This window comes from Rhineura floridana, chromosome 7, assembly GCF_030035675.1.
Source record: "Rhineura floridana isolate rRhiFlo1 chromosome 7, rRhiFlo1.hap2, whole genome shotgun sequence".
NCBI classification, from domain to species: Eukaryota; Metazoa; Chordata; class Lepidosauria; order Squamata; family Rhineuridae; genus Rhineura; species Rhineura floridana.
Window position 1 is genome coordinate 125251138 of NC_084486.1, and position 72089 is coordinate 125323226.

The window sequence follows — 72089 nt, forward strand, 5'->3', positions numbered from 1 at the left end:
TCTTTCCCCTTCACTTGTCTCAAATGTACGTTCTTGGGTTTTGAGGCAAGGAAAGGGCGAGGTGGTTTGCAAGATCAAGGCAAGCACAACTTTGCTGGGCCAGCTTGAGCACCCTGATCATGTGCTCTTGACAGCCCCCTGGCAAGACCTCTGGGTGCACACTGGCATGGACTTTTGCTATCTGCCGTTCATTAATTTTCTTACATTGATATCCCACCTTTCTTCCAAGGTGGTGTACATATGGTTCCCAGGTGGTCGTCCATCCAAGCACAGACCAGATCTGCATCTGTTTAGCTTCAGCAAGGTGGTGGCTTCAGAGTCCACAGCATGGGGTTCTTCCATAATAAAACAGTAATACCATGCTGATCCCTGAAAGAGTTTGCAAAGCTGGCTCCCTCTCCTAACTTCCCATATGGTGGTCGATTTTGTCGAGTGAGTGTGCAAACAGGCAGGAGATGGCAGATTGCCACCACTCACCATATGCTCAGAGGCACATGCTACCAAATTCCTTCAAGCTACATAGGAAGTGGATTGGACTGTGAAAGATCAACTCAAATTGTGTTTGCATTTTTACAAAATTGTAGGGCAGTACAATATCTCAGAGAGGAGGTCACGCCTCCTGCTTCCCTGGTGCATTCACTACAGCTGCCCAATTTACCTGCTTTTTAAAGTCTGATAGAAATATCTGTTGGCTATAGATATGTTCTTAAACCACAAGGGCTTTTTTTGCCTGTTAGTAAATATAAGATAGTAAGACCAGTGTTTAGGTTAGAGAATAACTATTCTAACTCCCTTACCCGTGTATTAGGAGAAAAGGCTGTAACTCAATGTCAGAGCATCTGCCTTACATGCAGAAGATCCCAGGTTGAATCCCTGGCATCTCCAGGTGAGGCTGGGAGATATTTCTTGCCTGAAACTCTGGAGAGCCACTGCCACTCAGTGTAGACTGTACTGAGGTAGATGGACCAAGGGGTCTGGCTTCCTATGTTCCTATGTCTGATTTTGAACTGGCCCTTAGATTTTTCTGTTTTCTTCATTGTTTGAAATTCATGTTATTTTAATCTAAATCATAATAATAATAATTTGCTATACAGCCAAAGAGTGCTAAGGGTTGAGAAGGAACAGAAATTAAGATAGATGACAAGAAATGCTAGTGTAGTCAAAGAATAATTCTACATTCACACCTTCACCAACATTGTGAAAAGGATCTTTTGTCTACAAATACCACCTGCAGTCTGATTTTCCATGCTTAGCCACAAGACTTTTCATTAGTTTGCTGCCTGTGGTTCTTCCCTCCCCTATCAATTCCTTAAGACAGACTTGCTCTTTAAAGAAAAACATGGTTGAACCCACCTTCCATTGTTTTACAAGACTCCGATATTTCCCTGGAGTTTTTATTTCAGGGGTTTGAAGCTTCCTCTAAAAAGAACTCATGTTTACAGAACTTGAAAGCAGAACAGGAAAGAAAGGGAGATGTATAAGCAAGTTCATTCAACCATTGTGTGTCAGTTTGTTTGTTTGTACACAAGAAGCAACACGTCTCTCAACCTTCTCAGGCAATGTCAGCATGATAGCATCTGCCAATTAATTTTTAGTCAGGAATATTTTGGATCAATAACAGTTCTTTTTTCCAAACAAGCAAAAAAAAAAAGTCCTTGATCATTGAGATCCATTCTCTTAGAAGTAACAGAAGATACAGATTCAAAAGTGCTGCTTATGTTGCAGGAATATCAAATTTTTCCCAGCACTTTCCTAAAAACATGAATTTCTGCAAATATGCAGTCAGCATATATTCAACACCCATAGGGCTACTGCCTATTTAGTGACAGTAAAATGTTGTGGTTGTGCAAGTCTAATCACCTATTGAATACTTCCTGCAATGTTATTCATCATGCTTTAATTTTTTTAAATTAACTTATTTGGAGCCTAGCCTTTTCCCCACTGTAATATTCAAGCACCAAAGTATGATGCATTACATAGCCCCTTTAAGTTGGAAAAACTAGCGAACATCAGTAATGTTCTCCTTGCAGAATATAAAGAAAGGGGGTAGAATAGTAGGCAGAGGAACAGAAAAGGCGGAAGGTAAGAACCAAAGTGTACAGCAGCACTAAGTTCTCCAAAAAAAACTACAATTCAGGGTCTTTGGCCAATACAACTTTTTTCTTAGCAAAGCCCACAACATAAGGACTACCCACTCACTTCTTGAAAGCAAGCAAGCTGTGATTCTGAGGCTGCCAAGATTCTGTGTGGGGTATCAAATTCTATACCTGCTTAGTGTGATGGACAAGAGTTCATGTAGTCCTTGCAATAATGGAGCTTATGTGCTGCTTGCACTTTTGGAAGAGATACAATCAATGTTTCCTAAACAGAGAGCTTCCTTAAATGATGGTTTAATTGCAGTCTCTAAAAGGAAGCATTTATGAGCTTGCAAATGTTAACTTTTAAAAGAAACCTGATATAATTTTCTCTTTGGGAGCTGTAAGGCTTACCAACTGAAGAAAACAGAGTAGCAAATATGAAGCAGGCGTGCACTTTGCTGCTTTTAAGGTACTTAATTTGAATTCTTGGAGATACTCTGGATGGGGGAGAAAATAATTTTCTATAATCTGACTCCATTTTCATAAGAGCTCAGTTTACTGAAGCATATTATTCTGTAAGGATATGCACAACAAGCTGAGTTAAGCAGGGGTAAGGCAGATTAGCCGTTGTTTGCCTGATAAGGGCCACCTACGTGGGTTCTTTTTAAGTGATATGATTTGACAGCTAAGGTGGAAATTTTCAACTGAGAAATAATGTGAGGGAGCTCGAAACTGTTCAAAATGTGTGTTTAGTGTCAGCTCACCACTGTATGCTTGAAAAGGGGGAATTATCAAAGGCAGCTTTGCCAACCTGGTGCTCTCCAGGTGTTTTAGACTAGACCTCTCATTCCAAAGCATCTGGAGGGCACCAAGCTGGCAAAGGCTGATTGAAGGCCTGGCCTTCATGTGGAAGAGAGCTACATGGTGAAGCTTTTCCTGGACAATACCACTTCCAGCTTCAGATGACAAGATTCATGTTTGAGTACTCACCAACAGGGGGATGTTTTTCTTATAGAAAACTGGCATGCTAGACAAGAAGAATTCTTTGCCCAAACATGGGCAGGAAGTAGACTGTGGACCACTGAGCATTTTCTGGTGGACCACTGTGGGTTTTGTTTTTTTTAGAATCTTGCAGGACTGGTGGACCTTGATGTGATCCAGATAGGAACTTCTCAAGTTCTTAAGCCAGAGTGCATGTTCAAGATCATTTAACACTGACTAGTGATAGCTGAATGATTAAGAGATCCCAAGTATGCACTTTTGTACATGAAAAACACATTAATAGATCATGGGAATTCTGGGCTGGCTTTTAAAAAAATGATTGATTACAGAAGAGTGAAGAGCGTTTTGCATGCAAAGCAGGTGTCCTACCACTAAGCTGTGGCCCATTTCAAGGGGCTCCCCGATCTAGGCTATTTGGGAGGAGGAGCTGGAACATGGATTCAGCCACCTTACCCAAACAGCTGATGGATGTAATTCCAATTTTCTTTAGGTATGCACACTCAGAACCTACCAGCTGCCATGTCTGCATTCTGTTAATCTGAAGCCACAGTATCCATAGGAAGCTGCTTTGTACAAGGTCAGACTATTTGTCCATCTGCTCAAGATATGGTTCATATGCCCTTGACGTGCCAATCACAGCATGAGAAAAGATTTTGTTGAAAGTTGTGTAAAATGTTCCATACCTCATTCTTTCGTATGGCAGAAGACCTGACATAAACATTCACTTGACTGCTCTCTGTTAGGTATTAACAGACCATAGTTCGGCAAACTAGACACAGAAAAGCACAGCTGCAGCGTATCAGTGCTGTGGGTGATGTGGGACTGAGAAACATTCTTATGGCAATGATAAGGGACTTACATCTCTGGCAACAGTTGTGATTCCTGGGTGTGCTTATTATACACATATTTCTTATGTGAATTTCTTAAAGAACAAATATGAATGGGCTCAGCATGTTGCAGAGCTGTGCTCAGTCTCTCAGACAAAACATGCCAATGCAGAACTTAAATAAATTATGTTGTGTCTCTTTGCAAAGGGTAGAAACAGACATAACCAGGTGGTTGAGGAAAAGTCACAATTGCTAAAGTACATCTGTACTAAATCCTTCACTTCTAGAAAGATTAGAAAATATCTGCATGGCTGCAATAAAGCTACTGCAAAACAGGGGACCTGTTGTATCAACATCCAGTCTGGCCATTCTTCTTTATTTTATTTTTGCATTTATTTCCCACCTTTCCTCCAACGAGCTCAGAGTTGGACAAATATGGTTCTCCCCCTCCCGATTCTATAATCACAGCAACCCTGTGAGGTAGGTTTGACTGAGAGATTATGACTGGCCCAAGGTCACCTAGTGATTACACACAAACTTTGAGTAGTCAGGACCTTTCAGGTTTGAAGGGGCCCTGGGCAAAGCACCCACTGCCTTGCCCTCTCTCCCCCTCTTGGTAACCAGCGGTGGTGCATAGTGTTGAGAAGCCCCATGCATACAGCCCCATGCATACAGCCCCATGCATACAGCACTGCTGACCCCTTCTGCAAAGCACCCTTTGGTGGCCCCCAATGCTGTCAGTGGGTCCTAGTGGATTTAACTCCTGGGTAGTAGTCAGCAGCAGCACTGGATGACTAGATCTACCTGCTGTTTAGAGTTCCCACAATATCCCTAACTTAGTGTCTCTCTGGAATATTGTGGGAAATTAAAATGGCAGCTGTTTGGCACTATTTAGAGAATGGGCAAGATTTTTTTTAAGAGGGAGCCCAGTGAAAATGGGCTGGGGGCCAAAGATTCTGCCCATGTATGTCAGGTGTTTGGTTGTAGTTCAAATGTACCCAGTAGGATAAAAGAGATCAGTGCAAGACCTTGGATACTGATGTGATATTTACTCAGTAAGCTGTCCTTGGGTGCAGGAGAATGTGTCCTGTCCCAACTGCAGCCCCTTAGCTTGACAGAACTGTACATTGCACTCAACGTGGGGCTGCCACTGAAAATGTCACCCTTGCATTGGGTTCTCTTCCCCTCTCTGGAACAGAATCATTTACCTTATTTCTCAGACCTTGTCAGAAACAGCCCAAAAAATGCACAATATGATGATGTCTAGGAATGGGGTTAAAAAAATCATATTACAAGAGAAAAGGGTAAATTTCAATGCAGGGATAGAATTTTATGCAGCAGCCACACACTGAGTGCAGTACATTGATGAGACTGTATTTATTTTTAAATTTATATCCTGCCCTTCCTCCCAGAAGGAGCCCAGGGTGGCAAGGCTGATGCAGAGGGCATTAAAATAGTCAAGCATACCAACACATGGATCTCGAACACAAGCCAGATCAATATGTAAAGGAGATGGTCCCAAATTTTCAGTTAACTGTACCTTCATCTGTCCAACTAGGAGATCCTATGTGGGCAAAAACATGGGTTGCAACTCATAGGATTATTACCAGGCATAAGAATTGAATGCCACACTAGCAGCATTAATGGAAATCAACACGCATTTGAAAACAATGTTGATTGAATCAATGCTTAGGAAACTGGAGTCAGGGTTTCTCTTCCACAAAGAACATAAGAAGAGTCTGAAAGCCTGTTCAGTCTGGTGTGGTAGATTATATCCATTTGGAGCCTCAGAAAGAGACTCTCAGCAGACCTCTGCTGGAGACAGTTGGCTCCAATGAATACTTTTGATGCTCCATTCAGTGAGCTCTTCATGACATCAGTCTGACTAACAGTAAGCTTACTTGCAGCTTATCCCTCATTATCTCCTGCTGGTCAATGCCTGAATGGACAAATATCCAGTTTATATGCACAACTCTTGATTTGTTGCATTGATCCCCAATAGGATGTTTTATAGGCTGCATCACTTCTCAATTGGTGGGCTAGAAATCTCTGGGAGCTTTTGGCTTTTAGGCAATCCACAAAGAATAGCAATTGCTTTACAAAAGCAGTGTGGGGGTTATATTTAGCCTCTGTTCCCATGTAACCACTGCAGACAAATTTTAAGTGACCCAAGGACTTTTACTGCAACAAAAAACCTCAGTATATATTTGAAAATAAGTTTCTAGCCCTCAGGATTGCAAGAGAAATGTGAATATTGTGTCTTTAATCTTCTGGGTTTGTGGGCTGATTCATGTGTGCACCAGGCAGTCTTTGAACAGAGTAGTGTACACAAGGGATCCAACAGTGCCTGTAGAGTAGGCGAAAGCATCTTACATTCATGGAAAGGCTGCTTCTGGCCTAGCAGAAAAATACTGCGTGAGTGAATTGTACCCAATTCCAGATAAGTTGTTCTGACTGTATAACTCGTCTGTAGGAGAAGGGCTGTAGCTCAGTGGTAGAGCTAACACTTTGCATGCAGAAGGTCCCAAGTTCAATCCTTGTCTTCTCCAGGTAGGGCTGGAGAAGACTCTTCTCTGAAACTTGGAGTGCCACTGCTGTCAGGACTCAGAGGTCAGACTCCCCTTCTTCAGGAGATAAGGCCAGGGATTCAGAGAGGCCAGCCCCAGATGCACATACTAAATTAGAAGCACTTGCGCAAGAGGAGTCTGTTGAGTCAGTATCTCTGCAGCTTGAGGAGATTGCATTGCCTCCTCTGACTCCAAGGAGTCCAGTTCAGATGCCGTAGTGGAACCACAGTCTCCCCCACTCGACCAAAATCAATGATTGGTAAAGCAGGTTGGGCTACTTTAAATGAAGAGGGAATACAGAGCTCTCCAGGTGCCACTGCAGCTTTGCCTCACCGCTGCTAAAGCCATCACTTGAAACAGAACAACTGTCAGTCAGGAAAAGCAATAATGAGCTAGGAGGACGAATGAAATAAGGCAGCTTGTAAAAGCACTAGAGTCTGTGTACTATTGCCTGTGTCTTCCTGAATCCCATGTTTCTTATACTGTAATGCAAACTGATATATTGTGATGCTGCATTGGAAGAAGTCTTCTGCTAATGCTTGTGCAAGAGTTCACAGCATAGCACTAGTATTTTCTCCTTAAGCTCACAGTTATTTTGAATCAAGCTAGATTAATACTTGGTTACTACTACTACTACTACTACTACTACTAATAATAATAATAATAATAATAATAATAATAATAATAAAGTTTATTTATAATGTCCCTTCCACCAAAAGTTGGCACACCAAACATACAATTAAAATAACAATACATAAAATAACATAACTCCTAATATCAACCATCGTCATAAAAGGCACTTAACGCCATCACCAAAACCAAAGCATATATTCTCCTACAAACAAAGTCCCCACCCCAAGCTGAGAATTAAAACCCAGAACTTTGTGTATCTGAGGGCTGGTGTATGTGTAGTTTGTGTGTAGTGTGTGTCTTTTTTCCTATCCAGATAGACTTTCTACACCATGGCTAGAAAACTGGAATGTCAAAAGTTGTTGAGTTAGTGATCCTCTATGGACCCAGCTCCTAAGTGAGCATACCAGGGCACACATTTAGAAGCACTGTGCCTCTGACTACCAGCTGTTGAGGGAAGCACCAAAGGAATAAGCTACTGCCTTCATGTCCAGCTTGTGGACTTTCTAGAAGCACCTAGTCATCCATTGTGAGAAAAGGATGCTGGACTAGGTAGACCTTTGGTATGATCTGACCTAGGGAGGTGGTAAGCTCTCCAACACTGGAGGCATTCAAGAGGCAGCTGGACAGCCCCTGTTGGGTGTGCTTTAATTTGGATTCCTGCATTGAGCAGTGGATTAGACTCGATAGCCTTATAGGCCCCTTCTAACTCTTCTATTATTCTGTGATCAGCCAAGCTCTTCAAAGACAACTGTGTGATACCTAAGGGCTGGCTCTGTGATGGTGGAGTATGCAGATGGTTATTATACCACCTAAGACTGTAAGAAGATCCCTGTTGGATCAGACCAAAGGCCTATCAAGCCAGCACCCTGTTTCCCACAGAAGCCAATCAGATGTCTATGGGAAGCCCACAAGCAAGACATGGGAGCAACAGCACCCCCAGTGTTGTTCTTCAGCAACTGATGTTTAGAGGGATGCCATCTCTGACCCTAGATGCAGCATATTGCTTGATGACTATAAAATAAATAAAAAATAAAATTTTATTTATGAGTCGCCTATCTGGCCGAATGAACGGCCACTCTAGGCGACGTACATAACACAGTAAAATACAATATAAAAACAATGAGAACCACAATCAATAATTAATCTAACACCACCCTTCCAGTTAATAACAGCATTAAAAGCTAATCTACCCCGGAGATCCCGTAGGCCAGCCTGAACAGCCAGGTCTTCAAGGCCCAGCGGAAACCTATCAGGGAGGGGGCATGGCGAAGATCGAAAGGAAGGGAATTCCAGAGGGTGGGGGCCACAATCGAAAATGCCCTCTCTCTGGTCCGCACCAGCCTAGCTATTTTAACTGGTGGGACCGAGAGGAGGTCTTGTATGGCTGATCTTGTCAGGCGGCATAATTGGTGACGCTAGAGGCGCTCCTTCAGATAAACTGGGCCGAAACCGTATAGGGCTTTAAAGGCCAACACCTTGAATTGGGCCCGGTAAACAACTGGCAGCCAGTGTAGATCTACCAACACCGGAGTAATATGATCACGGTGACGGCTGTTCTTAATCAAACGTGCCGCCGCATTCTGTATCAGCTGTAATTTCCGGACCGTTTTCAAGGGTAACCCCACATACAGCTCATTACAGTAGTCTAAGCGGGAGGAGACCAGGGCATGTATCACCCGTGGGATCAGATGGATAGGAAGGTAGGGTTGCAGCCTCCGTATTAGATGTAATTGATACCAAGCTGCCCGGCTCACTGCCGAAATCTGAGCCTCCATGGACAGCTGGGAGTCAGGAATGACCCCAAGGCTGCGGACCTGGTCTTTCAGGGGTAATCTTACCCCATTGAACACCAGGTCTATATCTCCTAACCTTCTTTTGTCTCCCACGAGTAACACCTTGGTCTTATCGGGGTTTAGTTTCAGCCTATTCCCTCCCATCCATCCACTTACGGATTTCAGGCACTTGGACACGGTGTTCACAGCCAACTCTGGTGAGGATTTAAACGAGAGATAGAGCTGGGTGTCATCCGCATATTGATGAAACTGCAGCCCAGATCTCCTGATGATGGCCCCCAGCGGCTTTACATAGATGTTGAATAGCATGGGGGAGAGGATAGAACCCTGTGGGACTCCACAATTAAGGGGCCAAGGGTCTGAAACCTCATCCCCCAATGCCACCCGTTGATGCCTGTCTGAGAGATAGGAACGGAGCCACCGTAAAACAGTGCCCCCTATTCCTAATCCTTCCAGGCGATCTAAAAGGATATCGTGGTCAACGCCCTCCTCATATCATCCACCAGAGCGACCAAGGCTGTTTCAGTTCCATGTCCAGTCCTGAAGCCCGATTGGAATGGATTGAGATAATCTGCTTCATCCAAGTGTGTCTGTAACTGTTTGGCCACCACTCGCCCAATCACCTTGCCCAAGAATGGTAAGTTAGAAACTGGGAGGAAGTTATTCAACTCTTGGGGATCCAAGGAGGACTTTTTCAAGATAGGCTTTATTACTGCCACCTTGAGGGCTGCTGGCATTGCACCCTCTTCCAAGGATAGTAGCCTTTGATGGCCTTATCCCCCATGAGTTTGTTGAATCCCCCTGTATACTTGTTTTCCATATGTCGACACAAAAGTATGTTCCTGCAAATGAAAAAAAATGTGAATGGGATTATATGATTGTGTCTAAAGAGGGACTTTATTTTTGTATACTGACTTTGAACATCCATTTTATTCAGGATCCAAAGGCTACCTTGTTCTTATTTTAATGCATTTTTAAAACATGTGCCCCACTTCCCCCCCCTTTTTATGGATAATTCACAGTGACTTTTTTTACAAGTAGTAAACATCAAATGACTACAGTAAAATCAAGATAGTATGCTGTAATAGAACAGATGGTTGTGACCTTTTGAGCCCAAACTCACAAGCCAATAACAATCAACAACACAGAAAGAGTAACCCGTGCAGAAACAACAGCAGAATCACCCGACCCTCAAGAACCTTCTTTAAAGGCCAGGATTTTGCCTTGTAGCTGAAAGTTTTCCATTGGGTACCAGCTACAGTAAATGTCCTTATGGAGGACACTTTACTGAGTTGATGCCATTACTGAAGTGGCTGCATCAGACACTGCTCCTGAAGTTCCTTGAGTATTGGGAATAATCAGGTGCTGCAGGGACTTGTTATCAGAAAGGAATTGCTTTCAGCCCTTTGGGTCCTGGCCTTGAAGCTATGTGAACATAATTTTCCATTAGTTCATTCATTTGTTAGTATATTTCGATCAATACATTATTTCAAGGCAGCTAACACAATTTTAACAATAGGAAACTATATCAAGTATTAAAAGCAATTAGTAACAATAGTAGAAACCATGAAAAGAAAAGAAGGATGAAAACTACATTAACATAACAATCTCACTCATGTTTATTTAGAAGTGGGGCCCACTGAGTTCAGTGGGGCTTACTCCAGTGTAAATGGATAGAGGATTGAAGCCTAAGAATGTAGTCGGAAAAGCAGAATTTGCACAAGCAAACTCAAGACCTAGACAAAGACATTAGGATGTCTGTAGCCCCTTTGCATACACTTGTACACTCATAAGGACCTTGTCTTTACAACAGTCCTGATCATGTGGAGAGTGCTCTCTGTGCAAACAGCTGTAGAGCAGGTGTGGAGCCAGACATTGCCATGCTGCTCCCTATTCTCATGCATTTTAACTTAACTCCTTTTAGAAATCTGTAAAAGGATAGATTCTAATAGAATCTGGAATTGACTAGCTTTTCAGACCCCAAAACTGGCTGGACCAGTCAAATACAAAGTTGTTTGGCAATCCTACTTTAACCCGGCCTATCTCCTAAAGCTTGGAAAATCTAATTAATTTTTTCTGGGACATCTTTTTATATCCTGTGGTAATAGTAATTATACAATTTAGCCTAATAGCATTGTCTATTGCTGAAAGTCCTTTTTAAATAAGTTGGAAGGGTTTTTTAAATGTCGCTTTGCAGAAAACTTCATTGCATCGCACATTAAATTGCCATGGCCTATGACCATGTTTTCAATCAACTCGTGTAATGGTTTAGTATTAAAATTGCAATAAAGTTTTGGGTTTTTTTTACTGTGAATTCCTAATTAAGTCAATACACGATACCGTGAGAACAACAAATGCTGTACAGAGTACATCAATACCTTGCTAATTGATTTAGGATAGGCTCCTAGATAGAAACAATACCTGAAACTACTTTCGGTAGATCATATTCAACTGGCCTTAAGGAATTAAGCTGGAAATTTGACAATATTTTCTAGGTGCCCAAGTCAAATTTGAAATGGCCATGTAGCCCATCTAGACTATGAATGTATGCTGATTAAAAGACAACAAAGAATTATTTACATGTTACATTCAGAAATGAACCAGAAAAATCACCCTTGGTAGTTTTTGCTTGCTCTGATAGATGCTGGAATAAACCTTTGTCTTTTGTCTTCCTGGCAAAGTCACTGGTGGAAGCATCAATCACCAAGGTCCACACTAGCAGAGAATTCTACTTTTACCCCTAAAGCTTGAAACAGCCATCCATATTGTTAGGGAATGCACCTCATACATTGCACTTCCATCAGGAGTTAGAAATCTCTAATGCTCTCTCAGTGATGTGAATTGCCAATTGGAAATGTGATAAAGTGTCACAAACAGCTATGAAGATTTGAACAGCATTCATAATAGCACGATCTGTTTTAGAGCAGCAAGGCTAACATTTTCCAGTAGGCTGTGTGTAGAGCAGAGGTTTTCAAATCTGTTTAGCTACTCCAAATCAAGAAAATAACTGGTTGATCCTGCTTTTATCTATAACAAAAGATAGAAGTACTAGGCTGGAAGTACTTTATATAATACAGTATATATATATTATATAATTCCTTCTCAGTGGCAGTTCCCACTAGAGATGGATACAACGGTCCAATTCCAGTCCATGTCAAGTTTTGCATTTGGGCGCATCTGGCTTGTAGTGAACGTAAATTCATGGCTTGTTTCCCATAAACAAATTACAGTCACTAAATCAAGAACAAATCTTGGCTTCCATGTGTGATTTGGAGAAAAACAATACCATGAGTCCAGGTTTGCATATAATGACAAGCCAGGCTTTGGTTTGTTTTCTCCCCAATGTGGGAGGAGTGAACCACCCACAGTTTCAGCAGCATGCACCAGCACACTGCTCGTTCACATTAAACCATAGTTTATTTTATCTATAGTTTAATGTGACATGTGGACCAGGCCGATGTCTGCATAGTTTTCTCAAGCTGAAGCTAGATGCCATCGCATAGATACATGGCTGCCACTGAAAACAGCAGTCCTGCATCTTCTCCTCCCCCTGTACATCTAGTGATCCAAAATGTGTAATGTGACATCATAATGCTCCTCTTCATTGGTTGCTGCTTGCAAGGACAATGAAACTTATTGCCTGGTGATATCACATCACTGGGGAGAGTGGGACAATTAGATATTGCAGTAGCCCCACATCTCTCATGATGTAAGATGTTGATAAGAAAGCTTTGTGAGCAGCTGGTATTAGCCCTCTCTGCAATTCTGAACTTAGAAAATGCGAGTGTATCATCCTTATGCTTTGGCACTGGAAATTAATGGAATTCTTGCATGCTGGTTAAGACCATTACCCCCACAATGTACGTAAACATCATGAGAGGTACAATGTGCTAAGCAGAAAAAGAAATGTCACATATTTCTGCCTTGCAGTTACCATTCAAGGTAGAGATCTTGGAGTAATGCTTTGAAAGGAAACAAGGTGATAAGGCCAGGCAAACCAATCTCATGTAAATTATTCATTTGCATATATACATACATATATCTGTGCAATTGCTGTTTACAAGTGTTGTGCTCCCATGAACCATTTGTCAATATTTAATTTGTTGGTGAAGGTTAACGTATGTAGACAGAACAATTAGAAAATGTAACACTGCATGTTAATTGAACATTGGCTTATTCTGTTCTGATTATAACAACCTGGAGAAGATTAAATCAATACCAGTTTCTCCTTGGATCATTTGCGCATCAACTTTTGCTGCTCTTTAAACATAATGCAATGATACTGAGGGCATGAACAGATTTTTTGCAATGAATTGAGATGGGCTTTCCTCTGAGCACTACAGCAGCACCAGCCCTGAACAGTAGAGTGATAACTGCACCAATGTAATGGAAGGGAGAATGACTGTGCATGTGATAACCTTGCAGGGGATGAACGGCCCATCTCCTTTAATACTGGAAATCCACACTGGAGTACTGGAAAGAGGGGGAACTGCCGAAAGGGAACAGTATTTGAAATGGGAGGAATTGGTTTAGGGCAGCCTTTCCCAACTAGTGGGCCACCAGATGTTGTTGGACCACAACTCCCATCAGCCTCAGCCAGCATTGCCAATGGTCAGGAAAGATGGGAATTGTGGTCCAACAACATTTGGTGGCCCACTAGTTGGGAAAGGCTGGTTTAGGGAAAGGAGGGGCTTTGCTATTTTTTTTCTTCAAAGCTACAGAAGCCCTGTGTAGACATGGGGGAGAAATTTGGGTTTGTTTGCATTTTAATGGGAAACTAAACAATTTACACTTCGCAAGCCAATATTTGAAGTGAAACAGTTATTCTTCTAAATTTGCTTTTCTCCAAATGTTGCGATGGAGTTCTCCAACCAACCAGTGTGTATAAAAACATCGTATTATTTAAATGTATATCCCGCCCTTCTTCCCAAAATAGCACAGAGCAGCAAACACACAAGCAATAAATCAATTAAAATATCTAAACACAATTATGGGGAAGTGTGCAAGAAAGTACATATAGTTATGAAAATAATGTACCAATATTCATTATATTGGGAAGATTGCTTGCAAAAATGTGTGTATTAGTCCAAACGGCATATTTAAATCTGTTTATTAGAAGACATGCACATTAAAATCATGATGAATGTTCATGTGGACTTTTTTCATTTAAAAAAACAGCAAATTGCTGTAGAAACATGGAGAACTAAATTTAATATTAGAAAAATGAGAAACTGAGAGAAACCAAAATTGACTGCTTCATCCATCCCTACTCATGTGGTAAAGTGGTTAAGCAAACACTCTTAGGGCTCATCTACACGGGGGGTTGCTGTGTATCTGGTGCTACTTGCATTCCCTTTTAATTTGCATAGTTCACATGATGTTACTGGCAAGCAGAAGCTATCATGGAGTTTCCCCCCTGTAAATCTTTACTAACCTAATCCTCTGATAATGCGAAAAGGGAAGGAAAAAAGTCTCCACTCCGTATTTCTAGTGATTGCAGATGTAGTGCTCCAATGCTTTTACGTGGGTGTGTCAATCATTCCCCTCTCCATGCCCACTCCCTCCACTTCCTCCCTTTTTTCATTTCCTGAGGGCTGAAGAATAACTTCTGGCTGCTCTCTCCCATTCTGCTGGTATTTTTTAAGTTGCTGCAAACTGTGCCTTTATTTTCTTCCCCCCCCAACTGGTGTGCAAAAGCATAACACGGCTCAAACAAAGATTTGTATTTCAGCTGTACCAGTGAAAATATAAACAATTGCACTTCCGGGTTTGCTGTTTTTTAAAATGAAACTAACTGGTAGAACAAACTGAGTGTGCCTGGTTGCTAGGTGACCAGAGGGAGTTGAAATGTTAAATTAGAGGGCGTGGTCATTCAGAAACTGCGTGATTGATCCTTTCCTTCCAGTGTGAATAGAAAACACCGTGTTTGCAGCTGAGCCCATACTGTGGACGGCGCAGATAGAAAACTGAGGTAAAAACAGCGTATTTAGTATGAAATTTTGCTCCCATGTGGATAAGCCCTTAGTCAAACTGTTGGTTGTATTCAACGTAGCGCTAAGATGAACATTCTGTCAGCACAAGGATTTCTTCTTGTGCATTGGAATGTTCTCCCCTTCCCCTCCCCTCCCCCCCAAATCTGTTTTGTAGGTTCCCCCCAACCCTCCATAGCATATTTGGGGATGCTGCAGGGCATGCACGGGTGGAAGAGAGGGGGGGAATCCTGTTGCACTAGCACTATTATTGTATTTCATTGAATACCTCTCTGTCTCCTTATGTATACCCAAGCATATAGAGGAGAGTGCTAAAAGCTTGGTTCTTATTATCCATGCTGCTACATAAATCCTTCCTTAAAATACGCTGTTAAGAGCACATAAATAAGAGATCAACACTAATTCTTACAAGAAGATAAGAAGAGCCCTGCTGGTTCAGGCAAGTTACCCATCTAGTCCTGCATCTGTTTCCACTGTGACAAACCCGATGCCTATGGGAAGCTTGCAAGCAGGCCCAGAGTGCAATTGTGCTCTCCCCAAAGAGAGATTAAGCCCAATCCAGCAGAGGTGAGTTATTACTTTGTGCCATTAAAATAAATGGGTAACAAAAAAAGACAAAGTCACAGGAACTCAAGTGACAATAAAATGATGGTGATCATTAGAACATGACACTATTACAGTTTGGAAAACTAGCTTTAAAATCCAATATTTTTATTCTGCCAAGCCTTTGGGGAAATTTGAGAACGCTGCTGTTATTAGTTTTTATTACATTTTAATTATTTTTACAGTCATTTTAATTTGCCTGTTGCTTTGATTGCATTTTGCCAGAGAGATCACTTGCTGCTTTAGGCCTCCTCCCAAAATGTTTTTTAAAGCACACAGTTGTACTATATGGGTCTGATCCTTCTCTTTTTCCTTGTTCATCCAGGGACTGCTATAATAACCATAAAATTTTTGAAAAAGATTAGAAAACTCATTTGATCCCTTTCCCACTGTCTGCCTGGTGGGTCTTCCTCCTCCCTTTTCTTTCTTTTATTATTTTTTTCAGAGCTAGTGCACTGCTGCAATTTCAACACATCTAGCTCAGTACTGTCTACACTGACTGGCAGTGGCAGTGGCTCTCCAAGGTTTCAGAGAGGGTACATTCCCAGCCATAACTGGAGATGCCAGGAACGGACCCTGGGAACTTCTGCGTTCAAAGCAGATGTTCTAGCACTGAGCTACGGCCCTTCCTTAAGAAAAGGGAAAGTACCTGGCAGTCACACTCATCATGTTCATTTCCCAGAATGCCTTTGAGCTCACATGACGCCCAGAGGCACTCTGGGTAATTAAAGTTGGCATGTGTGACACTCTGCATCATTGTACCTGATCTGTAAAAATTTGTTGTTTTAAGAAAAGAAGTTGTAGGGATTGCTGTTCTGATGCAACTGTCAGAGGGGGCTGGAAGGCAGGGGTTGTGGGCCTGGGAGCTACACCTCATAGTGCCACCATGGCAACTACCTCAGGCAGTAGATGGTGATGGGGCAGGTAGCAGTAGGGAAATGCTGGAGGATGGATTTACATGTGCTGCACAGACTGCCTTGAACACTCCAAGCTTGTCTGTTTCCTTCAGATGTGGTGGGGATGATGTCGAAGGCAGTGTTGAAATGAGTGCCAGCCTGGTCAGTTTTTTTACACTGAATGGGGTTATGGAGGGCAGCATCTCGTCTTTGGCCTCAGGAAGCAAAATGTCTTGAGCTGGCCCTCAGGACCAATATATTTTGCTGCCTGAGGCCGAGGACAAAATGGCACCCATGCCATTCTATGTACAAAAGCTGAGTGGAGTGGCAGCTGCATCTTGGTCCATCTCAGTTGCATTCTCCACCACAATTGAGGGCAGCAAGCTACATTAGGGGACCCAGGCCAGGCTATGTGGCATACATAAATCCATCTTCTTAACACCTTAGCACTGTTTCCATCCCTGCAGCTGCCTCACTGTGTCTTTGCTCTGGCTGCGTGTGGTGACTCAGTGTGATGAGGGCAGCAAATTGTCAACTGTTTTATGCTTGTACCACTTTGGGAAAAAGCACTTGGATTTTCTGCCTCAAGGACAAAAATGTCCCAGGCCACTTCTGTGTCACCCTGTCTGGGAGCTAGCTGTTGAGAATTAACACATCCCCTTTTAAGAGCCATTTTTTGTAAAGCTGAACTAAAAGTTCTCACTTGATTTGTGAGTCTTGGCTGGGAAACAGGGAAACGGGGTAGTGGTGGACAAATTCTTTCAAAGGTTCAGAGAGAGTTTAATGGCTAGCGGCAGCAATGGCAGTAGTTTCTTTTCCTCCTTTCTGGCCGCTGTGGCAAATAGCAGCAGAAATCTTCTTGTGGCTATCTTCTTGTGGCCACCATTACCCCCCTCACACGCAACACCCCTCTTAGATTGATGCTATGTCATGAGGTAGGTAGCATTGCTCCAGGAACATTGTGGGTGAAATGTCTCCTTCTTGTGCCTGGATGGTGCCAATTTGACTAAAGAAGTAACTGCACTCGCCTCAGAACATTGGAATGATGAAAGGGAATATTTTCTGTTTTGAAGCAAAACTTTGCCTACTTTAAGCCCCACAGGAATGCAAACGAATTATAAATCCATAATTTAAATAAATAAGATTATTGAAAATAAAGCTGCTGATTTTAGACAGGGGGCTTCTGCATATTTTAACTGAAACAACTGTCCATCCCCAAATGCCTGGAACCCTTTGAGCAGATGGGGAAGTACTATCAAATTATCACAGTTGGGTACTATATTGATTTTACTGTTAATTTTCATATTCATTTCTAATTTCCACTTTTAAATTAAATAAAACAGCTGCAAGAATGCCCTTGCACAGATGTTGGAGGATTCTGAAATCATGGCTAAACTATTTTTCTTTCTTTTCCATTTTATACCTAAGAAGTTAGTTTATATTCTACTATAAGCTCTTACTAAATGGTAAGGGAAAGATATTGAAAAATTACCACAATCTAAAGATAAAGAGTTAGATCCAAAGGAGAAGGCTTAATTCAAAGGCACCCTTGCACTCACAGAACGGCAAATTTAGATTCAACAGGGCTGTCATCAGCACATAGCATGGCCAAGGAAGTATCACAGCCCTGAAGTCCTGGTAGGGCCCATCACTGCTGATACCTAGCTCGTCTGTGCCAGGTGGACCTGTTTATATATTTTAAAAATATTTTTCTATATATGTTTATAACGATAGAAGCACTAGATTGCAATGAGCTGCCACCTGAATCCCCACACAAAACCTCATCCCCACCCCAGTGTAGTATCTCTTCTGAGCTATGCTATATCAAAGCCAAAAGTGGGGGGATTCAAATGGCTGCTTCCTGCTCTTCTCCATATCTCTAGGATCTGCTGCATGTCCAGGGGTGTAGTCGTCCAGGGTCTCAGGGGGTCTTAGACCCCTTCCTTTTTTGGGAGCAGAGTCCCAGCAGGGTCCCTATGTCTCCAGCATCCTATATATTACTCAGCATGAAAGGGGAGTCTGTTAGCCACTGAAAAGAGTCTTCTAACATGCTTCCTTTCCTCCTGATTGGAGCCAATCAGAGTGACAGGAGGTGAGTATGCCACTGAGAAGACTCTTTTCAGTAGCCAACTTGCTCCCTTTTCATGCTGATTGGCTGCTAGGGACGTCTGGTGTTGTTGGAGAAGATATTTAGATGGCTCTCATTTTCAATCCAGCAACAAAAGAAAAAAGGAGGTGGGTGTGGCTGTGACTATCAAGAAGGCATCCTGTACTTCTGAATTTGCCACTACACTACTGTGCATGGCTCACCTTATCGCTAGCCCTATGGTCTGCTGGGTTGCCCTATAAGCCTAAACAGCCCAGCAAGAGGGAAGGGAGAAAGAATGAGTGAACACCTGGCAACCAGTGGGGTGGAAGGCTGCATTCAGACAGCATTCCCAGTATTTCCTTACCTGATCATTTTATTTGATCTTTCGCATGACGTAAAAGCCACTTCTGGAAATCAAGCAGAATCTATTGGAAGTTTATTGCTCATTTCTGTCTTAATTGCTTCTGGGGAAAAAAAACTGTTTGCAACCTTTAACCCAGAAAACGTGGGAGCAAAGTAACAAAATTTGGGGCGGTATACCAGCATACACTCCTTTCCTGCTGTTTTCATGGGGGAACCTGTCTTGTGATTAATTTTGGTACCCCATAACAACTATTGCAACTATTAACCTTATGTGACTGTTTTTTATGTAAGTGGAATTGTGCCCAAGGTGTACATAGATTTATTATTTGTAATGATGAATAATTTATTATTATAATAGTCACGCAGAGCTAGGGGTGTACAGGGAGAAACTGAATTCAGTTCACATTTGAAAGTGAACTTACCTAATTCATAAGGCTGTGCATGCCTCCCCTGATCTAATCCAAGGACCAATCCAGGACTTCAGATCAGCTCCCACCAGGGCCATCCCAGGACCAACACAACCCAGAATAGGCCCTGAATCAACTGGGGTGGGGGGCAGTCCTAATGTTACTGGTGAGTGGAGTGTGCAATCCTGCTGGGGTCTGCTTCTCCAGCACATTTTCTGTAGGGAAACATGTTCCCACCTGGTGAGCGGATGGTTCAGTCCTGCTCAGTTTGGCACATGTGTTTCCCTGCTGGGAACAGGTGTGTGCAGCGAAACCACTGTGCAAGGCTGCTTGAAAACCCTCTTACAAACAGCCTCACATTACTCTTTGCAGAGGCTTCCTGCTTCTCCTTCTCCTCTCCTGCCCTGCTTCTTGACGGCCCTGGATTGCTCTGGGTAGGCCAAGTTGACCTGGGATATCTGGGGCTGTCTTGACCCGATCTGGCCAAAGCACAGATCTCCCCCCCCCAATTGGCCCAATATATTTTATTTATTGAGTTATTTATGATTAAATTTATATTCCAAAAGAAGCCCATGGCAGCAAACAAATAATAAAACATGAAAATAATCTTTTTTAAAAATTGGTTCAGGATCCAGGCTTTTACCAGATCTGATGGACAGTTCTACTGATTTACACTTTCCAAAACAAGATGCAAACTGAAACACAGGCTTCCTTTCAAATTCGCTCTTCTCCAAATTTTGCAGTGTAATTCTCCAGCCAAGTAATGCGTACAAAATGCATATAATAGTGTAACGTGTATATATACAGTGCCTTGCAAAAGTAATCTGACCCCTGACCAACGCTCTCATATTTTGTTGCTGTTATATGCCTTCAAGTTGATCATGACTTACAGCGACCTTATGAATCTTTTTTGGATATATTCATAGGGTTTTCATGGTAAGAGGTATTCAGAGGTGGTTTACCATTGCTTTCCTCTAAGCCTACAGCACCTGGTATTCCCGGGCGGTCTCCCATCCACGTACTAACCAGGCCTGACCCTGCTTCACTTCCAAGATCAGACGAGATCGGGCGTGTGCAGGGTAGTATGGCCGTAGGCGCTCTCATGTTACTGAATTACAAATGGTACATTGTAATGCCGTTTATTTTGAAACACTGATGCTCAAAATCAATTATTGTAAGATAACATTAGTTTTATGTTGGAAAATGTTTGTAAGAAACATAAAAAAACTGAAACATGTTGCTTGCATAAGTATTCAACCCTGACACATTAATTTTAGGTAGAGCCACCTTTTGCTTCAATAACAGATTTAAGTCTTTTGGGTAGGTATGTACCAGCTTTGCACAGAGTGTCAGAGGGATTTTGGTCCATTCTTCTTGGCAGATTTGCTCCAGGTCATTCAGGTTGTTTGGATGTCTCTTGTGGACTGCAATTTTCAAATAGCGCCACAGATTCTCAGTGGGATTGACATCAAGACTTTGACTGGGCCACTATAGGACATTCAACTTTTTGTTCTTGAGCCACTCCAGTGGCCTTGTGCTTGGGATCATTGTCCTGCTGAAAAGTGAATTTCCTCCCAAGCTTCAGCTTTTTAGTGGACTGAAGCAGAATCTCTTGCAGTATTTCCCTGTATTTTGCTCCAACCACTCTTCCTTCAATTTTAACAAGATGCCCAGTCCCTGCTGATGAGAAGCATCCCCACAGCATGATGCTGCCACCACTATACTTCACTGTAGGGATGGGGTGTTTTGAGGCTTGGGCAGTGGTAGGTTCACATCACACATAGAGCTTTGAATTTCAGCCAGAAAGCTCTATCTTGGTCTCATCTGGCCACAAAACCTTTCCCCACATTGCAGCTGGGGCACTCTCATGCTTTCTGGCAAACTCCAGATGTGCTTTCCGATGGTACTTTTTGAGTAACGGCTTCTTTCTTGCCACCCTCCCATACACACTAGTGTTATACAGAGCTCTTGATATGGTTGACTGGTGAATCATTATTCCATTCCCAGCCATTGAACTCTGTAGCTCCTTCAAAGTGATTGTTGGCCTCTCTGTGGCTTCTCTCACAAGTCTCCTTCTTGTTAAAGCACTGTTTTGAGGGACAGCCTTTTCTTGGCAGTGTCTGGGTGATGTGATGCAGCTTCCACTTCCTGATTATTGATCCAACTGTGCTCACTGGGATATCCAAACACCTGGATATTATTTTGTACCCTTTTCCCAGTCTATGCATTTGTATTACATGATCTCTCACTTCTGTAGAATGCTCTTTGGTCTTCATTTTCCTTCAGATCCACAGCCTGACCAATGATCCTTCAACAGTGGGGTTTTTATCCTCACAATGTGACAGCAACTTTAATGGTTCACAGGTGGAGGCCAATGGTAAGGTAATTGTGTCCTTGATCTGGCAATTTCTTTCATCTGTGTACACTGGGAGCTTTCACAGCAAAGAGGTTGAATACTTATGCAAGCAACATGTTTCATTTTTTGTTTCTTACAAACGTTTCCCACCATAAAACCAATGTCACCTTACAATAATTAATTTTGAGTTTCAGTGTTTCAAAATAAAATGTTGTACAGAACAAAAACACAATGTACCATTTGTAATTCAGTAATATAAGAGCATTGGTAAGAGGTCTGATTACTTTTCCAAGGCACTGTACATGAATATATTAGTGAAAACACCATAGAAAAATGTATTCTATTTGGGGAAATTGTATTGCAAAAATGTAGATATGAGGCAAAATTGCATATAAAACTGTGAATACTAGGATAAATTTGCTGATAAAGTATTGTGAGGGCCTTTTTTTAAAAAAATGCGAACTGGCATAGAAATGTCAAGGACCGAATTTAAGATTGGAAAAATGAGAAACCTGGGGAAACCAAAATGAACATATTCATCCATCCCTACTCAGGGCCAAACTTTATGTGATGTTCATCATTCAGGTTGCTCTTCCGTACTTTTCTTTTCTTTACTAATAGTCAGTGCTATGGGGGGGTAGCTAGATCAGGAAAGTTATGTGAGGAGTGGGCTTTAATCCTTTGTCCTCATCATGAACTGAAATTGAATTATTCCATCCCCCATTTTATTATTTGCAAAGGGTGGACATTTCAGTGGGGCTGGCACAGGATAATTTTTCTGATGAACTCTGCCCCTCTGGCCAGAACTCCCCATTTTACAGCACCAAACCAATACGTTCCTTGAGAATAGGACCTTGATTTGGCTGACTGAACTGAACTTGAGTTATATACAGAGGGGACCTAGAGAAAGCAGACATTTAACTAATTATGACATATTTCAAGGAGCTCTGCTCTAGTTCTTAGTCAGCTGTAAGGTAGCACTTATGAAACCAGACTACAGTGGACTGTAGTTGTACTTCTATAGTTGTGGGTTGGTAGGCCTGTTTAATTGCTTTTGACCAGGCATGCAGGGAACACACCCCCTATCCCCAGGCCACAACCCTCGCTAGTGCTGTTCCATGCTCTCCATAAGTGCATTTGACTGTCTGGAATGTGCCCTTGAACTGTGATGGTGCCTCTGGCTTACCTGGATGGATGAGGAAGGACAGAGAGTTGTGGGTGGGTGTGGACTGAAACCTCTTGACTTTTGTGTGACAGGAATCTACACTACTATTGCTCCACCCACTTTTCCATCTGGTCCCACCCATCACTGGTATGTCCCTCCCCACAAAGGTTGCCCATGAAGGAGTATGGCATGTGGCTGAAAAAGACTCCCCATCCCCTGCTCTACATCACGATCTTGATCAGACCCACCATCACACATGCTATTGGGGGAGGACAAAACAGCTCTGCAAGGCCAAACCCCATGACAAATACCACTTCTTGACTACAGCCCAAAAGGATAGAAACAATCTCTGAAAAGCTCAAATGGGCTTGGTAATGTGTCTATGACAACATCTAAAATATTAAATGTAATTTTATTATATAATAGCTAGCAATCATAAAACATTATTAAAATATGGCAATAAAATATCCTTGATACAATCCTTGCATTCAAGTCTTGTATTATTATTATTATTATTATTATTATTATTATTATTATTATTAAACTTATATACCGCCCGACTAGCAATAGCTCTCTGGGCGGTGAACATAGATACAATAAAATAGAATATAATACAAAAAACATCACAGTCTAAAATCAAATATCACAGTCTAAAACAGCAAAGGCTCAGAATCAAGTTTCAGACATTACAATACATTAACAAAAACTGAAATTAAAATTAAAATGCCTGGGAATAAAGGAAGGTTTTAACCTGGCGCCGAAAGGATGACAGTGTCGGCGCCAGGCGGACCTCCTCAGGGAGACTATTCCACAGTTCGGGGGCCACCACTGAGAAGGACCTTGATCTTGTCACCACCCTCCGGGCCTCCCTACGAGTCAGAACCCGGAGGAGGGCCTTCGTAGCAGACCGTAGTGTACGAGCCAGTTCATAGCGGGAGAGGCGTTCCGACAGATATCGAGGTCCCGCGCCATATAAGGCTTTATAGGTTAGTACCAACACTTTGAATTTGGCCCGGAAGCATCAAGAGATCAAGTAGAATCAACAGAGTTACACTCCCTCTGTCTCTCTCCCGACATAGATCATCAAACAGGGCGACCAAGGCCGTCTCAGTGCCAAAACCGGGCCAGAAACCCAATTGAAATGGATCTAGATAATCGGTTTCATCCAATAGCTCCTGGAGCTGGTCAGCAACCACTCGTTCCAAGATCTTGCCCAAAAATGGAACATTTGCCTCTGGTCTGTAGCTGCTGAAATTCTCTGGGTCCAGGGAAGACTTTTTCAGGAGTATTAGATCTTTCCCAAACGTGTTTCAACCTGTAAAGGTCTTCTTTAGTGGGTACTTTGGATTTTTCGTAGCTGGATGTTCCTGAACTCCTTAGGAAGAGGGGAGAGAGAGCGAGGTAGGGAGAAAAAGATGTTGCTGGCAGAGAGTCCAGTAGAAGTAATGTCTGCACTATGTCACAGTCTTAAGATGGTAATTTAGGAAGTGCTTTGTAGACAAGTATAGATATTTCCTTAAACTCCAAATCATCAAAATAACAACTGGTAATTAAAGAGAGATTTTCCTTCCCCCCTAAACCACACTGTAAACTAAGAAAATATTGTACAGTAGGGTGTTTAAAAAAAACACAAACTAGCTATTTTCTTATAGTCATAATACAACCAATTAAGGCAGTTTTCCTTTTTTGTGGTTGTTCACAGTAGAGCGAGAGCATTTGAACAGTTCCTACAAACAAGCCTCTCAATCATGTTTATTGTTTCGTGACATGCTTTACAACATCTTAAACATTCCAGCTGCATAGGAATGTGACTGTCCTAGGTGTTCAGTCGCCAGCATGCATCAGTGACTTTATAATGTCTGTATTAGAGCTCAGTGATTTAATTACCAGCATCTGCATATTCCTTGTTTTACACTTTCACCATTTGGAGCTCCTATTGATCATTTGGTGGTATGGCTTTTGCCTTTTTTAAAAACATTTACATCCTCACTCAGACTTTCATTTTACACTTTTTTTTAAAGGACAAATATATTATAGTTAATATCTATGTAATAACTGCTTAAGTCCATACAATAACTACATTTTGTGGTCTTTGTCAGAAGGGAGCGATAAGGGAGCCAGTGTGGTATAGCACAAGGGTGGGGCCCTAGGGCTGCATTCCCTTCTGGGCAACCATTCAGGGGCCACACACCAGTGGTGGGTGGGGCCAGAGGCAAAAGTGGGTGGAGCAAGTAATGTCAGTGACAACCCTATAGTCCAGTCCAGTGTTGTTATCTAGTCTCTTTGTATTTGGGTGTGTGTGTGTTTAAAGATAAATGCAGTTTGGGGGGCAATTAAGTTGACTGTAATGGCAACACAGGTGTGTTGCTTAACTGCTTTCTCATCTCTGGCAGAACAATAGGGAGATTCTTGGGGGTAGTTGTTGCTGCTGGTATAAACATGGAAATGGCTCAAATTAATGGTCATGTCAAAGATCCCTTTTGTTCAAAAAGAAAGAAGACAGCGAGTGGTTGGCCTGTGCTGATAACATTGCTTTAGTTATTATGAAATATAAATAAATTACCACAGCAAATGCTCTTAGAATACAGGTGCAGCACAGGCTGGGTGGCGCACAGAGATCTATCCCCAACAATCGCCAATAGAGGCAACCACCTCATTCTGCCCAGTGATCATGCCAGCCCTGCTGTGCGTGTGGGTAACAGTCAAATGAAGATACCATGTCAAATATCAGATGAAATAGGTTCTAGTCCTTGGCCAGCAGGAAATTAGTTCAGTCATTTCCTCTCTGCACTCCCTCCAGCTGCTCATTCATTTTTAATTTTAATTCTTTTTTTATTAGTGTAATTGCACTTTAGAGAAAAGACAAAGCAAAAAAACCCACATTTATAAATATTTTTATTTGTTCATGTGTGCTTTAGTGCACAAACACAATGAGATTATTTTAATTTTTAAAAGACAACATTCACCCTTTGTAGCTGACTGCATTATAATCTTTAAGAGTCTGTCTCATTTTTGTTTTTTCCCCCTTTTTTATTTGTTCATTTTTATTTTTGAAATTCAATAAAAATGTTATTCATAAAAAGGCAGCATTTCAAATATGGGGGAGGCAAGTGTGAACGTGTAGGAGGAGGATGTGGTAATGGGGATAAAACTAAAAAAAATGCAAAGCAAGCATTGTAGGAAGGCAGGGAATAATGGGTAACCTCCAACCCTAACCTTGCTTACATGGAAGCAAGCTCCATTGAATTCAGTAGGGCTTACTTCTGAGTAGTGAGTAGACATGGTTAGGCTTGAGCTGTACCAGCCTTTTTTAAAAACCAAAATGACAACAACAAAAATACCAGCATGCAATGTTTGCCTACGGCCATACTACCCTGAACATACCCGATCTTGTCTGATCTTGGAAGCTAAGCAGGGTCAGGCCTGGTTAGTACTTGGATGGGACACTGCCTGGGAATACCGGGTCCTGTAGGCTTAGAGGAAGGCAATGGTAAACTACCTCTGAATACCTCTTACCATGAAAACCCTATGAATATATCCAAAAAAGATTCATAGGGTCACCATAAGTCATAATCGACTTGAAGACATATAACAACAATGCAATGTTTAAGCAATGACACTGGCAAGAGTCTCTGAAATAACTGGGTGAACAAATTATGTTGATTCCAGAGAAAATGGCTTATGTGGAAGTAGAGATGGGGCGGACATTTGGTTCAGTTCAGTTCACATTTAAAGGTGAACCTACCTCGTTCACACTTTCCAAAACAACATACAAACTAAAACATGGCCTCCTTTGAAATGAGCACTTCTCTGAATTTTAGCAATGCAGTTCTCCAGCCAAGCAATGCACACAAAAATGCATATACTGGGCCAAAGTGTACATAAAAATGAATGAAATAGTAAAAACAAATAGAAAAATGCATTGTATTGAAGGAAATGGCTTTGGGAAAAGGTGTCTATTAGGCAAAATTGCATATAGAAAGTGTAAATTAGGAGAAATTCACACTACAATGCAACTGAATTTTCATGAGGCTTTTTTTTAATTGCAAACTGATGTGGAAATGTGGAGAGCTGAACTTAAAATGAGAAATTGGAAGAAACCAAAATTGATGTCAAGAAGAAGCCAAGGCCTATTAATTGCCATAAAAAGGAATTACTAAACAAAATATAACTCACGTTGCATGTTCAGTAAGTGCATAGGCCAAGCTTCTGAATAAAGATACAGCATGTTGGCAATCCACAAAAGCCTAAGTAAGAAAAATAGCACTTTATGTAGTGTAATGCTAGAGTTATTCCACAGCCTGTGACATGTCAGAATTCTATAAATTCTTCTTAGGACATCCTTGCTCGAAGAGTAAGTAAAGTGGGACAGTGGCAGCTGGTAGCTCCATGTCAGTGGGGTAGTGGAATCCACTCTGGGTTGTAGTCTGAACTTTCAGGGAGCTGTCCAAAGTGCTTCAGCACCTTGGTCAGCTCCTTAAAAATTCAGACTAAAACCTGGAGCAAATTCCACTGTCCCACTGACACTGAGCCACCAGTGTCCACTGTGGCAGACAACAATGGAACCTGAGCTGGATGCTCATCTTTCAACTTTGGCAAACATGCAAAAATTGAACAATTACATGTTGACAGCTAATACAAGAATATTGAATTGTGTAAGGTTTGGAGCTTAGAGGCAACGGGTTAGGCAGAGGAGCACTTTTTCGTTGGCTCTATGAAATGTTCATATAGCCAAACACAGTAAAATGCATTCATTTATTGAATACTGTAGATGAGGAAGGAGAAAGTGAGAGATGTGTGACATCTCCCACCATCACCACCAAACCATCTCAGTACTAGTGAGAAGTTGGAATTCCAGCAGCAGTTCCCTCAGTGGTTCACAAATATTCTTAAGTCACCCATGTGCTGTTTTCAAAATATGAAGGACATAGAATTGGAAGGCCTTGCCATAGAATAGATATGCTCTGCAAAAGAGCAGGATTTCCCCGCTCCTGACATTTTGCTGCCTGAGACACATGACAACATGGCGCACACAGAGACCCATTCCACATACAGAAGCCATACTGTCAGTTGAATCTTACTTTAACCCTAGAGCATCCTCCTCCACATCCAAGGACAGCAAGCTAGCTTAGGGGGCACAGGGCAGGCCATGTAGTGCACACAGCTGTGTCCTCCAATGCCTCACCAACACCATCCTTTTCTTGCCACCAGAGGTGGATCATTACAAAAATGTTTTAAAACATTTCCTCTAAAGTCTGGAATATTTCTTTCAAAGAACAGTGGCCCATCTAGTCTGCATCATGTTGTCACATTAGCTAATCAGATACCCATGGGAAGCCCGCAAGCAGGACATGAGTGCAAGAGCTACCGGCACTCAGTCCTGTAGCTACTGGCAGCTGGTTTTCAGAAGCACACTGCATCTGAGTATGATGGCAGCATGCAGCCATCATAGCTAGTAGCCATTGATAGCCTTATCTTCCATGAATTTGTCTAATCTTAAAGCCATCCAAGTTGGCGGCCATGACTACAGCTTGTGGGAGTGAATTCTGTAGTTTAACCATGCGGTGTGTGAACAACTACTTTCTTTCATCTGTCCTGAATCTTCCAAAATTCAGCTTCATTGAATGTCCACAAGTTATGAGAGAGGGAGAAAAACTTTTCTCTATCCACTTTCTCCATGCCATGCACAATTTTATACACTTCTATCATGCTGGCTCTGACTCACCTTTTCTCTAAACTAAAAAGTCCCAAATGCTGCAACCTTTCCTCATAGGGGAGTCGCTCCATCTCCTTGATCATTCTGGTTGCCATTTTCTGAACCTTTTCCAGCTCTATAATGTCCTTTTTGAGGTGAGGTGATCAGAACTGTACACAGTATTCCAAATGCGGTGGCACCATAGATTTATATAATGGCATTATGATATCAGCATTATTATTTTCAATAAATACCTTTCCTAATGATCCCAAGCATGGAATTTGCCATTTTCACAGCTGCCGCGCACTGGGTTAATGTCTTCATTGAGCTATCCACTATGACTCCAAGGTCTCGTTCTTGGTCAGTCACTGCCAGTTCAGACCCCATGAGCATATATGTGAAATTAAGGGTTTTTTTGTTCCAATATGCATATATTTACACTTGTTTACATTGAATTTCATTTGCCATTTTATTGCTCATTCATTCAGTTTGGAGAAGTCCTTTTGGAGCTCTTTGCCATCTCTTTTTTTAAAAAAACCTGAATGATTTAGTATCAGCAAACTTGGTCACCTTATTGCTCACTCCTAACTCTAGATTGTTTATGAGCAAGTTAAAATGCACAGGTCCCAGTACCTATCCTTGGGGGACTCCACTTTCTATAGCCCTCCACTGGGAGAACTGTCAATTTATTCCTTTTCTCTGGTTCCTGCTGCTTAACCAATCCCTGATCTGCAGGAGGACCTCTCCTCGAATTCCATGACTTCTAAGCTTACTCAGGAGTCTTTGGTGAGGTACCTTGTCAAAAGCTTTTTTAATGTCTACATACACTATGTCTACCTCTAGCTATATGCTTGTTGACACTCTCAGAGAATTCTAATAGGTTCATGAGACAGGACTTTCCCTTGCAGAAGCCATGATGGCTCTGCTTCAGCTGGACTTGTTCTTTTATATGCTTGGTTAATTTGTCTTTAATAATAATTTCTACCAGTTTTTCCAGGACAGATGTTAAGCTAACTGGCCTGTAATTTCTGGGATTCCCCTGGATCCCTTTTTAGAGATTGGCATTACATTGGTCACCTTCCAGTCCTCAGGTATAGAGGTGGATCTGAGGGACAAATTACATATTTTTTGTTAGAAGATCAGCAATTTCACGTTTGAGTGGATGACATCTGGAACTGGCAATTTGTCACTTTTTTATTTTGTCTACTAAGCCTAGAACTTTGTCTCTTGTCACCACTATTTGCTTTAGTTCCTCAGACTCCCTTCCTGCAAATGTTAGTTCAGGTTCAGGGAACTGTCCTATATCCTCTACTGTGAAGTCAGAAGCAAAACATTCATTTAGCTTCTCGGCAATCTTCTTATCCTGCTTTAGCACACCTTTGACTCCCTTGTCATCCAAGGATCCAATCACCTCCCTAGACGGTCTCCTGCTTTGAATGTATTTAAAGAAGTTTTTGTTGTTGGTTTTTATGTTCTTACCAATGTGTTCCTCAAATTCTTTTTTAGCATCCCGTATAGTCTCCTTGCATTTCTTTTGCCAGAGTTTGTGTTGCTTTTTATTTTCCCTATTAGGACAAGACTTCCATTTTTTTGAAAGAAGCCTTCTTGCCTCTAACAGATTCTTTGACTCTGTTCATTAACTATGCTAGCATCCTCTTGGCCCTCGTGATATGTTTCCTGATCTGTGGTATACACTGCATTATTATTGTGTTTTCAAAAAACTTCCAAGCATTTTAGAGTGATTTGACCCTCTGGACTTTGTCTTTCAACGTTCTTTTTACCAGTCCCTTCATTTTTGAAATTTTTCTTCTTTTGAAGTCAAATGTGACTGTACATGTATGTTTGATTTAATAGAACTATGGACACTGTTCCCAAACAGTTCGACAACACATCTTGCACCAGGACCTGGGTGCCACCTAAGTCCAGGGTTGTCATCGCTCTGGTTGGTTCCATGACCAAATGTTGTAGGGCACAGTCATTTAAGGTATCTAGACATTTTGCTTCATTGCCGTGACTGGCACACATATGTAGCCAGTCGATGTCAGGGTAGTTGAAGTTACCCATTACTACAACATTTCCTAGTTTGGATGCTTCCTTGATTTCATTTCTCATCTCAAGGTCTCCCACAGCATTTTAATTGGGGAGACGATAGAATGTCCCCAGTAGCAAGTTACTCTTGGGGTGTGGTATCACAACCCACAACGATTTTGTAGAAGAGTCTGCCTCTTTGGGGATTTTTAGCTTGTTGGATTCAATGTCCTCTTTCACATATAGAGCAACACCACCTCCAATATGTCTCTCCCTGCCCTTCCGATAGAGTTTATATCCAGGGATAACCATGTCCCACTGTTTTTTTCCATTCCACCAGGTTTCCATTATGCTCACTATATCAATGCTGTCCTCTAAGACCAAGCACTCCAGTTCTTCTAGCATTAGTGTATAGACACTTGTATACAGTGTCTCCAAGTGTCTTTGGCATTTTTGGTTTGGCCTGTGGTAATTTTGTCTTTCTGAATTGCTGTCCTGTGCCCCTGCACTCACAATGCCTATCTCTAGGCCTTCCCCCATTTAAATTTTCATCATTCTTTTGTCTTTATCTGGGGGGGGGAGATTTATTCTGAACCAGACACTCCTCAGCTCCTGTCAGCTTTCCCCCTCAATCAATGTCAAAGCTGCTCTGCCACCTTTTTTATTTTAAGGGCCAGCATTCTGGTTGTATTCTGGTTCAAGTGGAGCCCATCCCTTTTGTACAGGCCTGGCTTGTCCCAAAGTGTTCCCCAGTGCCTAACAAATCCAAACCCTTCCTCCTGACACCAGTGTCTCATCCCCACATTGAGACTACAAAGCTGTGCCTGTCTAGCTGGCCCTGCGCATGGAACCGGTAGCATTTCAGAGAAAGACACCTTGGAGGTCTGGGATTTCAGCATCCTACCTAGCAACCTAAATTTCAATTCCAGGATTTCATGGCTGCACTTTCCCATGCCAACATGCCCCATGAGCACTGACTCAATGACTGGAAACATCTGCTATCGGACTTCCGGGAAGGGTGACTTAGCCTGTGCCTGCTTTTGAGACGGGCTCCTGCCTCAAAAGAAGCTTATTCAGATATATCAGTCAGTTTTTTTTTTTTTTTGACTGATTAAACTTCTCCCGGGTAGGGAGAAACGAAGAGATTAACCTCAAAGCCTATTTTTGTTGGGACGACCAGATCTCATTAATTTATGGGACGAGGTCCAGCCGACGAAGGTGGGACGGATTTTCAACAACAAGCTCTATCTGATAAAGCGAACGTTCATCTTATCTTCTAAGAGAGAACGCACTAACAGGCAAGCACCCTTCTTTCTATATTTTTCTTTTACTTGACTTAAATTGTTGCTGTTTAAAAGAGATTTGCCAGATTGATCGGTTTTTGACATCTCACTGGGGAGCCATAACTTCTCTCTGCTACTTACTAATTAATAGCTTATCTCTGTTTTTGTTGCAAAAAGCTGTCCTGGATTTGCATTCTAAAGATATACACAGAAGAGGGATTTCTATTCCAGATTTTTATTTTGAAGAATATTATATTGTCTGAGACTACTCTCTTTTTGGTCTATTTTATTTTGACGAATCTGTTTCCTGACGACCGCCATTAATTGTTTCGATCCTGGGAACTGCATTTTGTTTACTTAAGCATGGAGAGATAAGGCTGTCTGCTCTGTTTATACTGTGATGTCACCAAGTTTGGAGTATTAACCCAATTGTTGCTGAAATAAGAAGTGGTTTTCCTATATTTTTCTTTTAAAATGGCAATTAAGAAAGTGGCTGAGAATCTGGAAATAACTATGTTTCAGAAAATAATGGATGAGATTGAGATAACGAAACAAAACCTGCGACAGGGTTGTAAGGAGCTGAAAATTGAATTGAGTAAAATGAAGCAGGAGATTAAAGATATAGGGGTCCCTGTGAGAGAGGTGACCCTGGAAGGGGTCCCTGTGAGAGAGGAGACCCCGGAGATTGGAACAAACGTGGAACAGGAAAAAGATTTGGAGTCTATGGACTTTAGAAACAAAATCTATTGTTTGGAGACACAGGAGATTAAAGACATAGGGGTCCTTGTGAGAGAGGAGACCCTGGAGACTGGAACAGGGGTCCCTGTGAGAGAGGAGACCCTGGAGACTGGAACAGGGGTCCCTGTGAGAGAGGAGACCCCGGAGATTGGAACAAACGTGGAACAGGAACAAGATTTGGAGTCTATGGACTTTAGAAATAAAATCTATTGTTTGGAACTCAATGTTATCTCTGAAGAAATTAATGAAGATTCTAGAGATAAAGTTATCAATGGCATGGATAATCTTCTGGACTGGAATGATGTGATGGAGCCCAATATAGAGAAAATCTATGGAATTAATTGCAGCCATGTGACAATGGAAAAACTTTCAAGAGATGACCCAGTGTATTTTGAAAAAAAGAACAGAGATATGATTTTACAGCAGTATTTCAGCAACCTATTCAGAATGGATGGCAAGAAAATATTTGGGATAGAGGTAATTCCCATCAGACTCTTACTATATGACTATGGCTTTGACAGCAAGATTATTATGGAATACTGATAATGGAAGATTGGATACTGAAATTACTGGACTTAACAAGACTACTGAAGATGGAAGATGGAAAATGGAACTAATAGGGATAATAGAACAATGGCTACTGAAATTACTGAACCTAACAGATTCTGATGTGATGGATTAATTGAAATGTTTATTTTGACTATGGTTATGACAATAAGATTATCATAATTAGTAATGAGATGGATTAATCGATATGCTTATCTGGAAAAAAAAATTGATAGATATATTTCTTAAAGAATTGAAACCTCTCTTTGACTTTTTGTGGAAAGAATAAAGTAATGTTTATGAGATTTGATGATTAAGTAAGATAACTACTGGAGGAAAGTGATTTTATAATATGACTTAAGAGACAGGATTGTTATATATTATAGACTTATAACTGATTTGATCTTTGACAAATGGGAAGTCAATATTTTACTCTTTATTTTTTATTTTTGTTTTTTTTTTTCTTTTTTTCTTTTTGTTTAACTATTTTTGATTTTGTTTTTTGTCTTTGAATGTTTTATGATTTCGTCTTGTATGTTTTATGAAAATCTGAATAAAAATTATTGAAAAAAAAAAAAAGAAACATCTGCTATCTTTGCTCCAGGCAAACAAATCACTCTGTGGTCTGTATGCCCATCACACACCCCATTCTGTGTCCCTAATGGTTGAATTACCCACTACAAGGATCCCTCCACCACTACTACCCCAGAGAAGTATCCTTGGCATTAGAGGATAGCTGTTCATCCCCCAAGGAATGGGTCCCTACTAAGGGATTGATTCCCTCTTCCTCTGATAGACACTCTCCTTCCCTGAGGCCCTCATTCTCTATGATAGCTAGTGAACTATCATCCTTGGAATGGGACACAGCTATAATGTCCCGGAAGGACCCATCCACAAAGCTCTCTGCCTCTCTCAGCTTCTCCAGGTCAGCCACCTTGGCCTCAAGGAAACCAACTTGTTTCCAGACAGCCAGGAGCTCATTGCACAAGGGCACACCCATGACTTCTGTCCAAAGTTCTTTTCAAGAGTTTAGGGAGGGGGAAGAGTTAAGGATAAATAATACATAAATGTAAGAATTTTAATATATCAAATAATAAAAACAAACTTTAAATAAGTATTTAAATAAGTACATTAACATTCTTACATTTATGTATTATTCTTAACTTTTGCATTTTGTTAAAGGCAAAAACTTTTTTCTGTTTGTTTGCTTGCAAGTTTCTTTTTAACACAGAGAATGTTGGTAAGAGGCGTAATGTTGGCATCTTGCACCTGAAAGTGATTATAATCAAGAAATGTGCACATAGCAACAGAGAGAAGCGGCAGGCTGCCTATTTACTAAGATATCAAATTGTCCAGAGTTTCGAACTGGTGTCTAATTGTCAATATATCAAAATCCACATGGAAACAGTAAAAAACCCCTTACTTCTACCCATTTTCCACATCCAGCCAAAATACATTGTTTTATGCAAAGGTAATATAAAGAGGGCACCTCAGTCATCCTAAAGAGTGAGAAGGTTAATGGCTGGAGCACATCAGAGAAAATTCCTCATGGCATCACAGCTAGAAGTTGGGGGAGAAATTCGATTCACTTTGCATTGAAAGGAGAAACTACCTGATTTGCACTTTCTGAAACAATGGAAATAGAAATGGATACACAAACCAAAACACAGCCGTCTTTCAAACGTTCACTTATCCAAATTTTGCAGTGCAGTTCTCCAGCCAAGTAATGTGTACTAAAATGACACAGTAGGGTAACATATGCTTTACAATGTGTATAGTTGTGAAAATAACATACAAAAATTATTATATTGGGGAAATGGCTTTGCAAAAAAGTGTATATTAGGTAAAATTGCATACAACACATGTATATTGGGAGAAATTATCACTAAAAAGTAGATGAATTTTCATGAAGCCTTTAAAACACACACACAAACTGATGTGAAAATGTGGAGAACCAAACTTAAGATTAGAAAAATGAGAAACTGAGAGAAATAAATTGACAGATTCACACATTCCAAATGACAACCCAAAATGGGGGGGGGGGAGTATTGAAAGCAAATGCAGCATAGAGATGAAGGCAAGACAGAAGGGAAAAGAGGTTATATCAATTGACATCTTAAGGGAGGAATTAAAAAAACCCAAAGGTTTGACAATCATTATTGTAAAGCAAAATAGTATGTTTCAGCACATATATTTCAAGCATGTGGCAAATTCCAGAAAGTATGCTTAATGCTATGTTCAATTTTCTACTCAAAATGCAGTTTTAAGTTCAGCCAACTGTTCAGAGGCAAAGCATTTGTAATTTCTAGCCCAATTAGGCCTCCAATTACCACTTTCAAATCCAAATGTGTGAGATTTTACACTCAGACTCTTTCCCTGAAAGCCATACACAAAGGTTGTTGGCGGATGAAACAGAAATTATTCAGGGTTGATTTGTTTTTTAGACCAATCTTTAACATTTTTGTTTAGATGAAATTAGTGGAATTTCTTCCACTCTTTAATAATATTTATGTCACTGACATCTTCACAAAACTTAGAATCATAGAATAGTAGAGTTGGAAGGGTCCTTTAAAGCCATCAAGTCCAACCCCCTGCTCAATGCAGGAATCCACATTAAAGCACACCCGACAGGTGGCTGTCCAGCTGCCTCTTGAATGCCTCCAGTGTTGGAGAGCCCGCCCACCCCCAGGTAATTGGTTCCATTGTCGTACTGCAATAACAGTTAGGAAGTTTTTCGTAATGTTCAGCTGAAATCTGAGCCTGTTATTCCATGTCCTGCACTCTGGGATGACTGAGAAGAAATCTTGGCCTTCCTCTGTGTGACAATCAAAGAGTGCTATCATTAGACTTCTTTCATTTAGCCTTGTTTCATTTCTCAAGGTAGTGGATTCTAGCAGACACTAATAAGACACTTAAAACTCCATGTGCATACAAGACTTGTGGTTGAAATAATTATTGACATAGCATTAACTTGTTCTCTGAAATGGGTAACTGTAAAATGAGTGCATGCTTCAGATGAGTTTAAACATTAGCTGAGGGACATCTAATATACTTTAGCGACATTGTTGAGCAGAGAAAAGGTAGGTGAGAAACAGCTAGTCATTACAGTCACATAAAACTTATAATTGTTGGATTCTGTGAGACATAGTTTATATATTAATAGCACCAGCTGGGCCAATAAGTATGTTGCTGTAAGATTAGAGACAGCAAAACCCTTTACAAATTCTTTTTATTTACACCCTCCTTTGCCTTCTCATCCTGCAGTCCTTGCAGCTCTGAGCAACATTGTGAACAACTATCCATCCATTCAACCATCAGATTTTTATACTCCCCAGCAATGTACAAACATCAGGTCATTTACAAAGGTCAAAATAGAGCAAATATACAATGCAAAAGTCAGCAAAATAATAGAAAAGCAGGAGAAAATGAGCAGGAATGTAGCTCATTGGCTGAGAACCTGTGTGGGCCCGGTCCAAGCACGAGCAATTCTTGTGCTGGTTTGCCCACATTGACTGTTCATGTAAAAGAGAATGACAAGAACTTATTGGGACAAAGAGACAAGAACTTATTGGGACACATGTGAGAGAGGAAGAAATAAGTTGTTTGGGATATATAAAGCTGCCATACTGTGTCAGACCTTTTTCCAGGGATACAGCACCTATGGCCAGTAGTGGTGCAGTGGTGCTTACCTGACCTCCTGTTATCAGTGTCACTGCAGCTTACCATGAGGGGTGAGGCTGTGGTGAGGTTGGTGTGGTGCAAACACACTAGCAAGATCACTGGAATGACTCTCTTGGATTGGTGCATTAGCACTGTGCCAACCTCACTGCCACCTCTCCTCTCCTGGTAAGCCGCAAAAATGCCAGTGACAGGTGATCAGGGTGATCAGACCCTTCAGATGTTGCTAGATTCCAGCTCCCATTAGCCACAGATAGCATGGCAAAGGGTCAAGGATGGTGGCAGTTATAGCTAGGAGTGGGTGAGAAATTTGATTCAGTTCACATTTGAAGCTGAATCTATCAAATTTGCACTTTCTGAAACAACATGAGAACCAAAACACAGCCATATTTCAAAATTCACATTTATTCGAATTTTGCAATGCAATTCGCCAACTAAACAATGTTTACAAAAATGCATATGTTAGGGGAAAGTGTGCATAAAAATGACTATATGAGTGAAAATAAATGCAAAAATGCATTATATGGTGAGAAAATGCTTGCAAAAAATGTATTAGTCAAAACTGCCGACAAGAATGTGTTTATTGGGAGAAATTCACACTAAAATGCTGGAGAATTTTCTTTTTTTTTTAATAATTTTTTTATTATTCAAATTTTCATAAAACAAACACAAACAAAATCAAACAACAAAAACAATACAACAAAAATAAAAAGAAGAACTTGACTTCCGATTTGTTACAGATCAGCTATAAGTATATAATATATATCAAACCTGTCCCCTAAAACATACGAAATTCACTTTTTTCCATAGTCTATCTTAATTAATCGTCAAATCCCATTATCATCATTTCATTTTTTTCTTTCAACAAAAAGTCCAAAAGAGGCTTCCATTCCTTGAGAAATGTATCTGTCGTTTTTTCTCTGAGAAGGCATGTCAATTTGTCCATCTCAACTAAATCCATTAATTTCAATAGCCATTCTTCCATTGTTGGTATTAATTCCATTTTCCACTTTTGTGCATATAATAATCTTGCTGCCGTAATCATATATAATATTGTTCTTCCATATTTCTTTTCCTTTTGTTTATCCATAAAACCCAATAAAAAAAATTCTGGCTTTGACTGAATATTTATCTTTAAGATTTTTTGCATCATCCTACCTATCTGTGCCCAAAATAATTTTGCCTGTTTAGACGACCACCACATATGATAAAAAGATCCTTCTTGTTGTTTACATTTCCAACATACATTAGAAACATTACTATACATTTTTGACAACTTTTCTGGAGTCATGTACCAACGATACATCATTTTATAAAAATTTTCTTTAAGATTATAGCATAATGTAAATTTCAAACCTTTTTTCCACATATTTTCCCATTGATCCATTTGTATATTATAACCAAAAAATTTTGCCCACTTGACCATACATTCTTTTACTTGTTCTTCTTCCATGTCCATTTTCAATAAAAATTTATACATTTTTGCAATTATACATTCATCATTTGTACACAAACCTATTTCAAAATCAGATTTATTTATTTCAAACCCATACATTTTCTTATCCAATTTGTATCTTTCTAACAATTGTAAATAGGCAAACCATTGAGAACTATATCCTTCCTTTATTAGTTGTTCTCTCTCTTTCATTATATATTCTCCATGCCCATAAAATGCTGGAGAATTTTCATGAGATTTTTTATTTTAAACAATCACAAATTGCTGCAGAAATGTGGAGAACTGAATTTAAGTCTGAAAACATGAAAAATGGAGAGAACAGAAATTGACAGTACATTCCATCCCTTGTTGTAGCCTAGCCAAAGGCTCCCCAGTCCTTCAAATGTCTCAAGCAGGGATCTTTCCTAGCCCTGCTCCTTTAGATACTGTTAACTGGTGAGGAGACTGAACCTGGGATATTTTGCATGCAAAACATGTACTCTACCACTGATCTACATCCTTGATACAGAAAAAATCAAGATGGCTTCTTATATTTCAACAATAAAATATCAAACTATGGGCATTTAGGAGACTTTACTAAGGAATTTGTTTTACTTTATGCAGTAACAGTGTAAAATTATATACACCGCATAAGATTAATGGAACAAAACACTAGCCACTTTATTGTCTTCTGTGCTTTAAATATAGGACATGTTGCTGATTTGTGGAGAACTCTATGATTCACACAATAAGTTATGCTGCAGGAAGCAGAGAATGAAAACAGAGTAAAATAATCCTACAATCACTATGAGGCTTGGGTGTTGATCATAGTATTTTTCTGTGACAGGAAAATGTATCCTTTGGGAGGTCTTATTAATACTTCAAAGCAGATTATACTATACTTCTCTGTATGTTTACTTTATAGTAATGGTTGCCTTTTGACAGCTATACCATTCAGGTTTGCTGCTGAATATTGTGAATTTAGTGTTAAACCTTGGGAATGATAACTATAGATTATATGGCAAGTAACCATGCATTATTCAGAAGTTGTGTTCAGCACTCATGCATCATCTTTTAGAAAAGGATTTATCTCCAGATTTCCTCTTACATACTTTCCATATTTCAGAGCTAATACCAGCTGTTTCAGGTTGCTGTAATCTACTGCTAGATTACAGGCACTCTTTTTTGTGGTCCAAAATAGGAAGCAATGACGATACATTCTAAAGGTGGATATTTGGATAATGAGCCATCTGCTGATTGATCACTATGTAAAATTCAAATATTGGTCTTTGATATTGATGAAACCCATCTGAAGATTTAATCTTTTCAAAAACCAACAATGGACAAGGAAGAATCTGGTACAAAATACATGTCTACCAAGAGCTACCTACTCTAGATAGCCTTAGGCAAGTCGCTTTCTCTCAGTTTAAAATCCCTGCAATATGGGTAGATTAATGCCCTAAAGGATTGTGGCAAGGATTGCCACTCTAAAGAATTACATCCTGAAGCAGTATATGGGATCAAAGTAAAATGCCTTATGCCAAGTCACACCATTGGTCCATCTAGCAAAGTTTTGTCTTCAATGGCTTGCAGCAGCTCTTCAGAGTTTCTAATAGGAATCTTTTCCAGCCTCACCTGGACACGCTAAAAATTAAACCTGGCCTTTTGCATGCAAAACCTGTGCTCCTCCACTGAACTACAGATCATTCCTGAATAAATGCTATATTAATTACCTATATCTGAAGACATAGCACGAACCATTAGGAAGCTTGAAAGGAAAAGATTCTCCCCACAAGGTTGCCATAAACATTATTAAGACAACTCACTAGGGAATTCTTTAGGACAGTCCAGTATTCTGAAAGCACCTTAGGTATCAAGGTTTCCATGTTTCATCATTGACAGTAAATGACAGTTACTTAAGACTGTAGTCCTATACACACGTACCTGGGAGTAAGTCCTATAGAACTTCTGAATAGGCATGCATAAAATCGCACAGTTAATCCTGGTTAGACATGCAGGTACAGCTAGAATCCAAATAGTAATAATATAATTATGGTGTTCCTATATCTACATACGAATTCAAAGTCTTCTTTAGCTAAAATCTGAGGGGTTGTATGCAACTTCAGTCATTCTCAGAACAGACCCAATGAAATTAGGTCCATTCATTTCAGTGGGACTACTGTGAGTAAAACTTAGTGGGATACAACCTTCCATGAATAAAAAATCCAAGGAATGTCTGAAAAATAACAAACATTAATTACCTACAAGTGTTAATACTATCACAATTTTTCCTTCTGGCTTTTCAAAAGTAGAATGTTTGAAATTAACAATTCCTTATAAAACCACCTGAAGACAAAAAATGCCATATAAACACTGCGGCAAGGCTAGATTCCAGAACCCATTTTTTAATTTAATTTTAAATAAAGCAGGCCTTGTTATAGTAATTAGCCTGACTGTGATAGCTTTGCTGCTGTTCATACAAGTCCCATGGTAATAAAGCTCATCTTGAATAAAAAGGCAATCCTGGACCCAGCTATGTATCTCTGGGGCCCTTTTTCTGTGCACACTTATTGCCCAAATTCATAATTGTTGAGCTAATGCAATGTTTTAATTGCACTTGCTGTTCTGTATGCAGAGCAAACCATATCACTGATGAGTTTTACACTTTGATTAAGGAGTATGAAAATGTACTCATTTTATTTATAATCACACACCTCTCTAAAAACACTAAAATTCTTAATGAAATATTAGAAGGTATCTCTATGACACTTATTTTTCTGTACGCACATCAGGAGTTGCATGCATTGGGGGTGGGCATTTTGTGACTGTATGCAGGAAATTAAACTATTCAACTATTCAGATACAGTTATGGGTTTTCAGTGGCTACTAGTTATGATGGCTATATTGTGCAGGTTCAATGCAAGCATGCATGCAACTGAGTACCAGTTTCTAGGGGAGAGGGATATTGTTATCATATTCTGCTTGTGGATTTCCTTAAGTCATCAGGTTCGCCACTGTGAAAAACAGAATGCTGAATTAGATGGCCCCTTCATCTAAAGAGTAGACTATATGTGGGAGCACAGTGAAAGTTGACTGAAGCATTACAAATTTGAAAAGCATCTGAAATAAAAACAATAAGCAAAAAAATAATCCAGCAAGGGAGAAGGTATCTTGAATAGTCCAACAAAGATAAAGCAGAACTTCTTTTTTGTGAGAACATCAGACTGTTGTAAGGAACAACATTCTAAAAGTTGCAATAGTGGTTGATGCAAAATGTTGCCTCCCCGCAAACTGGAGATAATATCAGGCAGCCCTGATATTCACAGGGTGGATAGGAATGATCACAGGCTACCCTCTTGTGAGATCTTCAAAGGTCCCATGTAGTTGCTAAGTAAGGCTTGTTTCCAGGATCTGAGAAGCAGAGGGGGCCATGTTCTAACTAAAGAGGAAGTCCCGTATTTCCTAGAAAATTTCCATTTCCTGTTATGATCAGAACATAGCCCTTCCTCTTCCCAGTTTGTATGTATTTTCACAGGCCACATTTACACCATACATTTGTTCCGCTATTATTCTACTTTAAACAGCCATGGCTTCCCCCAAAGAATCCTGGGAAGTGTAGTTTCTGAAGGGCACAGAGAGTTGTTAGGAGACCCCTATTCCCTCCACAGAACTGCAATTCCCAGTGTTCTTCAAGAAGAGGGACCGACTGTTAAACTACCCTGGCAATTATAGCTGTGTGGAGGGAATAGGGTATTCCCTAACAGCTCTCGGCACCCTTCATAAACTACACTTCCCAGCAGTAGTGTAGTGGCAAATTTAGAAGTGCAGGGTCCCTTTATGATAGTCACACCATCCCCCCTCATAGCTACACTGCCTTCTAAGATTATGCAACCTTCTATGAGCATGAAAGGGGAGTGTGTTAGCTACTGAGAAGAGCCTTCTCAGTGGCTGACTCGCCTCCTTTCACTCTGATTGCCTCCAGTCAGCAGGGAAGGACAAGGAAGCATGTTAGAAGACTGTTCTCAGTGGTCAACACACTCCCTTTTCCTACTGATTGGCTCATAGGATGCTGGAGGCTTAGAGACCTTGCTGGGACCTTGCTCTGAAAAAAGGAAGGGGTCTCAGACACCACCCCCAAGACCCTGGATGATTACACCCCTGCCTAGGATTTTTTGGGGGAAGCCATGAGTGCCAACATAGAATAATAATTGAATAAATGTACAGTGTGAATGTGTCTACACTTTACTGAACTATAGTTCTCAGCTGGAGAACAGCAACAGCAAGGCAAAGGTCTCAAAAGCTGGAAACAAAGCAGATTCTAGGGTTGCTACTTATTTTAGTAGTCTTCAATGTGTTTTGGTGCTTTTTTGGGCTGGGGAGATGGAAACTTAATAAAAATATGGAAAAGTACAGTATGCCTTGGAAGAATCAGATTATGCAGAGAGGGATCCTGCAGCCTCTAATTTTCATACCAAGTAGGGCTTACCCTAAAGAGGCATGGAAAGGCACCAACAGTGTGAATTGGCAATCTATATGTTGTAAATTAAAGTTACATACAGTGTACTAATAAATAATCCTCAAAGGAAATAAGCAGAGAGTGCAAGGGTTCAATTGATGTTCTAAATTAGATCTACATAAACAGATCAAGCAATTAACTTTGCCTACAGCTTTGTCTATACTGCTCTTTTCTTGCTTGCATCCTTAACGTTTTGTTTAATTTTGTCTAATTATGTTAGAACCATGGGGAAAGTAAACCAATTTCTGGCTTTTAGTGAGTAATTGTCTTGTTCAAAGGGCAGCATCGCTTTCCTTGAATATGAGCAGGAAGCTCCAGAAGGATTTTGTAAGAATTCTCTAAGTGTAATGTTCCACAATATTTGAGAGTGAGGAAAATTACAGAAGGTCCTTTTCACATTCCTTGAATGGTATTGTCTCCAGTGTACAGCTATGCTGTGTAACGATGGCAGCTTGTAAATTATTTTTCCCATTGATTCCGTTATCTTACATGGGATCCAGCCTACATCTGCTGAAAGTGGGCATTTCTTGTTAATGACCCTGATTTATCACCAATATGGAATAAATTCCATCTGAACTCAGACTGTCCAGGAACATAAGCCTATACCACTAGGTCTCACAAAAGCTTCTGCCGAGTCTACCTAAATCTGTTCTTGGAGGTTGCGAAACTAGTTAACATTTTAAAAATGTGAAAGTTGAAAGCCTAGATACATAATGTTTCCTATGTGTGTTGTTCAGTGAAAAGGTGAAATATATTTTCAAAACGACATGAAGAGATTTAGCCATATAATGCCAGTCTACATCAGTGAAGTCACACGGTCGGGTGCCTCTTCAAAATCAATCTTTCTTTTTTCAAATTGTTTTCCAACCCAGCCTTAAAGTCCATAAACAGCTCTTCTCCTGTGGAGTTGCATGTTTGTTTGTGCTGTTGTTGCTAGACCTTGCTCAGTTGGGAAATGTACCAATTCCTCATCTAAATAACCCTTTGCCATGCTCAAATGGTTTTTTATGTACTCATTATAGATGCAAGCTTTGTATAACCCGAGTGCAAGACTCTTGCTTTGCAGCAAGTTTTCAGATTCTACCTGTAGTCCTGTTAATTCTGTTCATACAGAAAAATTCTGAATGCATCTGTACAAGCACTCTTGTGTTAGAAGTTGTCAGTCAAATATCAGAGCAATTAAGAGGAGAATGTTTGCAGGCACATCTTAGGAAACAGTAGCCAAAGTACAACAGACCAGCAAACATTTCTCATGTTGGCATGCCACTAAATAACAAAACCTTTGCCAACCTGGTGCCTTCCAGACGTTTTGGGCAACCATCAGCCATTTTGTCAGGGGCTGATGGGAGTAATAGTCCAAAATATCTGGAGGGCACCAAGTTGACATAGGCTGTAATAATGAGAAAGTGACAGAATTAGTTGATTTAGGAAACCATTGTTCTTAACTTTTTGTTCCTCTGACCTTCAAGGGTGTGAAGATTGAGTACTGGTTCACATTGAGTGCATTCAGCTACTTTTTGCAGTCATGCGTGAACCATGGCTCAAGTAATTTACGGCGCTTAGGAAAATGGCATGCAAATGGTGTTCTGTCTGGCTGTCATTTGCAATTTATAAAAATAATCTTAGGAGATAAATAAGGTGCTGATCTGTAGTTTGCTTCATATGGTCTACATTCACATGAACAACATACCTTTTTCACTTGGGAGCTATCCCTTCACATAAACAACAATGGGAGTGGGTAGCTCGCAAGATCTCAGCTGTAGATAATTCTGAAGATCCTTTGCACTCCCTTCCTCCCCCCACCTCTCTACTGGCCCAGTAAGCTTCTGGGTGTGAGACAGATCACTCTTGCCAGAGGTCTGAATGATAGCTTGCCAAGGGCTTTTGAAATTAGGGCCATGCCTCGTCTACTCACATCACCATGCTGGCTTAAGTTGCTGCGCCCATTATTATGGCTCTTATTTTGCATTGTTATCAATTATTTTAATCCAGGCTTTTAATCAGTTTTAGCAAAGCAACACTACTAATGTCATGTAGACCATATTAAGCAAACTACAGATCAGCACCTTATTTATCTACTAAGATTATTTTTATAAATTGCAAATGACAGCCAGACAACAACACCATTTGCATGCTATTTGCCTAAGCTCCATAAATTACTTGTGCCATGGTTTCATGCATCATAAAACACTTGGCTCGCAGATGAGCAGACATGAGAACAAAATTTGGGTGGCTTTACTGACTGCATACAAAAGCATTTGGAGATTCTGAGCATCTACTTTCAAGGGTATGCAGGGTATTTTTACCTTTGAATACTCATCCGCACAGGAGTATTACATTTTTGTCCACCCATGACATTTCATAGGAACCTTGAGCTTTGGATAAAGTTAAAATGAACTTTGGGCATGGTGAAGAAGAATTTCCCAGCAGATTCTCCTCAGCTGAATTGGAAGGGGAGTTAATGTTATATTATTCTAAGATGCAGATTTGATGGCAAATGCTGCTGTAATTTTTTTCAATGCCTTGTGTCTTAGATGTTGGTACTGCCAAAGATCCAGCTGCATTCAGGGCATCTTCAAAGCTTCTGATAACTACTGTGGTGCAGTGTTTCAGAGCATGAACTATGAGCCAAAATACTGGATCAGCCACAATCACAGTGAAACTTAGTATTAATGTTTGTAAAATGCCCTTCCCAAGAACATTTGCCTGGTGCCAACTCTGATGTCATTTTCACACCCAGGCAGATACCTTTTTATTTGCCAAGGGTTGTTGTTTTTTTAACCTGTAAGCTATCTTTAAGTTTTGTTCTATTTCTTCCACTACATTTTGTGGTTTGCTTTTGAACTGCTGCTTGCTTAACTATCAACTTGCTATTTTTAATTTATTCTTGATATATTGTCTGCATCTGTGTCAGAATTGTTTAATATGTTTTTTAATAATGTTTTTAACCCTTTTTTAAGGTTGTTGTTTTTTAAAATGTTTTTAATGCTGTTTTGTTTTAATGTATTTTAAGATCTGTTTTTATGATGTTTTAAAGTGTTCTAGTGCTTTGTTTGCCACCCTGGGCTCCTGCTGGGAGGAAGGGCAGGATACAAAATAAATAAATAAATAAATCTGTGTTTGTGTGTGTGTCATACTACTCTGGTGTAAACCACTGAAGGATGGCTTTAAAATATTTTAAACTAGTACCTGGCATTGCTCGGGAATTTTATGAAATAAAAAAATAAGTACGGTTTTGAAATTAGTAGTTAAAATCAATGCCAATTTGAAAGGTTCAATCTGTCATCTTGATTCAAAATTATGTTCAATTGTATCCAAACAAGGACAACAAGCTGCTCCTTGGTCTCAGGAACTATCATGCAAAATTAGGTTGCAATACCTTAAGAGGTGTCCAAATGCATAATGAGCAAACAAGTTTTCCAAAATATATCATAGATTAAGAAATAATTAGTGCATATGGTAGGATATTGGAGAGCTGGAAAAGGTTTAGTAAAGGGCAACCAAAATGATCAAGGGGATGGAGCGACTCCCCTATGAGGAAAGGTTGCAGCATTTGGGGCTTTTCAGTTTATTTTTTTTTTTTTCAATAATTTTTATTCAGATTTTCATAAAACATACAAGACAAAATCATAAAACATTCAAAGACAAAAAACAAAATCAAAAATAGTTAAACAAAAAGAAAAAAAGAAAAAAAAAACAAAAATAAAAAATAAAGAGTAAAATATTGACTTCCCATTTGTCAAAGATCAAATCAGTTATAAGTCTATAATATATAACAATCCTGTCTCTTAAGTCATATTATAAAATCACTTTCCTCCAGTAGTTATCTTACTTAATCATCAAATCTCATAAACATTACTTTATTCTTTCCACAAAAAGTCAAAGAGAGGTTTCAATTCTTTAAGAAATATATCTATCAATTTTTTTTTCCAGATAAGCATATCGATTAATCCATCTCATTACTAATTATGATAATCTTATTGTCATAACCATAGTCAAAATAAACATTTCAATTAATCCATCACATCAGAATCTGTTAGGTTCAATAATTTCAGTAGCCATTGTTCTATTATCTCTATTAGTTCCATTTTCCATCTTCCATCTTCAGTAGTCTTGTTAAGTCCAGTAATTTCAATATCCAATCTTCCATTATCAGTATTCCATAATAATCTTGCTGTCAAAGCCATAGTCATATAGTAAGAGTCTGATGGGGATTACCTCTATCCCAAATATTTTCTTGCCATCCATTCTGAATAGGTTGCTGAAATACTGCTGTAAAATCATATCTCTGTTCTTTTTTTCAAAATACACTGGGTCATCTCTTAAAAGTTTTTCCATTGTCACATGGCTGCAGTTAATTCCATAGATTTTCTCTATATTGGGCTCCATCACATCATTCCAGTCCAGAAGATTATCCATGCCATTGATAACTTTATCTCTAGAATCTTCATTCATTTCTTCAGAGATAACATTGAGTTCCAAACAATAGATTTTATTTCTAAAGTCCATAGACTCCAAATCTTGTTCCTGTTCCACGTTGGTTCCAATCTCCGGGATCTCCTCTCTCACAGGGACCCCTATTCCAGTCTCCAGGATCACCTCTCTCACAGGGACCCCTGTTCCAATCTCCGGGGTCTCCTCTCTCACAGGGACCCCTTCCAGGGTCACCTCTCTCACAGGGACCCTTATATCTTTAATCTCCTGCTTCATTTTACTCAATTCAATTTTCATTATCTCAATCTCATCCATTATTTTCTGAAACATAGTTATTTCCAGATTTTCAGCCACTTTCTTAATTGCCATTTTAAAAGAAAAATATAGGAAAACCACTTCTTATTTCAGCAACAATTGGGTTAATACTCCAAACTTGGTGACATCACAGTATAAACAGAGCAGACAGCCTTATCTCTCCAATAGTTAAGTAAACAAAATGCAGTTCCCAGGATCGAAACAATTAATGGCAATCGTCAAGAAACAGATTCGTCAAAATAAAATAGACCAAAAAGAGAGTAGTCTCAAAACAGTATAATATTTTTCAAAATAAAAATCTGGAATAGAAATCCCTCTTCTGTGTATATCTTTAGAATGCAAATCCAGGACAGCTTTTTGCAACAAAAACAGAGATAAGCTATTAATTAGTGCGTAGCAGAGAGAAGTTATGGCTCCCCAGTGAGATGTCAAAAACTGATCAATCTGGCAAATCTCTTTTAAACAGCAACAATTTAAGTCAAGTAAAAGAAAAATATAGAAAGAAGGGTGCTTGCCTGTTAGTGCGTTCTCTCTTAGAAGATAAGGTGAACGTTCGCTTTATCAGATAGAGCTTGCTGTTAAAAATCCGTCCCACCTTCGTCGGCTGGACCTCGTCCCATAAATTAATGAGATCTGGTCGTCCCAACAAAAATAGGCTTTGAGGTTAATCTCTTCGTTTCTCCCTACCCGGGAGAAGTTTAATCAGTCAAAAAAAAAAGAAAAAACTGACTGATATATCTGAATAAGCTTCTTTTGAGGCAGGAGCCCGTCTCAAAAGCAGGCACAGGCTAAGTCACCCTTCCCGGAAGTCGGGGCTTTTCAGTTTAGAGAAAAAACAAGTGGTGACATGATAGAAATATATACAATTATTCATGGCATGGAGAAAGTGGATAGAGAACAGTTTTTCTCCCTCTCTTCATAACTAGTTCCTCTAGAACTTGTAGATATCCAATGGAGCTGAAATGTTGGAAGATTCAGTTTTGTTTTGTTTCGTTTCTTCCACTACATTTTATTTCCAAGTAACTCTGATGTAGTTTGTTATTTCTATTTTACAGATGATAAAATGTGCACCAGGCCTCTGGATTGGCCATGTCTGATATAAATGCTAGGAACCCGAGCGGCTATGTTGGCCTGGCCAGCAGGTCAATATCTTGAGCTGGAGAAGATACTCCAGGTCTAGATTCAGGTATGGTGATCCCCAGCTCCAGCCTGGCCTTATCACATGGAGCCCTCTTTTCCCAGGAGTCCAATGACCCATTCCAATCTCCTCTGTAGATTCCATAGCAAAGAAAAGGGGAAATGTGTTTGGTAGTCAGTAGCAAAGAGAAGAAAGGGAATATGTTCACTGGAAAGGAATATATATTATATGGCAGTCTGGTGAGCGCTGTCTCCTGGACTTTACCCTTCCTGTTGAACAAAGCCATCCCAGACTGTATTGTGACTGAGAAAAGCCCCAATGAGAATATGTTAACAATGACCTAGGAGAGCTGAACAAAGACCTGGTCAGAGACAACCAATGAATAGTTCAACGTTACAGGCATTTTATGCAAGTATCATAGGGCCAAACTAAATAGGCTGTCTTTGACTAGATCTTACAGTTCTTTCTTAAGCCATTAGAGACCACAGTGCTGAGGGCAGGGGCATTCTTGGTGAACCATTTTCTGAATACGAATCTCCTCCAACAGATGCTGTTGCTCCATTATAGAAAACATGCAATACAGATATACATATTTTCCCTAACCAGGTAAAGAAAATTTGCCCCTGGGGAGTGTGGAGTGATTTTTATGTTTTATGGGAAGATGGCATGGTGTAAAGAGTTATTCCTCCACCCCCTATTGTCACGTTCCTATCCATCCCCCACCACATGACTTCTTTGAAATGTAAAGGTATTAAATCTGCCAGAACAAAAGGCCCGGTCAGGTTGCTGCTGCTGCTATTGTTGATTACTATCACTCCTAAAATTGCTAGGTGCAATACAAAAATTAGAAATAACACAGACCCTGCCCACAAGCATGCAATCTACTGAAACAAGATTTTTGATATCCTGATTTTTGGTGCCTTTCACCTTCATGTTGAGCTTCTCTCATCACACGTCAAGCAGCAAGAGACTAGTACTTGGGGATGGGGGGATCCAGGTCAGTTTGCATTTTAATGCATTTTATTGTTGATGCAAACTTGCATAATTTTCACCTCACAAAACAATATGTGAACCAAAATGCAACTATCCTACGAAATCTGCTCTTCTCTGAATTTTGAAATGCAGTCCTCCAACCAAAACATGTGCACAAAAATGTGTATATTAGGGAAAGCTGCTTTCAACAATGTGTATATTAGGGGAAACTGGATACAAATATGTGTATATTAGGACAAAAGTTGCATTAAAATTGTGAGGAACTTTTTGAAAAATATCACAAAGTGATGCAGAAAATGAGAAGCTGAGAGAAACCAAAACTGACAGGTTCATCCTTCCCTCCTAACCTTCTTAGGTTATTCGTACAGGCTCAGCCCCCAAGCTCACAAATAACCTAAAAACATAAGAAGAGCTTTATGGATCAGGCCAATGACCCATCTAGTCCAGCATCCCATTCTCACAGTGCCCAACCAAATGCCTGTGAGAAGCCCAAAAAGAGGACTTGAGTGCAACACACTCCCCATTTGTGATTCCAGCAACTGGCATTCAAAACATACTGCCTCCAACAGTGAAGGTAGAACATAGTAATTGTGGCTAGACTTGACTTCCATGAATTTGTCTTATCTTCCTTTAAAGCCATCCAAGTGGGTGGCCATCACTACCGCTTGTGGGACAAAATTCCATAGTTTAACTATGCAATGTGTGAAGAAGTCCTTTTGTCTGTCCTGTATCTTCCAGCATTCAGTTTCATTGGATGTCCTCAAGTTCTGGTATAGTTCTATTCAAGAGGGAGAAAACCTTTTCTCCATCTACTTTGTCCATAATTTTATGTACCTCTAGCACTGCCTTTCCCAACCAGTGTGCCTCCAGTTGTTGTTGGACCACAATTCCCATCTTTCCTGGCCATTGGCAATGCTGGCTGAGGCTGATGGGAGTTGTCGTCCAACAGCATCTGGAGGCACACTGGTTGGGAAAGGCTGCTCTAGCATGTCCCCTCTTACTGACCTTTTCTCCAAACTTTTTTGTTCTTATGTGCCTTTAAGTCAATTACAACTTATGGCAACCCTATGAATCAGCATCCTCCAATAGCATCTGTAGTAAACCACCCTGTTCAGATCTTGCAAGTTCAGGTCTGTGGCTTCCTTTATGGAATCAATCCATCTCTTGTTTGGCCTTCCTCTTTTTCTACTCCCTTCTGTTTTTCCCAGCATTGTTGTCTTTTCTAGTGAATCATGTCTTCTCATTATGTGTCCAAAGTATGATAACCTCAGTCTCATCAGCCAAACTAAAAAGCCCCAAATGTTGTTACCTTTCCACATAAGAGAGTTGCTCCATCCCACAAGCACAGCCCACAAGTTTACAAATGACACCAGATTTTTGTCCTTCATGTAGGTTTAGATCCAGTGCAAACTTTAGAGCACCCTCAGAGAATTTTATACCCAAAGCACAGCTATCTCATATGTTTCCCCAAATGACTTTCTTTTCCTAACAAACTGCATACTAGTCTGTCCAAGTGAAGGCTGCAACAGAGAGATTTGAAGTTTAATTATCTATTATTTGCTAAGTATGTATATTGCTTTGCTTGAGCAAATTTTTTGAGTTTAATTTAAAACTCATAAATTCCTTTAAACAGACTACAGCATACAAGATAAGTGGACATATTACACAAGATTTTAATTCCATTAGTAGCCCTTCACCACACCATAAACCAAGAGGCTGGAGGTTAAATGGGCAGTTATTGGAACCTGAAGATGGAATTTCTAAGAGGTGCTTATTTACTTATATATTACAGTTTTGTGAACTACCATTGCTAATACATAACGCATCAGCATTCTAAATGCTCTTAAAACTTAATTGGTTCTCTTCTGCTTTAAAGGATGGCATGTGTAGAGTTAGCCAATGCAGCAGGACAGAGAATAACTTAAATTTGATCCCAAGCAGCCCAACCACAAGTTTGAGAGATGGGTAGAGAGAGGGCCGGGGCCAAAGGGCAGCCTGGCCGAGGGCCCCGCAGCCCACAGGAGCCCCTGAAGGGCCTCTCATTAGGATAGGGGAATAGCGCTCCCCTTCCGTGATCCACGGCAGGCTCTCTGCTGTGGATTGCAGGGAAGGAGCTTTCAGGCTGCCCACCTGTTTGCTCGCTCCACCTACCTCTCTCTCCTGTCTTCTGAGGCTGCGCACAGTGTGTGCGCAGGGTTGCCATCAACCAAGATGGTGGCAGAGGCTTTTTAAAGTGGCTGATGCTCCTACTGCCACCTTGGTTGATGGCAGGCATGTGTGCACACGTGCGTGTAGCATTCCGTGCATGTGTGCCATCAACTTAGATGGTGGCGGGGACATCAGCCCCTTAGAGAAGCCTCCACTGCCATCTTGGTTGATGGCAGCCCTGTGCATGCAGCCCTGTGCATCCACCAGAAGTCAGGTATTTCGTGTCACTGGTCCCATGCTGTGGAACACTCTACCTGCAGAGTTTCAGCAGGCATCCTCATAAGAACAGAAGAGCCTGCTAATCAGGCCAGTAGCCTATCTTTCCAGCATCCTGTTCTTACAGTTGCCAACCAGGTGCCATGGAAAGCTCACAAGCAGGATCTGAGTGCAACAGCACTCTCCCCTCTTGCGGTTCCCAGCAACTGGTATTTGGAAGCATACTGCCTCTGACTAGGGAGGAATAGCATAGCTATCATGGCTAGTAGCCATTGATAGCCTTATCATTCATTAATTTGTCTAATCCTCTCTTAAAGCCATCCAAAGTGGTGGCTATCACTGTCTCTTGTGGAAGAAAATTCCATAGTTTAACTATGTATTGTGGTCTTTTGACTTTTAGGTATCTCTTGAAGACCTTTTTATGCTGACAGGCCTTTGCCGCTGTTTAAATTGATTAGCCAGTCACTTTAATGATTATTTGTATTGTTTTCTTAATGATGTTTTATGCTTTATAATTGTACACTGCCCTGATGTATTATGATACATAGCAGTATAGAAATCCTTTTATGAAATCAATACAATAAAAATGTGCTCTATATATCCCCATTGATTTGCACATAGCAGTATAGGAATCCTTTTATGAAATCAATGCAATAAAATGTTCTATATACATCCCCATTGATTTGCACATAACAGTATAGAAATCCTTTTATGAAATGAATAGAATAAAAATGTTCTATATACATCCCCATTGATTTGCACATTGCAAATTATTAATTACCGTCGGTAAGAACATAGAAGAGCCCTGCTGAATCAAGCCAAAGGTCCATCTAGTCCAGCATTCTGTACTCCCAGGGGCCGATCAAATGCAATAGTGGTTGGCAGTGCAGTGGAGCTTACCTGACCTTCTGCCACTGGCATTGCTGCTGCTTACTGAGAGGGATGAGACAGCGGCTAGGCCAGTGTGGTACGAACATAGTGGCAGAGCCACTCCTAAAGGTGCATTTGTTCTGCACCAACCTCACTGCAGCTTTGCCCATCTCCCTACCAGTAAGCCACAGTGACGCTGGTGACAAGGAGGTCAGGTAAGTGCCCTGCCCCCCAACTACTACTCATCAAATGCCTTTGGGAAGCCTGCAAGTGGGGCTCAAATGCAACGTGATTCCCAACAACGGGTTCCATAATGCCTCTGACCAGGGCTGGCACCAGGCATGCCAGGGCCCTTGGGCACCAGCCTGTCCCAGGCCCCGCACATGCACGCATGCACACACACACCACCTACCTCTCCCTGAAGGGCCCCTCCTTAGGGTGGGTGGGTAGTGCTCCCCTCCATGATCCGCAGCACAGATCGCAGGAAGGGAGCTCCCAAGCAACCCCCTACTGCTGCGCAGGCCCGTGACCCCCTCCCCGCATGCTCCGCCTAACTCTCCCTTGACATAAATGTTAGTTGCACTAAGGGTGCAAGCCTGCCATCAACCAAGATGGTGGTCAAGGCTTCCCTAAGGGACTGATGTCTCCGCCGACATCTTGGTTGATGGCACGCATGCGTGCTTCACGTACACATCCCTGCCATCAACCAAGATGGCTGCAGGAGCATCAGCCTTAGGAAAACCTCAGTCGCCATCTTAGTTGATGGCAGGCTTGCACAGCATTTACATCAAGGGAGAGGTAGGTGGAGCATGTGGGGAGGTCGCAGGCCTGTGTAGCAGTAGGGGGGCACCTTGGAGCTCTCTCTCCATGATCCACATCACGGATCGTGGAAGGGAGCGCTACCCACCCACCCTAAGGAGAGGCCCTCAGCCACAACCTGACTTGGCCGCCGTCTGGCCCTGGCCCTGCCTCCAACAATGGAAAGAACAGATGGCTAGTAACCACTGACAACTTTATCCTCCATTAATTGGTCCCAAATTATGTAGCTTAGTTTATATTTCAGAAGAACCTCTGAAGGAGGCCTGATTAAGTACTGAGCAAAGTCATAAGGGAAATTTCCTGTGCCACCACCATATGAGTGTTTAGTCTCAGTACAACTTTTCAGCCAATAGGATGTCAAGTGTGATCTGCCTGCTGTCTTGACTTTATCACTATGGCACACCACAGGTGACCTTGCTGAGTGAGAAAATGAGATGAGGTTTAGCTCTTCTTCAACCGGAAACTGAAGAAAATTTACAGAGGCTTTTGTTTTTGCTTTTCACCCTTAGTAAATAGCCTGGACAACATTAGCTGAAGTTCTAAAAAATATCAGGGCCACTGGATTCTCCCATTTCCTTGTGTCCTGCATTTGTAGTTCTCCTGTACTGGAGCAGGAGCTGCCACAGGTGAAAGTATGCCTGCCAGTACCTCCTATAGCATCTGCAAAAGGTTTCAGTAAATTCCTTTGAACATACACAAGTAGGGTTGCCAGGTTCAGGGCCTGAGACTGATCCTGTATCTTTAGGAGAAGAGAAAGTCAGCCAAGTGCAAGTGTTCTTGCAACACTGCAATGGGAAAAACCACAAGGTGGAATTCTCCTTTCCCCCTGCACAACTTTTAAAGATACAGAAGACCTCTTGGAGACCGGACTTGGCAACCAAGAGACTTCTGTATCTTTAAAAGTTGTGCAGGGGGAAGGGAGAATTCCACCTTGTGGTTTTTCCCATGGCAGTGTTGCAAGAACACCGGCACTTGGCTGACTTTCTCTTCTCCTAAAGATACAGGATCAGGATCAGGCCATTGACCTGGCAACCCTAGGAGGCTGGTCCATTGGGGCTACTGGGGCACAGCCCTCCCTATGAGAGTGTCAAGCAGTTTTAAATTTTACACCCCCCCAAAAAATCTCAAAGCCACACATTCTTTCTTGTTCCACACATATTTTATACTTCTATTTGAACTCAGAAAAGCTCTGCAAACATGTATGTCAATTACTGTTCTCTGGCCTATTAGCTTCCTTTTCTCTGGCCAGTCAGCTCTCTGCATCACTCAGCCAAACAGGATCCAAAAACATAGCTATGTCAAGGGAGGCTTTCCCCTTTGTCTGCCTACTTGTCAGCCCTCTTAGAAAGCTTCTACTCCATCTGTTAACAAGCCTCTTGAACATAGCCATTATAGCAAATTAGGGAGGAGTCAGGGAGGAGCCTAAATTGCTTCAAGAACATACCACTTATGTCTTAGTCTATATCAGAATCACACACTGGTTCTGAGCAGGGCCGACCCCAGGCATGCTGGGGCCCTTGGGTACCAGCCTGCCCTGGGCCCCTCCGTGATCCGCGGAACTTAAGCATCCGTGGACCGCAAGACAGGAGCTTCTGCGCCACCCGCCATCCGCCCACTATCCCCCTGCTTTACCTACCTTTCCGTTGTTTTTTGTGGCACGTGCAGGTTTGCCATCAATCAAGATGGCGGCCAAGGTTTCCCTAAGGGGCTGAAGCCTCTGCCGCCATCTTTGTTGATGGCAGCAACATGTGCGTGTAGCACGCATGCGTGCCATCAGCAAAGATGGCGGCAGAGGCTTCAGCCCCTTAAGGAAATCTTGGCCGCCATCTTAATTGATGGCAAATCTACACGCCGCAAAAAACAATGGAAAGGTAGGTAAAGCAGGGGGATGGCGGTCCACGGATGCTTCCGCAAATCGCGGAAGGAGAGTGGAGGGTCTCCTGTAGCTCCAGGGGCCCACAGGCCAGTGCCTCACCTGGCCGCCCTTTAGAACCAGCCCTGGTTCTGAGCATGCTCAGATATATAGAGACATATCAGTGAGAGGAGTGGTGGTAAACTACTCTAAAAGCAGGTTCGGTTTCTTCATAGGCTGGACCAGGCCCTGTTTATTGTAGGGGGTTGGGAAGGGAGAGGAGATTCTTCTTGGTGGCAAATTGCAAATAAAGGTATTTGGCTGACATCATAAGGCGGGGGGGATCTGGTTTCTTCATGGGTGAAACTCAGAGCTTGGAAGATTACTTTTAAAAAGTAATAAATTACAGTTACAATTACTTGGCCCAAAAAAGTAGTAATTACCGTTACAGTTGCAATTGCTCTGAAAGTAACTGATTACTTTACTTTTTCTCAAAAGTAATCACTACAATTACATTTCAGTTACTTTTTAAAAAAAACTCCTACAAGGTGCTGGCCTTGGCTGCTGCACATCTAAGAAGCCTAAAACAATATTAAAAATAAACACACACACACAGGGGGTAGTAGAATAAAAAAAATTATCCATAAGATTAACATAATGGCATAACAGAATCTCACATCCCCCCAAGCAATGAAGATACCCCAACTCTTGAAATAAAATTTTACACTTGAAATGCTTTTATAATATGTTTCTGTTATGTCTCAAAAGAACAAGATGCTCAAAGAGCATGTCAGACAAGGAATGTCTTTTTACAGTCATTACGTTGCCACCAGTACTGAACAAGTGTTCTACTGCGGCGCTTGAAGGCATGCCTGTGTTGTGCTGCAAAAAACACCGCAGCACACGTGGAAAACCATGGAGTGATGACACTTTCCTGCTGGGAGACCTCAGGTACCTCACCAGTTCCTCCTCAGCAGTGTCCACTGCTGACTTCTTGCCCTGGGGCAGAAAGTTAAAGAAGTCATCTTCTAAGTCATCTCCTTCCTGGTCTTTATCTGAAGACTGATCACTGTCCTCATTAAGTACACCCATCTTTATTTCAGCTTTCAACAAGGCTTCCATTTTGTATCTAAGAAAGAGAGAGGATATGTTAACACATATATGTTACGAAACCATCATCTGCTCTTCATTTCCTGATGCTTGTCATGTCCCCTGGTTCAGGGTCCAGCCTGAGCCTGTGGATGATGACATGGAAGGTAGGAAGGTGACCAAGTCACCACACTCATGGGGCAGCACAGCAGACCCTTAAGGATTACCTGCAGCAACCCAAGGTTGTGATGAGGAGCCCAGGAAGAAAAGGCCCAGCCCCTGCCTACCATCTTAAGCCCTCTGATGCCTCCCTTGAGACAACATTTCCCTTGGAGTAATCCACCCAAAGGGCTTCCCTAATGTTCTTACTTGTTGGTATGGGTGGTGGCCTGACACGATTTCAGCCAATGTAGTTTGAAGCGAGGGTGTAGGCAGGCTGCCAGAAGAAGCCTCTTGTCCTCCCAGATAGCTGCAAACCGCTTTCTTAGGGCTTCGTGCACACCTCTCAGCAGCTGAAAACAGTATGTGTACCTCTCAGGTTTGTTTTCCAGTCCTTCTGACTTGCGGTCCAGATTGCAGAGCGTTGGTAGCAAATACCTCATGAACATGCCGTTCTCCCATTGCAGGATATCTAGGGACTGGGCTAGTGGCTCCATAATCTCTGTGTATTCCTATACCACTTCAATCTCAGCAGCTGTGATCCTGGACAAGGAGCAGCGGTCCATTATGGCGTGCATTTTTAGTGGCACAGTTGACAGGAGCTCATGTAGTTGCTTCAACGCATCAAAGGTGGAATTCCACCTGGTCTTATTCGGTACCTTCAGATACACACCACATTGCGCACGGATATACTCAGCAATCTGTGCTGACTGGTTCTGCTTGGACCACAACTTGCTGCACTTTCCGATCAAGGAACGAAACTGTTTCTTGAAAGGACCAAGAAGACTACTTTTGGAGGAGTCAGAAAGCATGGCCTCTATGTCTTGTGTTGCCACAAGGTTGAGGGTGTGGCTAGCACATCTCTGGTGTGGTGGTAAAACAAAATCCTCTCCTGAGTCTGCAGCTTCTTCCTCTGCCTCAGGTCCTGTGTCCAGGATCTCACAGATAGGCACAAACTCCACCTCAGCCTCCTCCTCCTCCTGGTTATCACCATCATCGTAACTGGTGCCTGCAGCTTCCACTGGTTCTTTGGCCATGAAAACTCTGAACGCTTTCACAAAGTTGGAGCCATTGTCTGTAGTAGTGCACATAACTTTGTTGTGGATCCTGTACTGCACATGTACATCATGCAGTGCTTTTGAAAGGACATCGTATGTATGGCGCCCCTTCAGACGCTTACAAGCCAAGGCCCCGACCTCACGTTTCAGGGTAGTTGGGTTGATCCAGTGGCCTGTTACCCCAAAGTAACTCTTCTTGCCATTGGTCCAACAATCTGCAGTGGTTGCTATATATGCCACAGCACCCATTCGGTTTGCAAGAGTTTCTCTCATGTGGCATGCTCTCTTCTCAATTCTGTCTCTCAGAGTCTTGGCACATATGATGGTGAGATCTTTGGGGAGTCCAATGCGAACCAGATTAATGAATGATGGTTTGTCCACAGTCTGAAGTGGTAATGTTTCCTCTACAATGAAATCAATGATTCTCCTGTCGAGATTGCTCTGGGTGACAGGCTCCCTGCCAGATCCCCACCTCTCAAGGGTTGTCTGCTGCTGCTTCAGCATTTTGGGAGGAGGGGTGTCATGCATTGGTTCAGGAAGGCCACGTCTCCTTGCCTTTATTGCTTCTTCAATTGCTCTCAGCTTCTCAGGGTGTGCCCTCTGAGGAAGAAGAACAAAGCATGAATCCAAGAAAAAATGGAAGAGGAACTTCACAATTTAAACATAAATAGAAAATGGACACTCTTTGAAGACCAGCATGACAAAGGCTTACCTCAAAATGTTTCTTCACATTGGATGAGGAGGAAACAGCTGATCTCAGATTTTTGATCCTTGGAAGGCAGTAATTGCATCGTACAACAACATTTTCCCCACTCTGGCTCACAAATGTACAAGCTTTCTCAAAGCCAAACCATGGTACTTGCTGTTCTGCAGATGTGGCTGTGGGCAACTGGCACTGCTTCATGCCCTCCTCCTCCTCCTCCTCGTGCACAGGGCCTCCTTTCTGAACCTCACTTTCTAGTTTTGCCTCCTCAGGATCAACAAGCTGTGACTCAAGTGGCCGCACTAACTGACTGCTGCTCTCAGCAGCAAAACCTGCAACAGGCGTCTCTGTAATAAACAAGAGATAATGCTCCTATATGGGTGAACTTCAGCTGTGATGTGCCCCCATCTCTTCCCCATGCTGCAAGATGCCCCAGTCAGAGTGGAAGTAAGCAGGTCGATAGCACAATTAAAAGAGATCCTATTTGCATCATTTTTGCTCACTGAATAACCCTGCCTGGGCCAGTCTAACCTACTATCTCACAGGGTTGTTGTGAGAACAAAATGAGACTAGGGTTCAAATCCCCACATAGCCATGAAGCTCACTAGGTGACCTTGGGCCAGTCACTGCCTCTCAGCCTCATGAAAACCCTATTCATAGGGTCACCATAAGTTGGAATCAACTTGAAGGCGGTACATATATTTTTTATTTTGAATATGATGATTATGATAATAAATATGCAGCATTTCAAATTAATTCTGTATGAGAAGCATTCCATGCCAAGCTTGGAAAACCAAGGATGAGGTATAAAATGTAGACAAAAATACTTTTGACAAAATGCCGTTTATCTTTTATATCTATATCTATAATTAGCAATACAGCTGAATGATGTATGTAAAGTATTTTTTCTTTCCCTTTTCTTTTTTATTAATATTTTAGTACTACTGCTAAAGTTCTGATGAAAGAGTAAAGCATTCATTAACCAAATTCAAATGATTAGAACACATCACATAAATTCCATTGAAGTTGGAGTTTTTGCCATAGAAAATGAAAAAAAAAATATAACCTATGAGAGCCCAATAGACAATCAGAACTAATATAAAACCCTAATGCTTCTCATTTGCAAATCTTGCAAGATCTAAGGTAACTCTAGATCATGTGAGTTCAGGTGATGCATGTTATGTACATTTGTATAGATATTAGCAGAGATTGTCAACAGTCTATCTCTCTCTGGGACTGGGAATCTCTCTCTTTCTCACAGAACATGAGTTTGAGAGCTGGGGGACTGAGAGGAGGAGCTGCAAGGACCCTACTTCTCACCTCATCTCTGCCAAGAACAAAAAAATCAGCCTTAAGCCATTTATTATACGCCTAATGATGATGATGATGATGATGATGATGATTACTGAGACAGTTTTTGTCCCACATACAATTCAGTCTTGTGATTAAACAGGACAAAAATACAAATAAAAAGAAAGATGGAGTTCAAATAAATATACAATAAAAAGCTAGCCGGCATTTTAAAAGGCAGGAGTGCTCTGTCTGGATAAATACAGCACACAGGTATGCATTGGGAACAAGGGGGAGAGTTCAAAAAGGGGGGGGAAGGAAGAGAAGTAGGCCAGAGCTTGGAAAAGTTACTTTTTTGAACTACAGCTCCCATCAGCCTAATCCAGTGGCCATGTTGCCTAGGGCTGATGGGAGTTGTAGTTCAAAAAAGTAACTTTTCCAAGCTCTGGCCTACTTCTCTTCCTTCCCCCCCTTTTTGAACTCTCCCCCTTGTTCCCAATGCATACCTAGGCAAGGAGAGGCAGTGGGGGGGCAGAACGGGCCGTGGGGGGGCAGGGGGGGCAAAAATGCCACAGGGAGGCACACACACACACACACAAATCATCGTCACTCACCTCCACAGCTCTTCGCCATTCTGCTGCTGCCTTCTCCTCCGTTGTCCTTGCCCTGGCTTTTTCCTCCGGCGTCCATTTTTTCCTCTCAGACGCTAGCAGGCCCTGCCTATTCACCTCTTCCCTCGTGCCTCCTAACACAGATCACGAGGGAAGAGACAGTCTGCGCAGAGGTCCAATCAGTGTGAGGCACTGTCTTGTGTTAACCAATCACAGCCAGAAGCTGACTTCCCCTTGTTCCCGCCCTCAAGTAACGTCCAACCTAACGTGGAAACGTTAAAGTTGCAGCTGAAAAGTAGGGAAATTACTAGTCGTTCCGTTACTTGCCAAATGTAATGGAATTACCCACTCGTTATTTGAAATTGTAACTAATTACAAGTAACTCGTTAAAAATAACGAGTTACTTCCGAGCTCTGGTGAAACTAGGCCTTTTTTATTGTCAGGGTGGGGAAAAAAGGAGATTCTTGGTGATAAACTGCCCCAAAATGTTTGGTTGGCATCATAAGGGGTGTGAGGGAGGGGCATCTGGTTTCTTCACGGACCAAACTGGGCCTTTTTGTTATCGGGGGGGGGAGAGGAGATTCTTGGTGGCAAACTAACTCCTCCCCAACGTTTGGTTGGCATCATAAGTATTCAATAAGCCTTTTAAGTAGAGACCTTATCCCAGTCTGCATCAGTGTTGGAATTGCTTTTTAATATATTTTTAAACTTTTAAAAATGTTTTTAAAGCTTTTAAAAAGTGTTTTTAAAGATGTTTTGTTTTAATATATTTTTAATGGTGGTTGTGTTTTAATATATTTTGAAGTCTGTTTTATGATGTTTTAAAGTGTTTTTAGTGCTTTCGTTTGCCGCCCTGGGCTCCTACTGGGAGAAAGGCCAGGATATAAATCAAATAAATAAGTGTGTGTGCGTGTGCGGGGGGAGAATCTGGTTTCCTCATGGGCTGGACCTGGATAGGAAGGAGAGGAGATTCTTGATGGCAAACTGCTCCATGACTGGGCTGGACTGGACTTTTTTTATTTATTTTTATTTATTTAAAGTATCTGAAAATTTGGTGTGGGCTTATGCAATATAATTAACCCCCACAGAGATAAGAGCAAGCATTTATTCTAATTATTTTAATTAAAACAAAAGTTTAGGAGACCAGATGTTTATTTTCTTTCTGAACCCAGGACTGTGTCTTTAATGATGGGGGCTAGGGGAGAAGACAGCAAGAGAGTAGTTGATAACACAGCTATCCTGGTATTGGTAATCCAATTATCGTGACATGCGTGGGGCTGTTGCACACTTCCAGCCCCAATTTCACCTTGAGTGGGGAAGTGGAACCTGTGTAAAAGTGATTGATCTAAAGGAGAAGGAATTTGAGTTAAGCAAATCCCTGCTTTTATACAAACCAAGACACTTAAATATACTTTGTGTGAATGTCTGAGTCCCCACACCAGTGGAATACTGGAGGAACTTGTGGAACATCCTGCTACAGTATTTAGAACTGAACCTATGGTGTGAAAGACTCCTCTTTTCTAACATTTTGGCTTCTTTTTCCCCTTCTGACATATCTTTTTCTCTGAGCGATAGGAAATTTACAGATTACAGGATTGGTTTTGTTTTTAAAAAAACAAAATCTGGAGATCTTTAGGCAATAACTATTGTCCATGATACTTAAATACACTGCTCAAGGTCAGGGAGGTTCTTTCTGTGTGCCAGGGAATAAGTCAGGCAGAGCTTAAATAAAACATAATCCTGAGCATTATATTTGTTATTTTTCTACATAGAAGTGACACATAGTCTCACATATGTAATGGTTAACTATACCAAGGAGGAGGTGTGGTTTAGCTGTAGCAACTCAATAATTTTTACGTAGAAATAAGCCCAACTGTGTTTATTCAACTGAGTGCAGAATTGAACCCTGGTCTTCCAGGTCCTAGTCCAACATCCTAACCATGACATTTATACAATTACAAGTGCTCATTTTAAATAAGCTTTAATTTAAAAATATATTATCAAGTTGCCCAAATGTGTGTTTTAAGTTTCTTTTTATTCTTCACTCGAGTTCTTTGTATGCCATTGGGAGAGAGCAGCACTCTTGTGCCTTTAACAGCTGTGTGACAGGCAGAAATTATTATGAACTAAAAGTGCATTTGGATAAACTTGAACTATTTGTTCTTTTTAAAAATGAATTTTCCAAGCACTGCTGGTTTACTAACACAATTTTCTTCACTTTTTCAGAAGTAAATTCCACTGTATTCTGTGGAGCTAGTGCTTACTATTTGTGAGTTTCCAAAAATTCACTCACTTTGTGTTTGTGTGTATGTGTGTTTTAAAAAAACAGGATTGACAGAGCATTATTTAATGAGCGGAGATCTAGTTTTCTGTTCACTACTGAGGAGTTATGACTTAACTGTGTGTATATTCATGAAAGCAAGCATAGGACTACAGCTCTGTTAGGTGCTAAGTATTACTAAAGCTGCAATGTTAAGTGCCCATTATTTCTTTGCAAAGGAGGAGTGTAGGGAAAGATCCAGAACAGGTGGAGGCCACCCAGTGTTTCCTACATCAGAGAAGCAACTGTGACAGCAGCCAGAATCCCATCTGAACCAAAGTAAGGCACTTTACATTTAGTTAGGTACTATATGCAAAACTGGAATGCTTAATAATGCACAGTAGGTTTGCAAGGGAGAAGGATGGGGAGAAATCCAAAACTTAGCCATTCCTCCATGACCTCATTGGCCACACCCCCATAGCAACCCTACCAGGGCTAGTGGGCATCAGCAGCCACTGGCCAGTACCTCCTGCGGTGCTCATGAAAGGTCTCAATAAATATACCCTCCAAAACTGACAATGCATGAGAGACTTTTCTCTACCTGCTCAGTTCTTGTTTTGAACTAGCTCGGCCTCTCATACACCATGGCAGCCATTTTTGTTATATAAATAAATTAAATTATGTGTTTAATAAATTATGCCATGTCCCCATAGAAATCATTTTGTGAGTGGTGTCCACAGCACTATCTCAAAATTCCAAATGTACCCACTGGCCAAAAAAGGTTAGTAACCATGGTCTACAATGTCTGGAAACTATTCTCTAAATCTTCAGAGAGGGGTCTTTCCCAGCCTTACTTAGTGTTGCCGTGGACTGAACCTTGGATGTTCTACATGGAAGGAATGTTCTCTGTCACTGAGTAATGGCCTCTTCCTAGTTATTCTCTTGAAGCCTGACCTACCTCAGAGTATTGTTGAGAGGATAAAATGATGATGGGAAACCTGCGTACAGGTCCCTGAGCTCCTTGAAGGAAATGTAGGATATAAATGCAATAAATAAATCAAATGCCAGAAGTCTGACACTTTGGGAGCAGGAATAAGACAAACACTCTCACTGTGGCTTCCATGTTTGTACCGAGATTTTGCTGTAACATTTTCAGTACTTCAATCACTATAAAATATTACATTCTCCCCATCTTCTATGTACAATACCTCATTAATCAGAATGCCTGATTAAAGTTCCAGGTTACATTGTTGCAGGGGCATTTTTCTTACAGTCATAACAAAGTAGTTAAAGGCATTAAAAACAGCAGCAAGGATCGATTGTTTAAGTTCCACGCTGGCTGGAGAAGGTCTGAACTTTGTCTGTGGCATTTACTCTGCCTTCTGCTGTCAACAAGAAGAATGCTTTTCTCAGGTCATGGCAAATGGTCCAAAGGCTTCTTCTCTTGTTGGATAGCTTGAAAAAACTGGGCCTGGTTTTCATGCGCAGCAGATCGAAGGAATGTGCACCGATTTGCTTAGTACAACTGCAGTCTGTAGTTCAACAAATATTTGGAGTCTGAAAATTCCAAAAGCTATGCTAGCTACAACCCCTTACCAGAGCTTGGAAAAGTTACTTTTTTGAACTTCAACTCCCATTAGCCCCAGCCAGCATTGCCACTGGATTTGGCTGATGGGAGTTGTAGTTCAAAAAAGCAACTTTTCCAAGCTCTGCCCCTTACCATCTAGATTATTTATTTATTCATTTATTTAAAAAGATTTATATACCACTTAATCAACAAAAACCTCTCAGCAGTTTACAGGAAATCATATGAAATATATATAAGAAAATATGGATAAAATCACACTTTAAAAACAAGTAGGCATAACATTTATGTAAAAAAATAAGATTAGGTCAACAGTTTCACAATAATACATAATAAAGTGACCTGTCTGGATAGGCTTACCTAAACAAAACAACTTTCTACAGGTGCCAAAAACAATTCAGTGAAGGTGTCTGCCTAATATTAATAGGTAGGGAGCACCAGAGACTAGGTCCTGCCCACTGATTGATTGATTAATTGACTGATTTTTATTTATGGTCATAGACCAAACCGAACATATACAAATACACAAATGCACAACAATGCACAACAACACTTAAAAGAAGCATTAAACATAATCAATCTTGTGCCCACTGATTCCTTGCAAGTGCAGAATGAACACTGGGCTGTAGCTGACGTTGCAGGAACAGTGTTCCACTTGTGCAGCTGGATTTTCCCTTTTGGTCCTCTCCCCTTGTATCCTAAAAATCTGCTCCAGAGCGTACCCCAACCCTCTTGGGAGGAGGGTTGTAAACAGTGAGGTCAGAGGGTAATGAAACACAGAAAAGTACAGAGACCGTGATAAGTAATTAGCAATGGTCATTCACAAAACACAGACATGATGGATCTGAACATCAGAAAAAAACTAACTGTTGGAGCAGTACAATAATTACCTAGGAGGATGGTGGGCCCTGTAACACTGGAGGCATTCAAGAAGCTGCTGGACAGCCACCTGTTGGGTATGCTTTAACTTGGATTCCTACTTTGAGCTGAGGGTGGGACTTGATGGGCTTATATGCCCCTTCCAACTCTACTATTCTATGATTCTGGCATTGGTAAGCCAATTAACACGTGTAGTGTGTTTTTTAAAAAAACTTTCTTCTGATAAAATCTGCAACTGATAGCATTTAACCTTTTGATGAATTGTAATTCAGTGGTTTCACATTGCAGCTTTCCTTTGAAGTTCCTTTGCTAAAGTATGACTGCTTTTGGGTCAGTTACAGGGTGTCTTGGAAAGTTGAAATGTTCTCCCACGGGTTTTTCTGTGCATTATTCTTTTGCATAGAGACTGGCCTAGTGTGTGTAGAATGCAGAAGGGCGTTGCTGGCAGATGATGGTGTGCATCACGTTGGAAGCTGAGCAGGTGAATGAACCCCTGATATTGTGAACATGTTCTTATGTTAGCTAGAACTATTTTTGCCAAAATTGGAAAAGTAACCAAAGACAAAGTAAGGCAGAGTTAAGACAAAGATGCAAACAACTGGAGCTGGTTCAGTTGAGATTCCTTCTGAAGAAGCTACAAAAGTAAAAGTAACTCTGAGAAGTTGGAATCCAATTATTCAATACATTAAGGGGAAATTAGGGATTAAAGAGGTAGAAACTGAATGTATGCTGCTGGGAATCATATGAAGGGGGCAATAATGAAATTTCATTTCCACTCGACCTGATTAATTGTAGCATGTGCTCCTTTATATAAGAAGAGTCCTGTTGGATTAGCCCAAAGGCTTATCTAGTCTAGTATACTGTTCTGACTGTGGCCAACCAAATACCTATGGGAAACTCACAAGCAGTACCTGAGTGCAACTGCTGTCTCCCCGCTTGTGATTCCCAGCAACTGATGTTCAGAAGCATGCTGCCTCTGATATTGGAGGTAGTGTGTAGCCATCATGATTGGCAGCCATTGGTAAGCGCATCCTGGATGAACATGTCTAAATCCCTATTAAAGCTATCCATACTGAACTATACTGGTACATCCTGAACTATATGACTACGTCATCCATGTTAGCCATTCCCAACAGGCAGAGAAAACAAGTTGTCTTTGAGCCTCACAGTGATTATCATTTTTTTAACAAAATTCTCGTTCCAAGCTAGTCTCCATATTATTGTATACCAAGCAATACTGCCACACATCAAGCACAAGCATAGTCTTTTATGCTAATGCTCCCCAGCACCTGAGTTCCCAAAGTGATCTATCATTTAGTCCCTCTTCCCAGGGATCTCTGGGAATTGTAGCTCCATGAGGGGAACAGAAGTCTCCTCATAACTCTCTGCTCCCAGGATTCTTTGGGGGAAGTCATGACTTTTAAAGTGGTATAATAGTGCTTTCAATGTATAGTGCAGATGGGGGCCTGATATTAAGAAGTGTGCTACTTCTGATCCTGGAGATGTACATGAGAACAAATACTCTCTCATATTGTGGAACTGGTAAGTGAAATGCAGATTTCCTTCCCCCCCCCCTTTATTCGGATTAATGCTTTCCTTCCTTTCAGAGTTAAATTCACAATGAATTTAACAAATACTCTCTGAAAACCACCTACAGAGGGAAGAAATTCTTTCCATGTTTCACATTTGTTATTCACAATTAAACATGGGTTGATAAGAATTTGAAGGTTCAAAAATACGGTTGTTTGCTAAATGCTTTTCAGCTGAATGCTTCTTGTACAGGTATGTTGAGAGCTCCTTTGAGTTTAGGCATTTTATTGCCTGACTTCATTCTAATGTAATCTCAGGAGTGTAATAGGCAATCAGGGGTTGATTTATTTTACCCATTACTGAGTAGGGGCCAAGAAAAATGTTTGGTAGTTCATGTAAACTTTGAAAATGGTAAAAGATGAATTTTCTATGGCTCTTTACGATTTTATCTCCTGGCTGTATTCAACACTGAAAAATCATTTTTATTTAACTACATTAGAGGAGTTTTCAGTTTGGCCATAGAATGGGGTGGGGAGCAGTATCTCTGAACAACAAAGTTCAAATAGATGCAATTTGCACTTAATGGCAGAAGGAGAGTTGGGCTCATTAAAACAACGACTGCTTTATTTCTTTAGCCTGCATTAATCTTTTTGTCACCTTTAGCAAAGCATGTACAATTTAAGCAGCATCCTCAGATTCAAGTGTGGATAATTACTGCATATTCAGTCTCCATAAATTGCTTTTGCATTTTCATCTTTCAGCAATATTCTTTGTCTTTGTCACAAGTTGCTGGGGCACCTGATTTATATTCTGCTGCACATTGTAGCCGGCCACTCAAGGCTGTAAAGAGAAGGCTGAAAACAGTTGAATTATCTTTCCAGATTCAAGCATAGCTTCTGTTTCTAAGGAAGTCCCCTCCTAGTCTGGCCTGGCCCGGCCCAGCCCAATTTAATAATTCTGGTTCAGGCCTGGTCCTTTGCCCAGTGCATGATCAGACACTGGCCTTGTTTGCATGGCCCTCCACAGTGCTCTCCAAGCCTCTTTGCTTCCCAACTTTATTGCCAGTTCTTCACTCTGCCTGCCTTTTAGAAGAGTTCCCAGGTTCAATCACTGGTATCTCTCTTTGGGGCAGAGAAAGACCTCTGTGAGCTTGAATCCTTGGAGAGCCACCCAGCTGCCAGGCAATGTAGAGAAAACTGAGCTAGATAGTCTCATGGTGTGACTTAGCATAAGGCAGCTTCCTATGCCTTTGCTGCTGTTGCCTCCTTTTTCAGCTTCTCCTCAGCCCTGTTCTAAATAATCTCCAGACGCATTCTGCTGGAACTTGTCCCTCTTCTGTGTTCATTGCTGCGCATATCCCACTGCTAACTCCTACCTAGCAAAAGGGGAACCAAATATCACACACACACACACACACACATTACGCAGGACCATTGGTTGGTTCCTCCCCAAAAGTATGTATGGAGATAGTTGGAGACTTTCAGGGGTGGGTAAATTTAAGAATGTTAAGGGGGCTGGTCTTAATTTTAAATATGATGTGGACAAGTGTCCTCCTCTTTCTATTATGCCCAATTCAGCTAACTTTTGGTGACAACAATGAACTATAAACAAGCATTCTAAGTAGAGACCTTATCCCAATCTACATCTGTGTTGGAATTTCTTTTAAAGATGTTTTGATTTTTTTTTAAAAAAAAATGTTTTTAAGATGGTTTGTTTTTAAGATGGTTTGTCCCTTGCTTGCCACCCTGGTCTCCTTCTGGGAGGAAGAGCAGGATAGAAATTTAAGAAACAATAATAGTATAATCAAACAGTTGCTATAATTTTCCTACAGATGCCAATGCTTTTTGTTTGGTGGCACAGCAATATGTTTGTGGATGAGAAGTTTTGGGATCACGGATGCTAAATGACTGTAACGTTGATGTGCAAAATGCTTCTGTACCATCTTTCTGTAGCTGGAATAGATTTTTGGGGGTAGCAAATATAAATCTGAGCAACATATTGATTGCATCAAAGTAATACAGGGCAATCTACTGCTGCAATAAATAATAGTATATTATCATTATTTAAATGGTGAGATGGTAGGCATTACGACAAGCTGTGCTTGGGGCTGCAATCTTAACTCAATAGGATTTACCTCCAAGAAAACATATTACTAGTATTGTGCTAGTACTATGTTGCTATGTTTTACTCTCTTAATTTTGTAGTTTTTAGATGTTTTAATCAGTGTTGTAAATGTTGTTGTTTTAACTATGTTTTGCACCACCCCGGGCTCATTAAAGAGGAAGGATGGTATATAAACACATAAAACAGATAGATGCCAGAATCATCTCATGTATTCTGGGTTGAGATGGAAGGATCTGCCAATTTTGGTTCTCTCATTTTTTATTTTTTCCAGTCTTAAATTCAGTTCTCTACATTTTTGCAATGATTTGATTTTAAAAAAAATCCTCGTAAATTTCTCCTTCTAAACACATTTTTGCATGCAGTTTTGACTAATGTACACATTTTTGCAAACAGTTTCTCCTAATATAATGCATTTTGTGTGCTATTTTCACTATTGTATTCATTTTGATATACACTTACCCCTAACATAATGCATTTTTGTAACCATTCTCGGGTTGGAGAACTGCTCCACAAAATTTGGACGCATGCAGATTTTGAAGGATGGCTGTGTTTCAGTTCACATATTGCTTTGGAAAGTGCAGATTTGATAGATTCACTTTAAATGCAATCTGAATGGAATGTCTCCCCCGTCCCTCATTCTGGGATGCTGGACTATCAGGAAAAAAAAAATCAAGAGATTTTCTTTGGGTTTTTTTACCAGTGCACTAAGATTGTCCTGAATCCTGCCAACAGAATCAGATGCAGGTCTCTCAGCTTGATTTTTGCCAAGGGCTTTAATCCATAGGTTAGCACATTACAAACATAGATCAGGGTACAGCTTACAAGATCTAACATCACCACAAGGCACAAAGAGGCATGGCTACACAAGGAAGGACACAACACTTGACACGCCCCCTGAATCCTCTTAAAGGATAGGTCGGGCACAGCTACCTTTGCAGGACTCCACTCAGCACTGGGCAACCAACTGGGCACTCATATGGGTGGGCTGGATAATGGACTCAGTCTGTTGCACCTGCACAACCGATGGCTCATCCATAGTGACAAGGGCCAGTTCTTCCCTTGGTGCCACCTCCAGCACTTGCTCCTGAGCTGAGGGTGGGCCCATCACAGGAGATGGACTCAATGGCTGGTTGGCTGCAGAGGGTGGTGCCTCTGGGGGGGAGTGACAGCTCAACCCCCTCATCCATGTCTGCAGACACTTCCAAGAAGAGACTGTCAGATCACTGAGCTCCTCCCCAACACCCTCATCTACAGTGCCCAGTCCACTGGGTCCCTCCCCTGGGTCCCAAACCTCCTCCCCCTCTGACCAGTCCTCCATGGAGCTCATGACAAAGATACAGTAATGACACAGTGCTAATATGGAGGTGCCAATACTTGTTTTTTGACAAAAAGAGACAACAATAATGATCTACCTATTGGCTGCACCTCCCAAGTATTGATATAATGCAGCCTTTCCTCACCTAGTGTCCTCCAGGTATGTTGGACTACCATCAGCTCCAACTAGCATGGCTAATGAACATGAATGATGGGAGTTGTAATCCAACATCATCTGGAAGGCAACAAACTGGGGAATGCTGATACAATGTAAAGGGCTGTGCACCTACATGGTCAATGAATTGCCTTAGTTGATCGGACAAAATGGGTGGTATGCAATTGTCCTACTCAGAGTAGACCCATTGAAATGGATGCACCTAAGTGACTCATGTCTATTAACTTTAATGGGTCTTCTCTGAGTAGAATGAGCATTGAATACCACCCAATGTCTGCAACACTGGCTAACCAAGAAGAAAGCCTAGGCAGTATAGCCCCAGTCCAGAAAAAAGTTAGTTACACTTCAAGTCCCTTTGAAACCAATGAGATTCTGATTAGATCAGATGTAGGGATTAGACCATCACAAAACAAAACAAGGTGACATCAATAAATGTTTGAAAAATGGAGATGGACTGCCTTCAAGTCGATCCCGACTTACAGCAACCCCATGAATAGGGTTTTCATGGTAAGCAGTATTCAGAGGGGGTTTACCATTGCCGTCCTTTGAGGCTGAGAGGCAGTGACTGGCCCAAGGTCACTCAGTGAGCTTCATGGCTGTGTGGGGATTTGAACCCTGGTCTCCCAGGTCGTAGTCCAACACCTTAACCACTATACCACACTGGCTCTCAATAAAAGTTTACTTAGACCCAAATAAGGCTATATACAACTCAACTTAAACCAACTTAAAATGTAGAATTTTCCTGGCAAATCATGACGTGCCCTTTTTAAACAGTTTTATCCCTCTTTTTAACAAATGTTAAAATTAGATAAAATAAAATGCATTCAGGCAAAACTTTTTTTAAAATTGTAAGACCTGAATTAATTTGGTCACATTTCAATGGGACATAAAAATGACCATCTTTCTCTGGTGCTCATGTGTCTTGAGGGCATAAATAAAGATCAGTGACTGTCAATTAACATCTCCAGAGCATGGCCACAATCCAGGAAAATTCATAGTGATGGCCAGAGCAATCCAAATAACGGGGAGCAGGCAGAAGGGGGAATGGTGGAAAGCCCAGTGGGATCCACCTCCTGCTCAGGGGCTGCTGGCCCACCTCAATGCCAGATCCATTGGGAGCTGCACTCATGAGCCGGCCAAGAAGTGCCGGCTTCCATGAATCAGCTTCCCAGGGAGTAAGTGCTCATTACAATTGTTTTGCTGCACCGGCCTTTTGGCCAGTGGAGTCTCCCAGTGGATCAGGACCTGGGGAGGGCTCTCAATGTGAGGAGGATCTCACGTAAGTCCCCCCCCACAGCTCCATCCCCACCACACCCCCAGAACACCCCATTTTTGGGGCTTCCACTGGCTTCCACCAGGCTAGCTATCCCCGATGGACCCCTGGCAGCGCCACAGCTCAGCTGCGGTGGAGGGCTGCTACTGGCAGAGCCTGGCAGTGCCAGGAGCCTGCCATCGCAGCCAGGGGACTGCAGCATCATGTGCCCCTAGCCCAGCAAGTTGGATTACGCCCTAAGTCCCATTCTATTACTTTCAATAGGATCTAGGATTGCGCCTTGTGTTGGGTCACAGGAAAACATGCAGCCTCTAGATCACTCTAATTTAACAGCCTGTTCCCTTTCCTAGAGACCTTTACTTTTTTTCATTGACAGCTACCAACATCGTCAAGTTTATTTATATGCCACTTTTCCAAATTATGCTCAAAGCAGCACACAATAGCAATGAGAGGAAAAACACCCTGTTCTGCAGATATAATAAAACCAGTTACAAATATATCAAATA

At 41.2% G+C, this 72089-nt stretch overlaps 1 non-coding gene and 1 pseudogene across 1 annotated transcript; one reads left to right on the top strand and one right to left on the bottom strand.

The window, feature by feature from the left end:
* Window positions 1-20225: 20225 nt before the first annotated feature.
* Window positions 20226-20344, bottom strand: LOC133389887 (5S ribosomal RNA). Its single transcript, XR_009764194.1, has one exon. It is a non-coding gene; the product is annotated as a 5S ribosomal RNA (ribosomal RNA).
* Window positions 20345-26125: 5781 nt separating this feature from the next.
* On the top strand, window positions 26126-26244 carry LOC133389921 (5S ribosomal RNA; annotated as a pseudogene).
* Window positions 26245-72089: the final 45845 nt, after the last annotated feature.